Source organism: Mastigoproctus giganteus, chromosome 9, assembly GCF_048544385.1.
Source record: "Mastigoproctus giganteus isolate SK-2022 chromosome 9, ASM4854438v1, whole genome shotgun sequence".
NCBI classification, from domain to species: Eukaryota; Metazoa; Arthropoda; class Arachnida; order Uropygi; family Thelyphonidae; genus Mastigoproctus; species Mastigoproctus giganteus.
In genome coordinates, this window is record NC_143583.1 from 44305361 (window position 1) to 44377449 (window position 72089).

General features: G+C 36.9%; 1 protein-coding gene across 1 annotated transcript; it reads left to right on the plus strand.

The window, feature by feature from the left end:
* Nucleotides 1-3151: 3151 nt before the first annotated feature.
* On the plus strand, nt 3152-31677 carry PIG-Z (phosphatidylinositol glycan anchor biosynthesis class Z). Its single transcript, XM_090381463.1, has 3 exons — nt 3152-3266; nt 13008-13158; nt 30016-31677. Exons 2-3 carry the CDS (start codon nt 13038-13040, stop codon nt 31644-31646), a joined length of 1752 nt encoding a protein of 583 aa, XP_090237589.1. The 5' UTR covers nt 3152-3266; nt 13008-13037; the 3' UTR covers nt 31647-31677.
* The last annotated feature ends 40412 nt before the right edge of the window (nt 31678-72089 follow it).

The window sequence follows — 72089 nt, forward strand, 5'->3', positions numbered from 1 at the left end:
TTTTAAAAATTTCATTAATTTATTGAAACGTCAAAACAATACAAGTTCTTTCTTTGAAAATATAAGTTCTTTTTGGCTCTGTACACGTATATCAGTCAAACTTGACTTAATTAAAATATTGCACGTATTCGAAAATTTGGTGAACAAAAAATTTATTCCCACACGCAGAATAGATTAGCAAAATATCCTGCCGGTGTCCATGCTGTTTCACAATAAAATATATTGATGGAAAACATTTTGTTCTGCTCATTATGTCGAGCAGTGTAGTTACGATATCCGAGTCAAATCACAGATACAAAATTCTATGAATATTAAGTCGTAATTTGCAAAGTTATGGATTTTCTGATTTTAAAACAAAATTTTACACACATGCTTCGTTCAAGGTAATCCGACATTTTGAAATACTGTGATCTGTCCAAACGCATTATTAGTAGAGAAAAATGCAAGGAAGCAAGCCTATACAGCTAAAGCAAAATATAAATAAATAAATAAAATAAACAAACCAAAAAAACTCCCACCTCATCTGTTCATCCTCTATAATAAACGTCTAATTCTTTCTTAATATTCATTAAAATTACCGGATGGTAATTTAATTTCCAATAATTTCAAACTACCATTTGGTAGTTTGAAATAATCAGCTTTCCTTTTCACCTGACAATAACAGACTGCCGTAAGCAAGCGAAAATCTTACTTAGCAGAAGTAGTAATAGTGACAAATGATCCAAGAAAGCAACATTATATAGCATCGGTTAAAAAAAAAAAAATTACACGCTTCACCCATCGATACCCTCCATCTTATCCTCATCTTATTTTATCCTTAAGGAAAAGCCGTCCAAAGCATTATACTTTATCGCAGTACATTTTATTGTCTCAACCATTGAACAGGGAGTATAATCCAGAATTTTTTTTTTTTTGAACAAAACTCGGATAGAGTCTCACAGGGACCGTTGCTTTTGTTCGTATTGAGTATTATGTCTATAAATTGCACGTATTCTGTGGTTGATTTGAAAATTTTCTGGACGAAAGACCCGAGTTTCCGGGAGAAAAACCATGTCCCCACGTCAGAGGGCAACTAACTCTGCCACGTTGTAAAAAAGGCCCTTAAAAATTCCTCGCGTCATTAATGGAATTCAAATTCAGGTCTTTTCCAGCCGGTGCGGGGAGGACGGTGATTATAACCACAGGGGCTCACATCTGGTGAGTATGGGCTTGGCACACCCAGGGTCTTGAGCTGGATATCATCATTCTTCTCTTCTTTGGTGATTACTCTCTCTCTCTCTCTCTCTCTCTCTCTCTCTCTCTCTCTCTCTCTCTCTCTCTCTCTCTCTCTCTCTCAGGGGAACTCGGGAATTTTTTTTTGGCTGGTGCAAGGAAGCCTCAGACTTCCTTGCACCATATGGCTGATGATAATAATAAAAAATAATACCAACCGTGCTATCCATGAGGACCCATAGGGAATATTTTGAAGGATATTCATAATAAATTCTTATCGAAATATAAATTAGCGGTCTAAATTAAATTATTCTTAATGTTTCATATTTAATAACAAAAATTATTCTTGGCTGTTGTTAAGAATAATTTTAAAACTGATATAAATACAGAACTTTAAAAAAGGCAGAATAAACAATAAAACTAATTTGAGAGGGACATATTTAAAATCGAAAAAAAAAATATATTTATTAAAATGAATAAAAAATTTTATATATGCAGTACTGTACAGATTTGTTTATATGTGATTCATGGAGTGGCGGCAGCTGGTGACAAGATTTTGAAACAATAGCAGACGCTATGTCGCGAACGACTTTCTGAAGCGTTTTTTGTTTGCACGTATCCTTTCATTAAGCATTTTTAGTGAAATTGCACGTTATTAATTGATTCCAATTTCTTATATTAGTGCCGACATGCAAGACTTTGTTATGTATGTGTTGATTAATGAATTCCAGCTTCTGATTAATATGAAGCGGAAGCCAGGTCTCATTTGTGTCGATAGAGGGCAGCACACTCCTCCATGTGAGGATGCCTCGTAGCGGTTGAATGTCGATCCTTTACTGTATATTCTTTTCTATTTTTGTATGTCATTGTTTGTTTACGGTTTAAGTTTTTAATGGATTTTTTTTATGTGACAGTAGGCAAATTTCGAATATGAAAGACGTGCTATGCTAATATATCATAATATACTTTCAGCAAAGCATAAGCAGAAAATGTGAACCGAATCGGCCCACATTGTTTTACTAAGCTTTATCAGAAAAGTGCCTTTGTCGTCAGGTGATTAATGGTTAGGGGTTTTGTTTACAGAGTGCGTAGTAATATTTTAGTTCTCCTGTTTACATTCATGCTGGTTAGAATACATGTGGATGCCGGCGTCAGTAACTTATTACGTCATGAGCCGAAGCCGATGTGCTTGATTTCCGGATTTGGTGTAGTGGCCATTATACTCGCTTTAGGTGGCATAGGCCTACCCTATTACAGTCCAGTCTACTGCTTACCCCTGGCTTAAGTCAGGGGTAAGCAGTATATATGACTTAATCTGGCTTAAGCCATATATGTGTGTAACCCTAAGTTCTTATCATTCCCCCTTTGGTGCTATTGTTTCTTGTATGGTTAACCTTAACTCACAACTTTTTTTCAACATTGACCTGTACTTCTTAATCTGCAGGTCTCTTACTCTTAAGGTCATTAGTGCCAACGTGTATAACAATATCACCTTTTGTGCCCTTGAAAGGTGATTTCTGCTTGACGTCATCAACTTTTTGTCCCATGCAAACATGGTTGCAAAATAGACATGCAGAATAGATTAGACCGGGGTTCGAGGCGTCACCACCAAATACGGAGGATGCAGGAAGGTATGGGGAATAACCACTGCATATCCCGGAGCAATATGGCCTTAGTTGCTAATGCTCCTAAAAACCAAATAACAAACAAACAATCCCTCTAGAAGCAGTCTCTCCTGTCAACAAGCACAGACCAGGCTGAAAAAAATTCTACCCCTTAAGCCTTGCACAATCTCTCCAGGGCTGAATTGATCGAAAAGGCTCTCATCATATACTCTCCTATCGTAAGATGGAGAGATGGAGGCTTATTGTCCACAAATGGATAACATGAGCCAGTGTATAGTGGACTGACAGTATACTAGTAGACTGACACTAATGGAATCCACAGTGGTGATCATCAGTCAGATGGAAGTTTTCAAGATATTTTAGGAATTGGTGGTTAATGGATTTCTCCATTACTTTAGAAAGAATAGAAGTGGAATGGGATGATAACTGGTTAATAATGGAATATCCTACTTTTGTAAATATAAAATCAGAAAGTTACAGCTTCTAACCATTTATATTCTAATCATGTAATTTCAGTAGTTCAAATTTTATTTGCCAAAGATAAAAATGTATTCAGTTAGAAAAATAATGAATCTAATATTAAAAATAGCATGTGCTTCCTTTTAAGTAACTCACTTCACTATCTGTTGGGGATTAATTGCATGCATACGTATATATGTGAGTGAATATAAGTATGTATGTACGTACATGTTAATATAAGTGTCTTATGGTGGGTGAGAAATGAATCCACTTAACCTGAAAAAAAAAAAAAAAAGTGTGCTGTCCTATTCATGGTACTGTATCAAGTAGGATAAGTATGTCAAAATGAGGAATGAATGAGAATGTCCTATAAGTGTTAATTGTACCCTGAAAATGTATACATATAAAAATTAAAAAAAAAAATTAATTAGCTATTCTTGCAAGTTAAGTTGCATAAATGTGAGTGAATGTTAAGTCACCTGTATAAATCATGTGATGACCAAATGAATGTTTATGATAAGTATATAAAAAAAACTCAAAAAAAACAGTGATGTCTTGGTAGTTGTTATATTTAGGTGGCACCTGTGTTCTGTCTGTATGATGCTAAAAGTAAGACGATAAATGTCTAAGAAAATGTTGTCTTATGTGTTGTTTCTCAGTCTGCCTTTAAATATCTATGTTAAAAAAAAAAAAAGCGTATTATGTAAATGTAAGTATGACAGGTGTGCAATTGGGCTGAGTGCACACAGAGCGTGTGCTGTTCTAACAGGTCCCCCAAATTAGACTGCAGCGGGGGCAGCCTACCAGGAAAATCTCCCTGCTGATGTCTTATCCTCTCTTCTGAGGCATGACATGGGATTTACTCACTGGCCATTGCAGGATTAACAACAGAGAAGCACTGCATGTGCACAGTGCAATTTCCTCCCCTCCACATTGGGTGATGTCTCTATGACTTGGCGCCTCTGTAGCTAGGTGGGAAGGAGCAGCAGTGCGTAGCACACGCTTCTTGATTGGACCGGGGTTTGAGCCCATCACCACCAAATACGGAGCATGCGGAAAGGTCAGGGAATGACCACCGCACTGGAGCAATATGACCTTAGTTGCTAATGCTCTTAAAAACCAAATAACAACAACAACAACTCTATGACTTTAATCCCTTACAATCCCAGGCTCCCTTCCATCCCAACCATTTTGCCTGGTAGACCCTACCGCCACAAATCTTTTTCTGCTCTTAACAGTCCTCCACAGGGAGAGGACTGTTAAGACAGAGGGGTATCCCTCTATCCTTTTAACTTCGTATAATCCACCTTCTTTATCTTCATTTGTTCTTCTCCTCCACATCTGTCTCCCCACTCCATTTTCACTTTCCAGTTGTTTTTTTGTTTTTTTTTCTGGGGCCCTCCCTGGCAAGTTCAGGCAACATCTAGGGTTCTGCTAGATGCCTTTCTATACCTGGCCTGCCTCCCCAGGGCAGAGGATGTGCAACATGGGGTGTCACTAGGAAGCCCTATACTAAATAGTTGGAGCAACAACACAACACAACATTATCATTAATACATGAGTTGTATTAATCTTACTTTCCATTTATCTTACTTGTTCCTCAAGATCTTTATCAATCGTTGCATCCTTTGCCACATTTCACATGCCTCGATATGATGTTGAGAAATACTGTCAGTTTTTATCTGAAAAGATAGATTTTTCCAATCTCGTAGTCTGGAGTAGCACAGCCATAAGCGAGGAACTGGACCATATGAGGAAGTAGAATAGTAGTACATGTCACTAAAACTTCTATTTTGTTGTTCAGGATCTATTGAAAATGGTCCTTTAGGTCTCTGGGTTGACAAACTCATAACGTTTCTTTTTGTTTCATCGGAAATGTTGATGTTCACATATTCTCCAAGATCACTTGAGAGAATAAATGGTGCAGTGCGCTCAACACTAATTTCCGACAAAGGCACATCTATTATTGTTGAATTGTTTTCATTTGATGACCCTGCTTGATTTAAATGATCCACAGATATATTTACACCAGCAGCATTCTTTTCCATATTTTCCGATTCAGTACTGGGCTGTCTTTTCTTTACCTTCTTCTGGACATAATTCATTACTGTGTTTTGTAAAGAAATGATCTAATTTAGGTATTTATTGACTGCTTATTCTTTTGCTTTCTTCATTGTCCTTTTTTTGGGCTCCACTCTTTTCCTTTTTCTTTTCATCCATTTTTAACCAAAATTTTTATTAATTTAATTTTAAACATTGTATTTTAAATACAAATAGCAATAATAAACAAATACATTTTTGTATATTAATTGCTGTTTTGATAATGACTTGAACTTGAATTGAAATTAATCAACTAACAACTTTTGACCACCGTATATGGCTGAATGTTCATATACAGTGGGGCCTATCCCTCCTGTCAAGTTGGGGAATTCTAAACACCATATGATATGACGCATACAATTACAGTAACCGAACGGATGTCTGATCACTATGCAAAGTTGCATTTGTAAAAGCAAAATAAAGACTGCCGCCACCTGAGTTTGTTATGTTTTGGTGATAAGATATAAGAAGAGAATTCCTTCCTTATTCTAGATGTATTTGCCCCTACTTGCATCTGTTTATGGAACCTGGTGAAGTAGGGCCCCTAGGCTTTGCCTACTTTTGCTATACAGTAGGTATGTCCCCTGGTTGGCAGGGTTGTTAACGGCAGTATGTTACTGCAACAGGATCTAGAAAAGTTAGGCAGATGGGCTGAGAAGTGGAAGCTGAAGTTTAACATTGGCAAATGCAATGTACTGCATATGCGTAGCAGTAACCCAAGAGCAATGTACCAACTTTGTGGTAATACACTCAGGGAAGTGGAGAATGAAAAAGACCTGAGGGGTAATTGTGCAGTCAGATATGAAGTTCTCCGAGCAGTGCAGACAGGCTGCCAGAACAGGTCATGGAGTCTTATCAATGATATATAAGAATTTTGCTAGAAGAGACAAGGAAGTGATTATTGCTTTGTATAAGGCAATGGCCAGGCCACACCTTGAGTACTGTGTACAGGTCTGGAGGCCTCAATTTAAGAAGGATGTAGAGTTGCTAGAATGAGTACAGACAATGATAATTAGATTGGTGAGAGGAAAAAAGTTGTGCTCTTAGCAAGAGAGGCTTAAATTGCCTTGACTCCAGGCAGCACCTGGAGTGTAGGCACCTGTGAGGTGAACTGATTGAGGTGTATAAGGCCTTGAATAATTTGAGCAGTCTCAATTCTGATGGGATGATTCCGCTTGCTCAAAGTAAGAACCTGCATTTATTATTAGCATTAGTAGAGGCATACAATGCAAGAAAGCAAGCTTATGCAGCATCAGCCAAAAAGAAACCTCCCATTTCACCCCTCCATTCGTTCCAAATGCTTGTCCAGCTCAGCCTTAAATTTATTTAGGCTATTAACTTCCACAACAAAAGATGGAAGCCTGTTCCACCAACTTAAGCTTTTCTTGGTAAGAGCATCCCTTTGTTCCCCTCACCAATCTTGTTGCTCTACTTTGTACTTGTTCTAGCAACTCTGCATCCTTCCTAAAATGAGGCCTTCAGACCTGTACACAGTACTCTAGGTGTGGCCTGACCATTGCCTTGTATAACGGGATAGTCACCTCCTTATCCCTGCTACAAAAATTCCTGTATATTATTGACAAGACTCCATGACCTGCCCTGGCAGCTCGTCTGCACTGCTCAGCAAATTTCATATTTGACTGCACAATTACCCCCAGGTCTTTTTCACTTTCCACTTCCCTGAGTTTAGTACCACACAGTTGGTACATTTCTCTTTGGTTATTGCTACCCATATGCAGTACTTTGCATTTGTCAATGTTAAACTTCAGTTGCCACTTCTCAGCCCATTTTATCTAGATCCAGTTGGAGTAGCATACTGTCTTTACTGTCATTAACAACCCTACCAATCTTTGTATCATCTGCAAACTTGGACATTAAACTCGATATAGCTTCATCAATATCATTGATAAATATACAAAACAACAATGAGCCCAACACTGAACCCTGGGGAACTCCACTAATAAAATTTGTCCACGAAGAGCAGTGTCCATTGATTACCACTCTCTGTCATATCCCACTCAACCATCCTTTATCCATTGTAGCAACTTACTCTTAATGCCATACCTCTCCAATTTGTACAGCAGTCTTCCATGTACAACAGTATCAAAAGTTTTCCTGAAATCCAAGTATATGATATCAGGATTATTTTTGGCATTCAGTTCCTTTGTGACCACATCATAGTATACAGTCAAATTGGTCAGACAAGACCTCCCTTTAACAAACTCATGCTGTGTCTTAATTATTATTGCAGTTTTGTCTAGATGATCTTGCAGTGCTTCTTTAACCAGTGGTTCCATTATTTTCCCTGGAACACAAGTTAAAACTAACAGGTCTGTATTTACTTGTCACCTTTTGAACCCCTTTGTGAATTGGTGATATATTTGCACACCTCCAGTCCATGGGGACCTCCCCTGAGTCCAAGGAAACTCTCATAATTATGGCTAAGGGTTTGCTTACTTCCTTTGCTGCCTCCTTTAACTTCAACAATTTCTCCTCCACTTTGCTCTCAGTTATTACAAAATCACTTAGCTCCCTGTTAGCGTTTGATAAACGTCTGGTACTCCCCTCATTGAATAACTCCTCATTTGTGAATGTAGATGCAAAATACTCATTCACTTTATCAGTTACCTGAGCATGATCATCAGTAGTCAACCCATCAATGTTAAGTGGTCCAATCTGATTCATCCCTTTCCTTCTAGAGTTTACATAAGTAAAGAACTCTTTGCTATTTTTCTTTGCATCCTTTGCCAAAGATTTCTTGTAATCTGCCTTTGCCTGCCTAACCTCTTTTGTGACTTGATTATAGACTAGTTTATACCTGTCATAGGCTTCTGTGTCACCTGATACTTTATATGCATCCCATACATTTTTCTTCTCTGCCACTAGCCTCATTAATTCATCTGACATCCATTTAGGCTTAAACCTTGAACAGTATTTATTAGTTGGAATGAAAAGCCTAGTAGCCTCCAAAATTAAGTCCCTGAAGGCTTCCCATTTAGAATTCAACTTTGGTAACGTCATCAGTTGATTCCACTGTACAGAATTTAAAAACTGTCTGAGCCTCTGTAGTTACCTTTACAAAAGCAAAAGCCCTTCCCTTTAGCCTTGATTTATATCTTTTAAGTAATTCCAACATCAGTACATTGTGATCACTGTCACACATCGGTTCCTTTATCTCCAAATTCTTAATGCACGAACTCCCTCTGTTTGCCTCTTGAACATGTTGCTGTAGAAAACAGTCATTCAGAAAAATCCACAAAAGTCTTGCTAGTGTGTCAGTGACCAAACCACAAGTTCCAGTCAATATCTGGAAATTTAAAATACCCCATTATACGACATTGTGATTTACTGGCCACTATTTTTCTGCACAATTGCTCATTATACTCATAAGATTCATTAGGCCTATAACACACACCTACAGTCATTTTTCCTTTCCCAGTGCTTATTTCACATCAAAAAGACTCAACACTGCATTGTCCACCAACATCAATTGGATGCACTTCCTTAGATTTTGTGTTTCTTAACTAACAGCATAACCTCTCCTCCCTTCCTGTCTATCCTTTCTGTACACATTGTACTCCCCAAATTCCAATTCTGCACTGCTTATATCTGTGTGACACCACTTCTCTGATATCCCAACAATATCTGCCTTTGATGTCTTGCCTAGCACTTCAAGCTCATCAAATTTATTAACTATACTCCTAGCATTGGTATACATGCACCTGTTCTTACTCTTGGCTACCTTAACACAGCCCATGTATTTACTTGTTTCACTATGACTCCCAACAGTCCTGGAAATCTCCATTACCTTGCTGCTCATTCTAATAGAAGCAGTGCAAGAATCACTTTTGCCTCTGCCTGCGGCCACTGTTAACCTTTTAGTCTGTGTATCCCCCACAAGCTAGCAGTTTTCTGACCCGCCTAACACTGCCTCGATAGCATCAGCAAATATTCTTGCACCCTTTCTATTTAAGTGTACCCCATCCCTCTAGAATGGTGCCTCTGTAGCCAGGTGGGAAGGAGCAGCAGTGCGAAGCACACACTTCTTGATTAGACCGGGGTTCGAGCCCATCACCACCAAATACGGAGGATGTGGGAAGGTCGGGGAATAACCACTGCATATCCCGGAGCAATATGGCCTTAGTTGCTAATGCTCCTAAAAACCAAATAATAAACAAACAATCCCTCTAGCAGCAGTCTCTCCTGTCAACAAGCACAGGCCAGGCTGAAAAAAATTCTACCCCTTGAGCCTTGCACAATCTCTCCAGGGCTGAATTGATCGAAAAGGCTCTCATCATATACTCTCTCCTATCGTATCTGGGTTGAATATATCGTATTAGGGTTGAATGTGAAAGTGTCTGCAAAATTGCAGACATTTTAAAATTCAACCCTAACTCGCAACTTTTTTTCAACATTGACCTTGACTTGTTAAGCAAATCTGCAGATTAAACCTGAGATGACATAGATTCAGCAAAGACAGTTGTAGAATACATTCAGGAAAGACAGTTGTAGAATAGATGTGTGGAAGTTTGACTTAGCCAGCAGGATTGCTGGAACAGACTTGTTTGTGTGGAAGTTGATAGCTTAAATAAATTTAATGCTGAAAGTATGGGGGTGTGGGAAATGGGAAGGGTTTTTTTTTTTGGCTGATGCTGTATAACCTTGCTTTCTTGATCATATGCCTCAATTAATGCTAATGCTAAAAACTGTCATTCCTCAATTTGAATTTATGCTCTTTCATGTGGGTAGAGAGGAAGAATCCCATGAGCATTGAGCTTGCTCAAACCCGTAAACACCTCAATCAGATCGCCTTGCAGGTGCCTAGTCTTCAAATGCTGCAATTTGCAGAACCTAAGCCTTTCTTGGTAACAGCATCTCTTCATTCCCCCTCACCAATCTTGTTGCTCTTCTCCGTACTCATTCCAGCAGTTCTACATTCTTTCGCATAAGCATTAGCAGAGGCATATGATGCCAAGAAATCCTTACTAAAATGAGGCCTCCAGATCTATATGCAGTACTCAAGCTTATATGTTTTTTTTTTTTTTTTTTTATTTGAGGTAATTTTCAATAAAAATCAAACTAAATTATCCAGTGTTTGAGAAATTGTCAAAAATGTAATTTTTTTTAATTTTCATATTTATGAAAGTATACCACTCAATGCTAAAATTTGATATGAAATTTAATATGTACATATTATTTTAGAAGGAAATCAGCAAATTTTAATTTTTCTTGTGGTTGCTCTTTCTGTGAATTGCACTACATGTATTTTAAAGCTTTCAGAAGTGGTTGGAATTGTTGGGAACTTCAGCAAGCATGGCTAATTTATCCTTATTTTATTTTTTAACATATGTCACATATAGTTTGCTAACCACATTGTACTCTCATAAAGTTGCCACTTTAGCACCTCTTTAATTTTTTTATTGAGGAGCTCAGGATTCAATAGAAAGAACAACCTATTTCCATTTTAACATGATCAGTGTGCATGGATTAAAATTTAAAAAACAAAAAAACAGAGGAATGTTAAAGTAAACCTTTCAGTAGTAAAATAGTAAAAGGGGACCCAGCAGCACTGAAATCTGATAGGAAAAATAATAACAGAGTTAGTATTAACTCTAATAATAACATTAGATTAATAATAACAAGTGACTGTTGTTATTAAAGGGAAGTGGCCATTAATAACAACTCTCTCACGGTAACTCAGAAATTCTTTTTTTTCTGGTGCAACATAGGCCTCAGGCTTCCTTGCACTATATGGATAATAATATTGATAAACACATGCCAAGTTAAGTGTTTAAATTTGCTGATGATGTAAAGGTTAACAGGGTTGTTAATGACAGGAATCAGGATATGCTCCTTCAGTTAGACCTCGTAAATTGGGAAGATGGGCTGAAAAGTGACAGTCATTTCAGCCCAGAGGTTTAATATTGATCTAATAATGAACTAATCCTCGGGGCAATGATATATAAGAATTTTGCCTACCAGGACAAGGAGGTAATTATCTCATTCTGTAAGGCAATGTTTAGACTACATTTTGAGTATTACAGGAAGGGAGCTTCATTTTTGGAAGGATGTGAATATGATAGAATGGGTGGAAAGAAGAGCAACAAGATTAGTCAGGGGCATGAACAGATACTCTGCTCCCACACACATACAGGGTGTTCGGAAAGTCACTGTGCACTTTTCTAATCATATTTTGTTTATATTTAAGATTTTGATCCCAGTATGGTTTTAACAACTGACGAACGTGTATTCCGAGAAGGTGGTAGATACAGATGTGGTGTGACAGTGATTTGCTGACAAATTCCCAGATACACCTGTTCTTCATCGCAATACAGTTCGTAACCTTGTCGATAAGTTTCGGGAAACAGGAGCAGTGGATGATGTCAAATGCTGTGGAAGGCCAGAAAAGCTATCGGAGGAGAAACTGTTGGATATTTCTGATAGTATGCTGCAGAGTCCATCAAAATCATTACGAAAGTTAGCTCAGCAGCATGAGGCTTGGAACTGCTGATAAAGCCGTCAGAAAGAAATTAAAGCTCTTCCCATACAAAATAATGGTGGTACATGAACTAAAAGCAACTGATCATAAAAAAAGAATATGCTATTGCAGATGGTTTAACCGATTTATCGAAGAGAATACAGCTAATGTGTTGGATGTGACCTTTTTCACCGAAGAAGCATGGTTCCATCTCTCGGGTTATGTTAATTCGCAAAATTCAAGATTGTGATCATCCCATAATTCTCACACTTTGCATGAAACACCCCTACATGATTTCAAGGTTGGTGTGTGGGTCGCGATTTCCAGATGTCGAATTGTTGGCCCTATTTTCTTTATGAACACAATAAACAGCGAGCGCTATTGTTTGGAGATTCTTCACACCTTCATTGGTCAGATGACAAGTGATGAAATCAATTACTCATGGTTTCAACAGGATGGTGCTACTGCTCACACATCTCACAGATCTATGCAGTTATTAAAGGAATGTTTTGGAGACCGCATTATTTCGACAGACGTGTGGCCCCCACGCTCACAGATCTAAATCCACCAGACTTTTATCTATGAGGAGCAGCAAAATCTGCAGTGTATCGAGCTTGTCTGCGCACGCTGGATGACTTGAAAGCAGCGATAACAGCATTCATTCAGTCTATTTCAAGCGAGCAACTGATAGCGGTGTTTAGAAACAAAATAAGAAGGAATAATTTCAACATTGTTTATAATTGTCATTCATATTTACCTCCTGTATTCTATATTGAAACACGTCTGTTAATAAATATATAAGTGCACAGTGACTTTCTGAACACCCTGTATATATATATATATATATATCCCCTAAGAGTGAGTGGAAGCCAAATTATGGATAATTATTGATACTTGCTGGGTGCCATATGAGTGTATGTATTTCTTTTCTGTAGATCTGTAATCTACAGTTAGTTAAACAGTGCTTTCATTTTTATATGTAGTTAGTACTGCTTGTTTTCTTTATATGCATTTCCTGATACTTATTTTAATATTTTTTTCTTTAAAACTGTTTTAACAATTTTAAAAAATATATTTCAATGCCTTACTTTTACTGTTTTTTTTTTTTTTTTTTTTCTTTTCTTTTCTCCTAGAAAGCACTGGGTCCTCTGCCTGTCTAAAAGATGAAATTAAGACTATGGCACTGGAAACTTATGGTATTCATTCGATTTATTTTAACTCTTCTACCTCAGACAGGCTATATTCATCCTGATGAATTTTTTCAGACAACGGAAATAGTTGCTGGTATGTTGACCACTTATACCTTATATCAATGCAATATGTGCAGGAAATTTCTTTTTTCTTATTGATTTCTTTTATTTATTATTAACTAAAAGTTATCAATAGTTAAGATCTCTTTCCTAGTTAATGTTTTGTTTCTTCCTCCCTCCCCCCTCTCAGATATGGTATAAATTTTATAATTCAAAGTCACTCTGAAATTTAACAGATATTCTGATTGATTGATTTTACTGAAAGGACATAGCCACATTTCATACATAAAGATGAACTAAGTTTGTTAAGTGTGCCAGTCTCACATTGTGGAGGCACTCTGCCATAGTTTGTGTTGGTATTGAACTACTCTAAATAAAATGCATTGCCCAAATTGTGAAGTATATTGCTGTTTTATTTAGAATAGTGCAATATGAAAGCAACTTGTGATGGAGTACCTCCACAGGGCGACATCTGTGCATTAATTAGTCAACTTAGTTTGATCAGGTGCTACACACAAACTGCAGCTGTGCCCTTTGAGTTCAACATTGTTATATATCATGAATACATAGGCTTTTGCCATAAAATAACATTTCATGTGAGCATAAAGGTTGTACTGCAGATAATGTGCACTTCTCTTTCAGTGGATACTGTTATTTATTTATAATGCAGTGGTACCATGTTTATAGCTGTATTGATGTGTTTCATTGCAAATTATATATTTTGTATATATCTATATAATATTGGTCTAGATACACCATAGATAACTCTTAAAGAAAAAGCTACGGTAGTAGTGTGAAAGGCATAATTTCATCTGTATCTCATATTGTGCTCATCCTTCACAGCAAGTTGCCGATGTATTGCACTGCCTAGAATAAGTAATGCTTCACTAATAGAGAAGACTATTGTTGCTTATTCTCGGTGGGCACCACCACCCAGATGCTACCGTTTCAAAGCTAGTTTGTATGTGTGGGATAATAACTCTATTATCCACTTGTCCCTATTAGACTTAGAAAAGCAAAAAGTAGAGGGAAAGTTATAGCAGGAGAAGAAGAAGAAGAAGAAAAGAAATGGTGTAGATGAATGAACGGGACAGTAACTCCTTCAACTCACACTACTCAAAAACTCAAACTCCTCAAATAGCCAATGCTTCCACAGTGGGGAAGAAAGTTGTTACCTAGTCTTGGAAACTCCATGACTATCAGGCTATCCCAGTGACCATTTCAAGGCTAGTTGGCTTTTTATCGGTTGGTGGGCAGGTACCCTGGTATTGCAAACATGACAACTAGTTGTGAAGTTATTCACACAATGTGAAAGATGTCTAAAGGTTTATGTGATAATATTTAAATAAAATTAAATGCAACTAAGCATAATATTTTAAAAGTTTAAGATTCTATATCTATATAATATCGCTGTAGATACACCATAGACAACTCTTTATTTAAATATTATCGCATAAACCTTTTGGCATCTTTCATATTGTCTGATTAACTTCACAACTGGGTTGCCATATTTGCAATACCAGGGTACCAACTGCAAACCCACCAATGAAAAGCCAGCTAGCTTTGAAACGGTGCTGTCTGGGTGATGGTGCCCACCGAGAATAAGTAACAATAGTCTTCTCTATTAGTGAAGCATTACTTATTTGAGGTAGTGCAATACATGGGCAACTCATTGTGAAGGATGAGCACAATATGAGATACAGATGAAATGATGCCTTTCACACTACTACTACTGTAGTTTTTCTTTAAGAATTGTCTATGCAGTATCTACACCAATATTGTATAGATATAGAATCTTAAAATATTATGCCTAGATGCATTTAATTTTATTTAAATATTCTGAATACACACACATAGCTGTGCAAGGTATGACGTGATTTCTTCAGACATCTTGCCTAGATTTTCATTGGTTGAACCACTTTTGCCTTGACACACTATGGCCAAGGCAAATATGGTGTATCTACACCGATATTATATAGATATTCTTCCAATTAACACACTCAGAACTATGCGTTCTCCATAGATCTATGTAGGTATGTCTTTTACAATAATCTTCCCCATAAACTAATATATAAATACATGAATTTGAAAGTGTATGCAATTCTGCCCAGACACGATAGGAGGGAGTATATAATGAGAGCCTTTTCGATCAATTCGGCCCTGGAGAGAATGTTCAAGGCTCAAGGGGTAGAATTATTCTCAGCCTGGTATGCGCTTGTTAACAGGAAAGACTGCTTCTACAGGGATGGGATACACTTAAATAGAAAGGGTGCAAGAATATTTGCTGATGCTATCGAGGCAGTGTTAGGTGAGTCAGAAAACTGATAGATTGGGGGAATACACAGACTAATAGATTAACAGTAGCTGCTGGCAGAGGTGAAAGTGATTCTTGCACTGCTTCTGTTGGAATGAGCAGCAGCCTGGAAAACAAGATGCAGGGGATTTCAGAGACTACTGGGTGTCATTTTGGTACAAGTAAACACATGTGTTGTGTTAGCGTAGCTAAGAATAGGAACAGGTGCATGTATACTTGCATGTACACCAATGCTGTGAGTTTAGTAAATAAATTTGATGAATTTGAGGTGTTGGTCAAAACATCAAAGGCTGATATTGTTGGAATATCAGAGACATGGTGTCACACAGAGATAAGGAATGCAGAACTGGAATTTGAGGAGTACAATGTGTACAGAAAGGATGGACAGGATAGGAAGGGAGGAGAGGTTATATTATTAGTTAAGAAACACATAAAATCCAAGGAAGTACAGTCATTCGACATCACTGGACAGTGCACTATCGAGTCAGTTTGGTGTGACATAAACACTGGGAAATCAAAATTGAGGGTAGGAGTGTGTTATAGGCCTAATGACTCTGATGAGTATAATAAAAAACTGTACAGGAAAATAGAGTGGCCCAGTAAATCAGAAAGTCTTATAATGGGAGATTTTAATTTCCCGGATATTGACTGGAATTTGTGGGTTGGTCACTCACACATTAGCAAGGCTTTTGTGGATTTATTGGATGATTGTTTCCTACAGCAGCACGTTCTTGAGGCAACTAGAACGAGTAATAGTCTTGATCTGATTATCAGTAGTGATTCTTCATGCATTAAGAATCTGCAGATAAAGGAACCACTAGGTGGCAGTGATCACAGTGTGCTGAAGTAGGATTTACTCAAGGAGATAACTATTATCAAGGGTAAAGGGAAGGGTTTTTGCTTTCGTAAAGGTGACTACGGAAGTCTGAGACAGTATTTAAATTCCATACAGTGGGACCAACTGATGATGTTACAAGCAGCAAATTCAAAATGGGAAGCATTCAAAGAATTAATCTTGGAAGCTACTAGGCTTTACATACCAACTAAGAAATATCGTTCAAGGTTTAGGCCTAAATGGATGTCAGATGAACTAATGAGACATGTGGCAGAGAAGAAAAATGCATGGGATACATATGGATGTATGGATGTAAATGAATGGGTGACATGGAAGTCTACAATAGATATAAGCTGGTCTGTAACCAAGTCACAAGCAGGGATAGGAATGTGATTATTCCCTTGTATAAGGAAATGGTCAGGCCACACTTTGAGTACTGTATACAGATCTGAAGGCCTCATTTCAAGAAGGATGTTGAGCTGCTGGAACAAGTACAGAGAAGGGCAACAAGATTAGTGAATGGAACACACCAGGGTTGCTCTTACAAATTAAGTTTTGCAAATTACAGTGTGTGGATTCTTCCTCTGGCTAAGAATAATCGCCTGAGAGGGCATAAATTCAAATTGAGGAAAGACAGTTGTAGGATAAATGTGCTGAAGTTTGACTTTAGCCAGTGGTTGGTTGATTGCTGGAACAAACGTCCATCAGAACTATACAAACATTTGGACCGAGTGGATGGGTGAAATGAGAAGGGTGCGTTTTATTTATTTTTTTTGGTTTTTTTTTTGGCTGATGTTATATATGCTTGCTTTCTTGCATCATGTGTCCTTGCTAATAATAATGTTATCGGAATTAGGCAAAGTAAGGCACATTTCAAGAAGTTTTTATATTAAAGATGTGAAAAAAAGTAGCAAAGACTTTTTTGTGTCTGCTAATTCTGGAAGAAATGCAATGAAAATTTTATGGTGGAGATACCAGAAGGATGCCAAATTCTAACTGGGAATTAAATGTTTTTGTGATAACTAAATGGAAAGTGGAGAAAATGCAAAGCTAAAAGTAAATAAGGAACCTAGGACTTACTATATCTATTCAATTACATAAGCAGCAGAAGAGGCTTTACCCCAGTGGTCGGGAACCTTTTTTGAAGGATCAAATCAACAAAAAAACCTATAAAGAGTAAAATTTGAATAGCTGCAACTATAGTTCAAGCTGTCCAGGGGCCTGTAAAATTTTTAAAACATTGAAACTTAAAATAAGATATTTTATTATTTCAGTGTTGATATAAACACTAATTCTATAGTTATGACATTTGAAAAGATGTCTGATATCTGTACAGTTATTTTGTTTTAATAGGTATAATAAATAAAAGAACATTTTTAATAATTTTTCATTTTAATAGGCATATTCAAGTAAATACAATAAATCCGTTTTGCAAAAATAAAATTCATTAGTGTGAGGAACAACATATTTGATAACAATTTATTTTAATAGGCATATTCAATTAATATTATGAAATAAAATTCATTAGTGTGACTTTTGAAGTTGCATGTAAACATTACTAAATATTTATATTCACTAACCAGTTCTAAAAGTTAGGCAAACAGTTTGCTGTATAACACTTGGGTGAAATTAATTACTTGGTATATTAATTTCAATCATCATTAAATGCCGATCTCCAGGTAATTCTCCAGTGGCGCAAAGACAACTTAGTTGATTTCAGTCCTTCTAAAACTCATCTCACAAAAAGGATTCTTCTGCTCCTGTGCTTATATTTGGTGACACTGATTTCTAGGCAAGATGATATATCTCTTTTTGGGATTACCCTGACTTCTAATCTCTCTTGGCACAAGCACATTACAAATATTGCTTCCTCTGCATCAAAAAAACTTGGTTTTCTCTATCGCTCTCGGCATTACTTTTCTTCCAAACTGTTTTTTTTTATTATTATTATTATTATTATTACCTATATGGTGCACCAGCCAAAAAAAAAAATGTCTGAGTTACCCTGAAAGAGAGAGAGAGAGAAGTAGAAGGGAACCACCAAGAAAGAGAAGAATGATGATATCCGGCTCAAGACCCTGGGTGTGCCAAGCCCAACTCACCAGATGTGAGCTCCTGGGGTTTGTTCACTCTGTACAAATTGCAAATCTGCCCTGCCTTGGAATATTGTTCCCATATCTGGGGCAGTGCCCCCAAAACCTCTCTCAGGGTTGGCTTCTAGATTCCATTCAGAAGCGGGCAGTTAGATTAATTAATGACTCATTTCGAACAATCTCTCCACAGACTAGTTTTCTGTCTCATAGATGTTCTCTTTCTGTTGCATGCCTTTTCTACAGATAATTCCTTGGGCACTGTCCTTCTGAATTGACTTCTACAATTCCCGCTCTCTCTCTTACTCTTTCAAAACAGTCCAAACACGTGCCGCCACCAGCCAATATCCATTTACTGTCCAATTTCAAACTCACAGAACCAACTTTTCATCTTCCTCGTTTGTTCATTCAACTGCCATTTTCTGGAACAACCTTCCTTCATTCTTATTTCCCGAAAATTACAATCTACAGAAGTTCAAGTCTAATGTCATCAAATATCTTCTTTCGTTTTCTCAGCCTCCAACCCAAGCACAGTACTAAGTTCTATAGGTTCTAATATCTCTCATGTTTGGGGTTTTCATTAAAAAAAATAATAAAATAAAAATACTCGGAGAGCCATTTTAACACTTTTCCTCTTGACAGCTGTTGTAAAAATATAAATGTAACTAAATCTTTATATTCACTACCCAGTTCTTCTAAAAGTGAAGCAAACAGTTTGCCATATAACACCTTTAGATTGGATCAAATTGATTACTGGTACATTGACACCCATTACTTTTTTCAGCTGTGATAATATTCCTAAAGATTTTGCAACTAAAGTTTCTTGATGCATAATAGAATGAAATGAAATAATTTCATGAAAAACATGACTTGAGAATAATTAAACAAAGCCTTTTTTTTTGCAATTATAATTGGTGCTCTGTCTGTTGCAATGAATACTATATGATCAATAGTTCTATTTTTAATCTTTAAACATTAGCATTAGCATTAGTAGAAGCATATGATGCAAGAAAGCAAGCTTATGCAGCATCAGCCAAAAAAAAAAAAAAACACCCCCATTTTACCCCTCCGTTCATTCGAAATACCTGTCCAGCTGAGCCTTAAATTTATTTAGACTATCAACTTCCACAACAAGGGATGGAAGTCTGTTCCACCAACCACCTACCTACTGGCTAAAGGCAAATTTCTGCACATATCTATCCTACATCTGTCTTTCCTCAATTTGAATTTATGCCCTCTCAGGTGATTATTCTGAGCAAGTGGAAGAATCCCATCAGCATTGGGCATGCTCAAACCATTCAAGGCTTTATACACCTCTATCAGACCATCTCGCCGGTGCCTAGTCTCCAGACACTGTAATTTGCAAAACTTAAGCCTTTCTTTGTAAGAGCAACCCTTTGTTCCATTCACTAATCTTGTTGCCCTTCTCTGTACTTGTTCCAGTAGCTCTACATCCTTCTTGAAATTAGGCCTCCAGACCTGTATACGTACTCAAGGTGTGACCTGACCATTGCCTTATACAAGGGAATAATCACCTCCTTATCCCTGCTAGAAAAATTCCTGTATATCATTGACAAGGCACCATGAGCTACTCTTGCAGCCCATCTGCACTGCTCAGAAAACTTCATATCTGCCTGCACAATTACGCCCAGGTCCTTTTCATTCTCTACCACTGTCATTGTAGCACCACAGAGTTGATACGTTGCTGTGGGGTTACTGTTTCCCATATGTAGTACTTTACATTTGTCAATGTTAAACTTCATTTGCCACCTCTCAGCCCATCTGCTCAAACTTTCCAGATCCTGTTGCAGCAGCATAGTGTCAGTAGTGTCCTTAACAACCCTGCCAACCTTTGTATCGTCTGCAAGCTTGGACATTAAGCTTGATATACCATCATCAATATCATTTATAAATACAGAAAACAACAATGGACCCAACACTGAACCCTGAGGGATTCCACTAATAACATTAGTCCCCAATGAGCAGTGTCCATTGATTACCACTCTCTGTCTTCTCCCCCTCAACCATCCCTTTATCCATAGCAACAATTTGCCACCAATGCCACAGTGCTCCAATTTGTGCAGCAGTCTTCCATGTGCAACAGTATCAGAAGCCTTTTTAAGATCCAAATATATTATATCAAAGTTATTCCCTGCATCCAGTTATTTTGTGACTGCATCATAGTATCCAATCAAGTTGGTCAGGCAAGACTTTCCCTTAACAAAACCATGCTGTGTCCAAGCTATAACTGAAGTCTTGTCTAGATGATACTGCAGTGGGTCTTTAACCAGTGCCTCCATTAATTTTCCTGGAACAGAAGTTAAACTCACAGGTCTATAATTACTTGTGTCAGCCTTTGATCCTCCTTTGTGAATTGGGGTCACATTTGCACAACTCCAGTCTATGGGTACCTCCCCTGAGTCCAAAGAAGCTCTCATAATTATGGCTAAGGGTTTGCTTACTTCCTTTGCTGCCTCCTTTAATATAACTGGATAGATCCCATCCACTCCGGGTGCCTTTTTTATGTTTATCCTTAACAATTTCTCCTCCACTTTCCTCTCAGTTATTACAGAATCATCTAGCTCACTGTCAGAGTTTACTTAACCTCTGGCATTTCCCATCCTGAATAACTCCTCATCTGTGAAGGTAGATGCAAAATACTCGTTTAGTTTTAGTATTTTAGAGAGTTTCTGAAATATCTTCACCTGTAATATCTCCTTTAAGTGCTAATAATTCAATAAGTTCCTCTTGAATACCGGAAGGTGTTATACATTTATCCATCATGCAACACTGTGCTCTGTCAATAATATCAGTTGATTCCTCAATTGCAAGGGATATAAATTCAGCAGAAATAAAATCAACAATTTTCATATTTGATACTTCTGCAGAAATAGTTGTGATTTGTCCTTTCACAATTCTAGTTGAGTGAGGTAAGTCTAATTTTTTTAAGATATCCTTATTTTTAAAATCTTTATAGAGAATTTTAGAAGCATTATAATTATTGTTTTTTAGAAATTCACCATCTGCCCTAGGTTTCTGTGCCACCTGATAATTTATATGCATCCCACACATTTTTCTTCTCTGCCACGAGCCTCATTAGTTCATCTGACATCCATTTAGGTTTTTTAATCTGTGAAAAACGGCCTCCGTAGCCGAGTGGGCAGGAGCGGGAGTGCAGTAGCACACGCTCTTTGAGTAGACCGGGGTTCAAGCCCCTGACTGCTGAATACGGTCGATCTGCCAACCCGCACTGGACCAGCGTGGCAGATTATGGTCCATTTCCCTCAGCATGAATTGTTGAGGAGGCTTCCATCCTGCAGTGGGTTGATAATGGCTGCACTTTACTTTACTTTTTAATCTGTGAAAGGTATTCCCACTTTTGTGATTTCCAAAGGTAATAAAAAAACTTGCTTCTTTTGTACTTGAAGGCTTCACCAATTTGAAAAACAACTTTGCTGAAGTAGTGTTTTCTTTTGTAATTCTTCAACAGCTTTTTTCTACTGACACCACAGGATACTTTTCAGTGACCGAAATGTTTTCCTTGAAAATGTCACTCATTATTGCTTATTTTATTGATCTCAATCGTAAATGACAAATTAAGCATTGAGGAGTCCCATTACTTTCTATAAATGCAAATTTCTTAGTCCACATTTTATTGAAGCCTCTGTTTACATCAGTGATTTTTCTCTTTCTTGAACGCATGGTAATTTCAAGGGTTATATCACAAATTTAAAATACTCTGATACAAATATGTGCATAAAACAAGAGTAAAACTACTAAATAGCACTGTAAATATGGTAAATATGAAATTATACACAACCAGTTCATGCAACCTGGCACAAAGAAATAGCACCTGTGTGCTGAACAAATCCGGATATGCATGTGTGCTACTACTGCTATCCAGCTAAAATTAAATCGGTTACAATTCTGACAAACAAACGCACAGATGGCATGATGAAAATGGTCAATATGGATTTGGGGACACAGAAAATGGATGTTTCCATGAAAATCCCGATGTGGAGAATTTTCATGATTACAGTACTTCCTTATTACTACATGTAAGAAAGTAAGTGTCCAAAAACAGCATGTCCAATAAATGTTAAAAACATTTAAATAATAAATTATTTTTATTTGTGTAATGTATTGTATAAAATTGGGCGAAATTCTGCTTGTTTTTTTAACTCAAAAGAGCAGCAGTTTTATTCAGCATGAGTCGCCATTCTCCAACCTGTGCATATGCATCTGAGGGGGCATAAATTCAAATTGTGGAAAGACAGTTATAGAATAATAGATGTGCAGAAATTTTCCTTTAATCAGTGGGTGGTTAAGTGCTGGAACAAACTTCCATAGCTTAAATTAATTCAAGGAACAACTGAACAAACTTTTGGTGTGAATGGATGAGTGAAATGGGGTGTTTTTTTACTTTTTTATTTTTTTTATTTGCTGATGTTGTATAAGCTTGCTTCCTTGCATCATTTGCCTCTACTAATGCTAAAATCTGCCTTAGCTTGCCTAACCTCCCTTGTGACTTGATTACAGACTAGTTTATATCTGCTATTTGCTTCTGAGTCGCCTGATTATTTGTATGCATCCCGTGCAGTTTTCTTCTCTTATTAGTTCATCTGACATCCATTTAGGTCTAATCCAGGAACAGTATTTCTTAGTTGGCGTGAAAGCCTAGTAGCTTCTATGCGTATTTCCTTGAATGCTTCCCATTTAGAATTTGCTGATGGTAATATCATCAGTTGGTCCCACTGCATAGAATTTGAAAATTGTCTGAGATCGTTATAGTCACCTTTATGAAAGCAGGGCACCTCTATAACCAGGTGGGCAGGAGCAGCAGTATGTAGCGCACACACTTCTTGATTAGACCCGGGTTTGAGCCCGTGACCACCAAATACGGAGGATGCGGAAAGGTCAGGAAATGACCACCGCATATCCTCGGAGCAGTATGGCCTTAGTTGCTAATGCTCCTAAAAAAAAAAAAAAAGAAAGCAGAACCCCTTCCCTTTACCCTGGATGGTAGTTACATCCTTAAGTAAATCTTACATCAGTGCACTGTGATCACTGCCACCTCTTGGTTCTTTTATCTGCAGGTTCTTAATGCATTAATTGAGAGGGACTGGGTACACTACTGCAACAAGACCTAGAAAACTCAGGTTGATGGGCTGATAAGTGGCAATTGAGGTTTAACATTGGTAGCAATAATCACAGGTTAACAACATACTAATTGATTAGTAGCACACATGAGGTAGTGAAGAACACAAATCACATAGGAGTAATTGTATAATCTGACATGAAGTTCTCTTGAGTTGTGCAGACAGACTTCTAGGACAGATCATGGGCTTTTTTTGCTGACATTGGGAATTTTGCTAGCAGGGACAAAGAGGTGATTATCTCATCGTTTAAGATAGTAATTAGGCCACATCTTGAATACTGCATATAAGTCTCAAAGCCTTGATTTATGATGTAGATCTCTTGGAATGAGAGAAACAAAGAGACAAGATTAATCAAAGGCACAAAAGGATACTCTTGCCAGGAAAGCCTTGACTTCAGTTAATTGCAATATCTGAAAAAAATTAAGCACCCGTGAGGAGACTTGATTGAAATGTTTAAGGCTTTAAATGGATTGAGTGAATTAAATGCTGATGGAATCCTCATTCTTTCATAAGGGGATATAAATTTAAATTGAAAAGAATTTAAATTTAAGGTGCGAGGATAGATGTATGGAAATTTGCTTTCAGCCAGGGAGTAGTTGATTGTTGGAATGAACTGCTATTTTATGTGGAAGTAAGTAGACTGATTAAATTTAAGAATGGATTAGACAAGTTATTGGATGGACAAATGTTTAACTAGACTAGACTGGTAGAACAGTGGCACCCTGTGATAAGTCTGTTTTAAAAAAGAGATTAGAAATGCTCAGAAAAGCGATAGAAGCACTTTACAAAATTACCAAATTTTAAAAATCCAACAAGCAGTCACCAGTGAGTGACACCAACTCATGTCCAGATTCAGTTGAATGTTCCAAAATAACTTTTGGAAAAAAAAAAAAAAAAAACACAAGTTAGTGAAGTCCCCAAGTTAAAGATCTGAAATCACAAACTATTGGTCCGAATAAAGACATTAAGCATGATGTGCCTTCATCAATATCATTAATAAATATAGAAAACAACAATTGGCCCAGCACCGAATCCTGTGTGAACTCTGTTAATAACATCCTTCCAAGAACAGTAGTGTCCATGAAACAACCCTCTGCCTTCTACCATTAACCATCCCTTTATCCACAGCAGTAACTTGCCCTTAATGCTACACTGCTCTAATTTGTATAGCAGGCTTATGTATTGTTCTTCTAACTCTGCTAATTAGTTGGAACCTTTTGACTTTCTTTTCTTTGAAACTACTTTCACCGTCTAACTTTCACTAATAGTGAAGTAATTTTCCCTCTGTGTTTTTAATACTCCTAACTCTAGCTGGCTGCAATTTTGTGGTTACACTGACCCAGTTGGTGAAGATGCTGAAACTTTTAAAATTGCTAATTATCTTACACATCTTGTTCGTTTACTTATCACAATCTGGTCATTGCCATCAATTCTCTACCAGCCTTGTCAACTGCCGGTGATGATGGAGTTCCTCAATTCATGCTTCAATGCCTAAGTCCGTACATTATTCAGGCCACTTATAATTATCTTCAAGCAGTTACTCTTGAACCAGATTTTCCCACAGCAGTCAATGGAAAAACTATCTCATCAAACCTTTACCTAAAGTTCAGTCGCCATTGCAACTTAAACACTACCGACCCATCTCTCAACTCCTCCAGCCTGCTGAAGCTTCTGGAGGCCTTACTCTCCATCCTCACCAAGCAGATCTTGCCCAGCAATCCAGCCGAAATTCACTACTCCCTTCCAAACAGATCAGTGATCACCAATCTGCTAGCCACCACGATTACTATCTTGTTAGAATTTGAGAAAAGGCAAGAACTAGCTGTTACTTACTTAGACATTGAGGCCGCATTTGATGCTGTCCAAGTAAACCAACTTCTTACTCTCCTGGAATGCCGCCTCCAGATCACAGGGAACATACTATGCTTTCCCTCCTCTCTTCTGCTTGACAGAGTTGTAAAGCTTCATACAAGAGATCGCACCCTTGCAAGATCCATTGCTGCAGGAGTCCCACAAGGAGGTGTTGTTTTGGACCTTCTGTTTTCATCTATCATCTCCCCACTGGTTACACATACTCGGTATCTACTGAGCTATATGGATGATATCAAGATTCTCCCATCATCCCCAGTCAAGACCTAGATCTGGTAAAAATGGAAATTAATGAAGCAAACTCCTTCATCTCTCCAGCCTTCAGTCAGCAATACCCTCATCCCAATTGTGCCCAGCCATTGTGTTCTAGTCTTCGTGTTCAACTCCAAACTTCGATTTAATGCCCACTTAGACGTGCTCCTCACATGTGCTTCAAGACTCCGGTGGATAGCAAAACAACATCTCCTACCTATCACCGATAAAAGACAACCGTGAAGTACATAAGGACAGTTATCTTTCCACCTTTACTTTATGCTGCTGAAATTTGGTCCTCAGCAGCACTGTCAATAAAGAAACGACTCTTTGCCTCAGAATTCTGGCTCCTAAAGTGGACCAACGTGAAGCATAGCCTTCCAGCTCTGCTTCGCACCACGCAGCTTGCTGACTCTCTTGGGATTCCACAGCTTCCTTAATCGATGACCAACACCTCTTAGCAACAGTCAAGATGATAACAGGCATAATTGCAACACCTTCATTCTGGGATACCTGTAGCTGGAGGATTTCCCCCTGCTGCCCTTTGGGGGCCAATCCTGAGCTCTGCCTGTGTTCAGCATGACTCCATCTCTCGGACAGGTTCCTCCCTCAAGCAAACTCAGGCACTTGATGCCAACCTGAACAAATTCATCATCGACTGGACATACCGGAGAAAAATTATGACTAGCAGGACTAATCAGCAGTGACTCATCTGTACCTTTGCATCTGCTTCCATCTGATTGAGCTGGTGCTCTTATCTTAATGTTAAGCCAGCTCAATCAGACCTAACTCTTGTGAGGAGTTCTCTCCTTTGTATTGAAATATATTTTAATTTGTATAGTTACCTTTTTCATTTTGTAAATAATTGTTCGAGTATCCTGGATCTGGGAGGCTGTAAACTTATGGCTGTGAAGGGTAATCAAGATTCTCTCTCTCAAGCTTTTCTCACTAATAACCCTTCAAAGTACATGGTCAATGTTAGTGGTCCTCTAGGTTCCTCATCACAATTTAGGATAGTCTTGTCTCCGGTGGAGCCTTTCTCTCATAGTTATTCTCAGCATCATTTGACATTACAAGAATATGAAAGGAAATGATATGCATGATTTTTATTCCTCTTTTCCTTGGTTGGATTATTATTTTAAATCATCCAATCCTAACTATTTTCTGAGATTTCATCAGTGAAATTATACTTGCAGGGATAAAATCCTTTATTCTACTCTCACCCTAAAATCTAATCCAATAAGTTTGCTAAGGCTATTCAGGATAATAATTTAGCAATTGCAATTGCCTTGTATCAAAATCTTCAGCTTCATTTTCTGCCAATAGTAAAGCCCATCACAATTGTAAAACAGTTATTAATCAGTCCAAACTTGGTTTTGAACAGGCACAGAATAGAAATCTTGCTTCTTGTCCCAGATGTAATTCAGAATTCTGGTTTCTTGCCAAAGCTGTTGGTTGCAACTTCTGTCCTCCTACCTCTGTTACAATCTTATACTGTAGTTCTATTGCATCCTTAGCTAACTATGGAGCCAACTTGTATGCATCCTACTTTTCTTCTAACCCTAGTATGATAATGTTGGTAAACCATCTTCCATCATACCCAGTACACTACATTCAAGGCCCCCCCCGTGGTCTTCTGACAGAAAAAGATATTAGAATTCTGAACAAGATTGATGCCAAGAAAGCTCCAGGTCTTTGTGGCATTTTCCACTTGTTCTTGAAACCTGTGCTTTTGAGCATGCTCCTGTTCTGTGTCACCTGTGATTTTTTTTTTGGCTGATGCTGCATAAGCTCATACACTTGCTTTCTTGCATCACATGCCACTACTACTACTACTTTTTAAATTTTCTTATTCCACTGGTGTTTTTCCTTCTGCTTGGAAATTTGCTCATATCTCCAGCTAGTTCCTAAAAAAAAAGGGTAATAAATTCCTCCCTTTCAGATATCATTCCATTGCACTTACCTCTAATCGTTCCCAAGTAACGTAGGAATTTATCAACTCTTAAACTGTCTCAACACCTTCCATCCAATTAATCATCAATATGGATTTCATTGGTTTTGGTTTATTGATGATATTTTGGCTTATGTTACTCATCTTTGGACATATTTATTGATAAAATCTGGTGAAATTCAAGTAGTTGCACTTGATATTTCTAAGGCCTTTGATCAAGTTTCACATGAACATCCTGTAAACAAGTTCCCCCATTTTATGGATTGCCAACTAGTTTTGCAGTTGGGTATCGAGTTTTCTCTCTGACAGCCCACTGCTTGCTCTTGACCTTCTGACTTTTCCACTGATGTTGGTGGTTCCAAAGATTTAGTTCTTTTAACTACTATTTTCCTTTTGTATATTAATGACCTTCTACCACTGACTGGAAATCTTATCCATAGTTTTGCAGATGATGGCACACAACATTCCACCTTCTAATTTGAGAAATATGACTGCACAAACAGCTTCATCTTCTTGAATATTCACCACCAATTCCTTAAATGTTGAACTCCAGGTAAATCTCCAATTATTGGACACGTTGGAATCCCAGGAAATGAGCAAGCAGATTTGGCTGCTAAAAGTACTACAAATGTGATGCCATCTAATTTCAGGACTCCTTATACTGATCATAAATCCATTATCAAACAGACTTGTAAAGAACAGTGGACATGCATGTGGAGAGATCAAAGAAATAATAAGCTACTTGAAATTAAGAGAGAACCCAAACAATGGAAATCCAGTCTGAGATGAAGCAGAAGGGAAGAAACCATACTATCCAGATTATGCATCGGGCATACTTTCCTTCATAGCTACCTACTAACAAACGATGACCCTCCACAATTCAGTAACTGCTTATGCTCATTAACAGCAAAACATATAATCATAGAATGCCCGCAATATCTAAAAGAATGGAAAACTGCCTTCTCCTCTCATTTTCATAAATGCAACGAGTTATCATTACAGTGTGTTCTAAGAGATCGCAAAGACATGGATGATATTTTTCTCTTTCTAAAATTGAGAAATAAATATCACATTATCTAAACCATATTACTTGTAAGATAAAGGAAGAAGATATTAGACAGTAATTAGTACATTATAGCCTAAGTTGCTGATGCACCAACAAATCTAACCAACAACAACAGTTCTCCAGTTGGGCAAAGATAACTTAATTAACTTCAATCTTTTAAAACTCTGTCCTCTCGTATCATCACAAAAAAGTCTAATGATGCTACGCTCATCTTCAGTGATACTCAGATTTACAGCAAGATTACATATCTCTATTATGGATTACCCTGACTTCCTATCTCTCTTGTCATAAGCACATCACAGATGTTCCTTCCTTTGCATCAATAAAACTGTTTTCTTTTTTGTCCTTAGTATTCTTTTCTTCTTAATTCATGAAGAGCAAATTTGTTTTATCATGGAATATTATTCCCATGTCTAGGGTGGTGTCCAAACACCTCTCTGAAATTTGATTCAAAGGAGGACATTTAATCTGGCTGCCCTATTTTGAATCACACATTGAATATCATGTGATTTAGTATTCATTGTGTGATTTGAATTGCATATTGAATATTGTTTCTTACAAAGTCTCTCCATTCTCTGTCTTATAAACTTTCAGCTACATGCCTTTTCTATATATACTTCCATGGGTACTGTTCTCAGTTGGCCCTGAATTGGTTCTAATACCAGTCATGGTTGGAGTTTTCATTAAAAAGATGAAGAAAATTAATAAATTTGATATTTTACTCTTTCTTACAACATTTAAGGAAACTGTTTAAAAACTTAAAAATTCTGAAAGCACTGGTTTATTTATAGTTCTAATAAGTTTATTTTTCCATTATTATCTTTATTATTATTTATTTATTTATCTTTAAAACCCAAAATGTTCCAGTTGCTGCACTTCCCAAAACTCCCAGCACATTCATAATTATTTTTGGAATTTGGTTATCAAACCAGTAAGAACTGGTGTATCACATTTGCATGTATTGGGTAAACTTTTGACAAAACATATATTTAATCTTGTGTTTCTTATCAAATTTTACTATTTTCTAGTTTGAGTACTGGTTGCAAGTGATGATTTGTTACCTACACAGCACAAACTATTTCAGAATAATTGCTGTTAATGGCACACAGTCTTTCATTTCTTTTAGTCGGGATTAACGTTTATCCCAATGTTTTGTTTATATTAACGATTTGTGCTGTACTGCCCCCTATTTTCTCTCCCATCTCATTTGGCTGTTTTGGTAAATAGATACCCTAGTTAATGGAAGCTAAAATAATCATGGCACTGCTTTATTATATTTCAAAAGATGTGTTACAAATGGAGAGTATTCTAAACTTTTTTAGATGAAATTTGTAAAATATGCTTTTTCTATGTAGGCGATATCTTGAATCTTGACGTATACCATCCATGGGAGTTCAATGCCAGTATGCCTATCAGGAGTATTACAGTTCCATACCTTATAGCAGGTATTCCCTATATGTTAATGAAGATGGCAAGTAAATACATTGTGTTTCAGTCAGAGGTATACCCATATTTACTTTGTGTGTTACCCAGAATTGTAATGACTTGTCTCTCTCTTGTTCATGATTGGTGTTTATACAAACTTTGTTACTTTTTTAAGAAAAATCATGTGTATTGTTTAGTAGTATTTGCCACATCCTATGTGACATTAGTGTTTTATACACGGACTTTAACTAATTCAGTAGAGTCTGTTCTGTTTGCTTTATTGTTATATATTGTAGCTAAAGCTATGTACAGAAATACAAGAATTGATGATATAAATGACAAATTATTTAAAGAAAATATGAAAATACTACCAGGTAAAACTGCTATAGGAATTCTTTTAGCAATTGGATTTTTCAACAGACCAACCTTCTTATTCTTTGCTGTCACACCTGTTTTATTCTGGCTTCAATGCAATATAGGCTACTCACTAAGTTCTTTCATTGAAATTTTTTGTAGACTAATGACTTTATTGCCTTCTTTTATAACTGTGTCTTCTTTTCTGATAATGGTGGATACTGCATACTACAGACATGTTTCACTACATAAACTTGTAAGTGATAACAATATTCAAGAAATCTTAGTCAGTGCAGTGTATACTCCGTTGAATTTTATTCAGTATAATCTAAATGCATCTAATTTGGAATTGCATGGACTACATCCACCTGTCTTGCATATAATGGTGAACGTTCCCCTACTCTTTGGGATACTGGGAATTGTGGGTCTTGTGTACTATTTTGAAGTTATGATTAATCTTTTAAAAGGAAGATTGGATGATAAGTTTTCACATATCAATGCTATGATGGTAGTTAGTTTTATTTTACCAATTCTGTGTTTGTCTGCTTTTCAACATCAAGAACCAAGATTTCTTATACCAGTACTTTTTCCACTTGTATATTTATGTAGTCAAAGTGTGGTTGGATATTCATATCAAAAGAAATGTGCATTCTCATTATGGATAGTGAGTAATCTTGCTGGTTTGCTATTTTTTGGCTTTTTTCATCAGGGAGGATTATTACCATGCCTTTTCTCATTACACAGCAGAGTTTTAAATATAGAAACATCTGTTACAACTAATGTTGTATTTTACCACACCTATATGCCACCAAGACATTTCTTGGCATATTACAAACCAGAAATGATACACATTCATGACTTGGCAGGTAAGAATGATGCACAACTTAGGGAAACTTTGAAATATATTAAAAACGAGAAGAAACATTATTTAGAACCCATTTATATTGTTTCTCCGGGTAGTCTTAATTCTTTGTTTTATAGATGGAATGATTCTTTAAAACCAGATTATGCAGTAATTATTTGTGACAGATTTTTTCCCCATTTCAGTTCTGAAGATCCTCCTTCACTGTTCTTTCCAAATCATTCTAAAAATTATTACAAAAAGAGCTATAATACTGTGTTGAAAAGCCAAAATTGGGAAAATATTATAGCTGATTTTAGTTTGTACCTATATCAAGTTGTTAACATGACTCACATTTCTTTATGACTGTATCACATCCATTTCATTGTATTGTGTTAATGTAAGAAATGTATTTATTTTTGCTTATTTATTTATGCAGAAGTATTGTCCCCACCTTTGATGAGGTCATACATATATATACATATATATATATATATAAGTTTCAAGGTCATTTCAAATAAATGGACATTATTTAATATGTTTATTTATGTATGAATTTTCTTGAACGCTTCTAGTAGGTTTTGCTGCCAAAAATAATAAAAAAAAAACAGTTATTTAAAAATAAGAATTAGCAATACTATAAAAGTACAATGCTGGAATTTTAGTTTAGTTTGCTATTTGCAATATATTTCTAGATTGCATTACTTTGTTAAACTTCTTGATAGATATTTTCATTGTAGACTTCTCTTGATAGAGGTCCTAGTCCTAGTCCACTTGTAGTATTTACTTATAACTTTAATTTGGTAATAAGTTTAACCGAAGTATGCATGTTATTAATTTATGTTAAATATGAAGAGTTAATACTTGAGTACACATTTAATATACTTCTGCAATGCATACTTGGAGTGATTATTTTACATTTACTATAAAATGTGGACTGGTTATGTATAATTATTATAAATATCATAATAATTATATATATATATCCCTTAGGCCTGATACGAATCTCTAACATGAATTTTCCAATGTGTATTCCATAGATTTAACTAGATATTATCAAGTATTCTCTACTCTTCACTAATGTTATGCCGTAACGTATTGTGTTTCAGATGTTTAGGCATCACTCAATAAGAAAAAAGTTCAATTGATATTTAATTTTCAGCGTATGTTCTATTAGTCCCTGGGAAGGTTGTAGGATCACCTGCATTTCTACAGTCCCTTTCTCCATCCCACCCTCATGGATAGCGCAGGTGGTATAATCATCGTTCTCCCCACACTGGGTGGAAAAGACCTCAGTTCAAATCTCATCAATGATGTGAGGAATTTTTATGTGCCTTTTTCACAATATGACTACTGAGTTAGTCAGTCTCAGGCAAGGGTAGCATGGTTTTTCCTCCCAGAAACTCATGGTTTTCAACTAGCAAAACAGCAAAATCGACCACAGGACACAATTTATGGACATATATATGCTGCAATATGGCCTAAGCTGCTGATGCACCTACAACCACAACAACATTCCCCTACAGAAAGAAATCTGTATATGGTTTTAGATTTTCATACCACTAGAAATGGAAAGTTGAATCAAAGCAATAATTTCAGCATATGTTTCATTGATCAAGGTGCATCCGTAGCCAGGTGGGCAGGAGCAGCAGTGCGTAGCACATGCTTCTTGATTAGACCGGGGTTCGAGCACGGGACCACCAAATACGGAGAATGCGGAAAGGTCAGGGAATGACCACCGCATATCCCCGGAGCAATATGGCCTTAGTTGCTAATGCTCCTAAAAACCAAATAACAAACAAACAAACAAGTTTCATTGATCTCCAGGAATCTTTGGAATTTTTTAAGACCAATCAGAGCCTCCACTTGGTCCCTCTCCCAAACAAATCTATTTATATATGCAATTAAGTTTTTCAGCTTTGTTCTGTTAGTCCAGTTCTGATTCCATAGCCTTCTCCCTACAGAAATCAGTATAAATGAAAGTATGTTTATATGTTACTTGATAAGAAAAAGTTGGATAGGTTCTAAATATCTAACATATATTCTTTTGCCCACTGGAAATGGTCTAGGTTCAATTTCAGTTCTGGTTCTAGGTTCAATTCATAATTCCTTTTCACTTCCGAATTTCCTCTATAGAAATAGAGAATATGTACTTAGTCAAGGCTTAATAAAAATGGCACTCACCTCAATAATCCGTTATGGTTACATGAATTATGAAACAGGAATGTGGGAAATCTGTAATTACAACTAAAATTGAGAGTTAAGAGTCTGGAATAAGAAAGCGTAATTTTAAATAGCTTAATTTAAAAAACTTAGCCCAGAGGAAGGTGCACCACATCGTCCTCTAGTTGTCGGTTACAATACCGTTTAAATAATAATATGTTAAAATTAAAATAGGAATAAGGCCAATAATTGTGAACGACAGACTTTCGATAGGTTCATCTTCAGTTGGTTAAAAATGAAGTACAGAAGGTTGCTGTGGATCTTAAGTATCTGGAATGTTTTGCTGGACACGTAATTTAATTTGCATGAGATTCCAAATGGAAGATAAAGAAACTGGAAGTTTTGTGTTTAAGGTACTCTCAACATGTCAAGGTCGGTGTTGAGACGGTACCATCCATTATAAGGGTTTCATATTGAAGAAGTTTATAGCTTGAATTTAATTTGATAATGGTTATTGCAGCATCATCTGAGGAGTTATGGTTATGAGTGTGTACATGCTGAGAGAGCTCTGTATTTCCTTGATGTGTCCAGAAACTATTAACGCGGTAGTAGGTGCGTGTATTTGCGATGGTGGACAATCCAAATTTATTGGTAGTACTCCCAGTGTAACGTGTGTTACAATTGGGTTGACATTTGATCAAGTAGGCTATGTTATTAATATCCTTAGTGTCATATATGTGGGTTTCTTTATATTTATTAAAGGGAGTTCCTAATTTATTATAAGTGGAAAAAATTATAGAAATATCAGTACTGTGATTTTAGTGTTTTGCACCAACCTTGCGTAGAAAAAGAAATAAAAACACCAGGGAAACTAAACTTTTGATAACTGTATTTATAATAAATCAAATACCCGCATCTACAATAAATTTAACTTTAAAATAAACTCTACATATAAATTATTAAAATCTGCTACATTACAATCAATACAATGCATAAAATATAGATTAAAACGATAAAAACCCGTAGCTTTCAAAGGCTCAGCCTTCTTCTTCAGCGGTAAATCCTGCTATGCAGTACAACTTTGAATATCAGCAGGCTAACGGTACTCCTCACGTGTTTCCATTCTCGTGTGCTTCGTTCTCTCGCGTTGTGGAACTGGAAGTGGCTCGAGTGGAAGCCACACGGAATCGTTCATCCCTTTTGAGGATAGTGGTCTCAAAGATGGGATGAATCCGCGTACCTCTATCCCTATTTATGTTAATGGTAGAACAAATCCGCAAACTCTCGAGCCACTTACGGTCCCAGAACTTATGCGCCCGATCGGTGATGATAGCATCGCCCGGAGAGATCTGGTGTTGTTTCTCCCAAAAATGCTCGGCCACGGCGGACTTGCCATATTCCGCATTTCTTATTGCCTTAGTGTGTTCCCCCAGACGATCTTTAAGACGGCGTTTCGTTTCCCCTACATAACACTCCCCACAATCCGGGCATCTAATGCTATATACGACCCCACTAGTGTTCTCTTTTTCAATGGGGTCTTTAACCTGAGACACGATTGTGCGCAGCCTCCGTCCTGGAAGCTGCACACACCGCGTCTGGTACTTTCTCAGTATTCTAGCTATATGATCAGTCAAACCCGGATAGTAGGGAATGTATGCAGTGGCTATCGGTGTAAATGGCTCGCCTCTCCTCTGATTTCCTTTAACATATTTCTCTATAATCCTCCGGGGGTAACCACATTTTGCAAGATCCGTCGCGACCCGTTCATACTCTAATTTTCTATCATCGGAGGCACTGCAATGTGATTTTGCTCTCTCAACTAAAGCTCTTACCACACTGTTCCTATGATGGTTGGATTGGGCTGAGCTGTAATGCGAATACTGCCCTTTACACATGGGCTTCCTATATACCCTAGTCCTCAGCTGTCGACCTTCTCTACAGACCAACACATCTAGGAACGGCAAAACTCCTCCTTCTTCCACCTCCAATGTAAATTGTATGAATGGGGAGAAGCCATTTAAGCTGTTCAGCACTTGATCCTCACTCCCCTTTTGAATGATTGAAAACGTATCATCCACATACCTTTTCCAGGGGCGCATAGGGAGAACACTAGCATTAAAAATTCTGGCCTCGAGCTCCTCCATAGCTAAATTAGCTATAATTGCGCTGATGGGGGAGCCCATGGCTGCACCATTAACCTGTTTATACATAGTATTACCAAACACCATAGTGGTACTTGAGAGGCATAACTCTATTCCTTTCTCAATATCCTCTAGCTTTAGCTGTGTTCTAGTACTTAGGGTGGTGTCCCTCTGTAATGCCAAGCGTGCACACCACACCCCATGATCAATCGGAATACATGTAAATAGCGATTTCACGTCGAAAGAAATCATGATCTCATTTTCTTCTATGGGTTGTCTTCTAATAAACTGCACAAAGTCTTTACTATCTTTAATACTGTATTCTGAAAGTCCCACTAGTGGGGATAATAATTTGGCTAAGAAACCAGAAAGTGCATAGGTTGGACTGCCTATAAATGAGACTATGGGTCTAAGCGGCACATCTACTTTGTGAATTTTAGGCAAGCCATAAAATCTTGGCATTTGGCTACCTGTAGCGCGCAACGACCAATACTGTTCCTTAGAAATTTTGTTGGACTTAAGCCAACCCTGTACCATACCGTTCACTTGGCGTTCCAGACTAAGAAGAGGACTTTTCTGAATAACTTTATAAGTCATCTGATCTTCCAATAAACACAACGCTTTACTTCTATATGCTTCCTTATCAAGAACCACAGTTGCTCTACCCTTGTCCGCGGGTAGGACTACGATGCTATCATCCTGTTTAAGGCTTCTTAGCGCAATTCTTTGCTTCACATTAAGATTGGAGGGGGCATCCTTAGCTTGACTCAGGATCGCTGCTACTTTTACTCGAACTTCATTCGCTGTAGCTTCGGGAAGCCTGCTTATAGCCCTTTCCACGCCCATAGCTACTTCTGCAACGGGTAATCTGGGCGGCACCATGGCAAATTCCGGTCCTAAATTTAGAACCTCCAACTGCTCCTTAGTTAATTGTTTATTGCTCATATTCACCACAAAATTCTTGGCGGTGCTATCACTACTGCCCCTAGGCTTGGTTCGTTCTTTAAGCTTGTCAAACTTCCCCATTTGTCTCCGTCTATAACTGTCCGAAATTCGTTTTGCTTTAGCTGTTACTACACTAACCACTCCTGCTAAGTGTATCGGAGACAACTTATCACTTAACTTACCCAAGCACTGCCTTTTACCTCTCCTAATGTGGTATAAATCATTATGTAATTTTCCGATCCATATGTTAAGGATCTTCCTTTGATACCACTTGGTAATGTTAAACACTCGTTCATCCTCAAAGGGTAGCTTTGTTTGAAAGCCTCATGGAATGAGATTATGCGTCTTGCATCGATGGGCAAACCTCAAGTGCTGTTCATGTTTCGCCTCCCTAACACTATGCCTCTGAAATTCTCTAACGCACTGCACAATTGGACGGCCATAACATCGAAACAATTCTTCAAACAGGCCTCTGAGGTTGGGTATATCCATACTGTGATTTTAGTGTTTTGCACCAACCTTGCGTAGAAAAAGAAATAAAAACACCAGGGAAACTAAACTTTTGATAACTGTATTTATAATAAATCAAATACCCGCATCTACAATAAATTTAACTTTAAAATAAACTCTACATATAAATTATTAAAATCTGCTACATTACAATCAATACAATGCATAAAATATAGATTAAAACGATAAAAACCCGTAGCTTTCAAAGGCTCAGCCTTCTTCTTCAGCGGTAAATCCTGCTATGCAGTACAACTTTGAATATCAGCAGGCTAACGGTACTCCTCACGTGTTTCCATTCTCGTGTGCTTCGTTCTCTCGCGTTGTGGAACTGGAAGTGGCTCGAGTGGAAGCCACACGGAATCGTTCATCCCTTTTGAGGATAGTGGTCTCAAAGATGGGATGAATCCGCGTACCTCTATCCCTATTTATGTTAATGGTAGAACAAATCCGCAAACTCTCGAGCCACTTACGGTCCCAGAACTTATGCGCCCGATCGGTGATGATAGCATCGCCCGGAGAGATCTGGTGTTGTTTCTCCCAAAAATGCTCGGCCACGGCGGACTTGCCATATTCCGCATTTCTTATTGCCTTAGTGTGTTCCCCCAGACGATCTTTAAGACGGCGTTTCGTTTCCCCTACATAACACTCCCCACAATCCGGGCATCTAATGCTATATACGACCCCACTAGTGTTCTCTTTTTCAATGGGGTCTTTAACCTGAGACACGATTGTGCGCAGCCTCCGTCCTGGAAGCTGCACACACCGCGTCTGGTACTTTCTCAGTATTCTAGCTATATGATCAGTCAAACCCGGATAGTAGGGAATGTATGCAGTGGCTATCGGTGTAAATGGCTCGCCTCTCCTCTGATTTCCTTTAACATATTTCTCTATAATCCTCCGGGGGTAACCACATTTTGCAAGATCCGTCGCGACCCGTTCATACTCTAATTTTCTATCATCGGAGGCACTGCAATGTGATTTTGCTCTCTCAACTAAAGCTCTTACCACACTGTTCCTATGATGGTTGGATTGGGCTGAGCTGTAATGCGAATACTGCCCTTTACACATGGGCTTCCTATATACCCTAGTCCTCAGCTGTCGACCTTCTCTACAGACCAACACATCTAGGAACGGCAAAACTCCTCCTTCTTCCACCTCCGATGTAAATTGTATGAATGGGGAGAAGCCATTTAAGCTGTTCAGCACTTGATCCTCACTCCCCTTTTGAATGATTGAAAACGTATCATCCACATACCTTTTCCAGGGGCGCATAGGGAGAACACTAGCATTAAAAATTCTGGCCTCGAGCTCCTCCATAGCTAAATTAGCTATAATTGCGCTGATGGGGGAGCCCATGGCTGCACCATTAACCTGTTTATACATAGTATTACCAAACACCATAGTGGTACTTGAGAGGCATAACTCTATTCCTTTCTCAATATCCTCTAGTTATAGCTGTGTTCTAGTACTTAGGGTGGTGTCCCTCTGTAATGCCAAGCGTGCACACCACACCCCATGATCAATCGGAATACATGTAAATAGCGATTTCACGTCGAAAGAAATCATGATCTCATTTTCTTCTATGGGTTGTCTTCTAATAAACTGCACAAAGTCTTTACTATCTTTAATACTGTATTCTGAAAGTCCCACTAGTGGGGATAATATCAGTGTTGGTGAAGATTTGACTTAATCATCTAGCTATTTGTCAATGGTAAGAAAGGACGACGCAAATGTTGGGCATATTGGATTTTTTTTATAACTGAGTTATTAGAAATATTAGAATTACTAATTTTTAACTTTAACTATTGAAATAATTTGTTGAATTAGTTTGACGGGATATTTTCTAGCTGTGAATTTTTCAGTAAGATTTTAGCTCAAGGATTAAATCATCCTGTGATTGGCAGTATTTAAAAGCATTAAAAACTTGTTTGTAGAGAACCGATTTTTTTACATTGAGGGGATGGTGTGAATGAAAGTGTAGATATTGGCCTGTATTTTTTTTGTCTTATAGATTTTAGTCTTTAACCTGTTATTTTGTTTATGTATGGTTAAGTTAAGAAAATTAATTGCATTATTGGTTTCTAGTTCTAAGGTGTATTTTAATCTGGGGTGTACTGTGAATTAAACCTGGTAAAAGATTGTTGATGGTGTTTTGGTCTCCGATTATTAAAATATCGTCTGCATAATGGATGTAAAGTTTAATGTTTGCTGGAAATGGTTGAAGAGTTTGATGTTCAGCCGTGGCAATGTATATTTCAGATAAAGGAGCTGAAATTCCTAGATCCATAGGGAGTCCAAAAATTTGTTCATACACTTGGTCTTGAATTAAAAATGTCTAGCTCTGATTAGCATAGTAATAAGCTCTAAAGTACTGTCAATGTTAAGTGATGTGCAGCTGGTTAAGGTATTGTCCAAGGTTAAAAGGTCACATAAGGCTTGTAAAGTGTAATCTAGGTCTACATAGAGTCTGTATATAGACACTACGTCAAAGGAAGCTAATAAATCATTTCCGGATATCGTGATGACGGCTTATACGTTCAAAGGCTTGACATGTGTTATTAATTCGAAATTTGGAAAATTTCATAAGTGGGAAATGATCTTTACCCAGGAGGAAGATAAATTTGCAAAGGAAGATTTGCTATAGGAAATGATCGGACGTAAAGGGTAATCAGGTTTATGAAGTTTGATAATACCAAACATATGGGGTAAAATGTTGTAAGGTGTGTAAGTTTATTTCATGATTTGCTCGTAGCTTCCTAAGCAGGGTATCTAACTTGTTTTTTTAGCTTTGAACTGGTGTAATTGTTGTCTGTTTTATAGGATTGGGTGTCGGAAAGATTTTGTTGTATTCCCATAAAGTAAAAGTGCAGCCATTATCAACCCACTGCAGGATGGAAGCCTCCTCAACAATTCATGCTGAGGGAAATGGACCATAATCTGCCACGCTGGTCCAGTGCAGGTTGGCAGATCGACCTTATTCAGCAGTCAGGGGCTTGAACCCCGGTCTACTCAAAGAGCGTGTGCTACTGCACTCCCGCTCCTGCCCACTCGGCTACGGAGGCTGGTTTGTATTCCCATATTCCTGTTTATCTAAAATAACGATGGTGTTGCCTTTGTCAGCTTTTTGGATAATAATATTTGAATTATTTTTTAACTTACATATATTAATTTGTTGTTGTTTAGTTATATTAGACTGGGATGTGAGGCGAGTGTTTATGCTAGCATTAGTTTAATGGAAAATGCAGTTTTTATCTGGGTGATTCCAGAGTTTAGTTTGTAGTTCTGTAATGCAATTCTCAATAGAATAGCGTCTACTTTTAACAGCAAAATTGAAACCATACTCAAGGCCGGAGAGTTCAGAGGGAGAGAATGCTTGGGATGAAATATTAACAACAGAAGGTGTGTAAGGTTTGTGGTGTACTTGAGTAAGCCTATTCAATTTCCTGGAATGTTTTTGGCTGACTTGATAAGTTGCCACATTAATACGTGTATTGTTTAAATCGGCGAACTCGGTCCATTCTGCTGGGGTCATGCTCCTTTTTAAATTAAATTTTAGATAATGTATGTGGTATAAAAACTTATGTTTGTTACGAAACCTATTTCGTAACTCTTCTTTAATGATAGCTAAAGAAAATTGATGAGTGAGGTATGGACATATTTACTGCTTGCATGGGTGAATTTAGGAATTGTGTTATGTGAAAGGCATTTTTGGAGAAACAAAATATGCAGTTTGGTCACGAAATATTTGACAATTTTTGTAAACAGAATCTGTCTGTTGACCGTGTCAGCATTCAATTTTGGGGTTAGGAAGGGATAGGCAGTCCGGATGAAGTGTGTTAGATTAATGTTAAAATATCATCAGTAACGACTGTGATTTAAGTTAGCAAGAGCTTAAAGTGCCGAGAATATGTACTCTGTCACAATTCTCGGCACAGGGAATATGTACTCTTAACTCCCAATTTTAGTTGTAATTACAGATTTCCCACATTCCTGTTTCATAATTCATGTAACCATAACGGATTATTGAGGTGAGTGCCGTTTTTATTAAGCCTTGACTAAGTACATATTCTCTGTCAAGATTCTCGGCACTTTAAGCTCTTGCTAATTTAAATCACTATCTCTACAGAAATATTACTATAAATTTGGAACAAGTGGTGTGATCCATTTCAGAATTTTAAGGCTTATTTAGAATATTTTATAAATCTTTTTAACAAATTTCGTGGAAGTGGGTTAATTCATTTACTCCCTACATTCCTTTCTGCCATAAGGAGTAGTGATGTACTCATCCTATCTCGTTGTATGCTGAAGCACATTTGAATACAGCATAACAGTATTCAGTGATCTTATTGCAAGATCATTATTATGCCATTGAAACTTTTGATCTTCTTTAAATACTTGCAGTAGCATGTTTAGTGGTGTTAAACACAGGGAAATTTCATTTGATTATATTTTGAAAACTTATCTCAAATTATACTGACTGGATTTCATTAGATTTCATGACCTATATACTTGGAGTTTGCATAAAATTAATTTAGTAAGTGACATTACAAAAAGTTATTATATTAAGAAAAAATCTTTCTCATAGAATAAATTATGGTCTAAAGTACTTAATGGTATTGACGTGTTTAATAATACAATGTAAATCCATATATGTATTAGTAAAAAATCTGTTTATTAGTGTGATTATTGGAGGAATGATTCAGAATTATGGCAGATGTGCAGAAAATAAATATTGTCTGTTAAACATTGTACATTTACTACGAAGAGGCTGTTCTGTTAATTCTGAGATAATTTTTAATTTATTTCTTTTAACATACTCAACTATTTTTAAGCTGTTTAGAATGCTACATAAAAATAATTTTAAGAAAAATGAATTATAAAAGTGTCTGAAATTTAGCACAATATACTACATTAGTTTATCTATCATCATGACAACAGCAAAAAAAAACCCAAAAAACATGGCATTTCATTCACATATATTTATATTTTTTTGGATTTACTGCAGTATTGAATAGTTTTCCAAATGTTTTTGCTTGAATTTTAGAATTTTCTTTGGAACATCTAAGTAGGACTTTAAATATTTACTCAGTGCTTGCTGTTGATTGCAGCATTTTTAAATGGGTCTAATATTTGGATCTAATATGCTTATCAAAAGTGCGAAAAGCTTAAGACAAAATTAGAAACTGAATGAACAAAATTAGAATGGAGGAAAATAAAGTACTGGAGCAGGATATTTGCACAGTGCTTCCTATTTTTTATAGCATTTTTAAATCGCCCTAATATTCTATCTAATTTGCTCTCATATGTGTAATTCTCGTGTGTTGAAAGCCAGACAGAATTTGAATTTAAGAAAGGGAAAATAAAAAATGGCGACTTGAATGGGATTTTATTTGTGGCAATATTAGTGTACTTTTTCCTTTGTTATTTATTGGCTATAGTACATTTAATAAAGATTTATTTATTTTTTTTTTAGGAAAAAAAAAAAAGGAGACACTAAAACAAAAATTGTAATTGCCTTAATAGAGTCAATCCTGGATTTATGGCTGTAAATATCTTATAGGTATTATCACAGATTTACTTTTTAAAAACAACCAATCTAAGGCATGCACATGTACACTAGTGTAAAGTGTGTTAGTTATCTGATGGCACCAGGGGTTTTCCCCATCTCTGCATGTATATTGGTATGCAAAACTTAAGGACCAACACTATTTCTAAAGGTTACAACCACAAAATCAAACCAAACAGCCTGTGGCAATTTGCATAACTGTGGCCATTCAGTAGAAAGCTGGTGCACATGCAAAAATTTGAATTGTGGTGAGAGGGCTCACATAAACATATAAAAGCAGCAGTTATGTGCAAATTATTGAATGGTGAGCACGATTGTTACAGATGTTTGTTTGGTTTCATACAGTGCTACAGACAACAAAATGGCCAATAGACAACATCTGGATGACTTTACCCGGGATCGAATAATTGGGAAGCTCGAGGAAGGTAGAAGTGCGAGGAATGTGGCTGCAGAGTTCAGTATCACCCATAGCATCATCTCATGTGCGTGGTTGGCCTTCAGAACAACAGGTACAGCTGTTCGAAGGACCAGTGGTGGTCGTCTACGAAAAACAACACAAGTGATGACCGCTGTATACTCCTACAGGCCAAGAGGGACCGACACCAGACAGTGGGATTCATTGCAAACAGCTGCACAAAAGCACAGGACACAGAATATCGTAGTTTATTGTGGCCAGGCGATTCCACAAAGGTGGACTGTTTGCTCGATGGCCAGTATGCTGTGTCCCTTTAATACCTGCCCATCGGAGACACCGTTTACAGTGGTGCATTGAACACAAGGAGTGAACAGCAGCACAATGGGGTAACGTACTCTTTACTGATGAGAGTAGATTCAGTCTCAGCAGCAATTCTGGACGTCAGCTAATCTGGTGAGAGGTTGGCACACGGTATCACCCCGCAAACATCACTGAAAGAGATCAATATGGCAGCCGAGATGTTCTTGTCTGGGGATGTGTTATCTTGGATGGATGTACACAACTCCATATACTGGAAGGTGGTACTGTAACCAGTGCACTCCACCGTACTGAGGTAATCCTTCCCCATGTGCATCTGTTCCGAGGTGGCATTGGCCCCGAGTTCTTGTTTATGGATGATAATGCCACACCCCATCGCACTGCAGCTGTTGATATGCTTTTGGAAAGTGAGGATATTGTCCGTATGGATTGGCCTGTCCGTTCCCTCGACCGATCTAAAATCCCATCTAACTCATATGGAATGCTCTGGGCAGATGCCTAGTGGCATGTCCACACCCACCAGAAAATGTTCACCACCAGCTGAAGATGGCGCTGACAGAGGAATGGATGATGTTACTGCAAGAACTTATCAACTACATTGTTCTAAGTAATAACAGGCGGTGAAAAGCCTGCATTGACATTAGGGGTGGCCATATCTCCTACTGAGGATCACCTTCCTTTGTTCCATCTTTGGCTGTGATGCATCTGTATCATGGCAGACAGTGCTATGTTGCTATTTTTGAATAAAGCCCCTCTGTACCGTTTTGTTTCCATTGTGTCGGTATTTTTTCCTTCATTATTTCTGTATCTCACGAGGTTCCTTTGGTATGCTTTTCCCATATCCAGGCCACTTCTATGAGAAGCTACAGGTGAAAACCTGACTGGTCCTTAAGTTTTGCACACCAGTGTATTATACCTCAAAGCCATTGGTTTTTCCTGCTTTATTCAGATTCTTTTTAGACACGTAGAATACCAAGCAACCATTTGAATAGAGGCAATGATTTATCACTTTTGAGTAAGCAAATATATACAGTAAATATATATATGTATGTATTATTATTATTTTTTTTTACATTCTTTTTCCTTCCAGTTCTTATATTAAATAACAGTTATGACTGCAATGCCTAATTTGCAAATTATATAGTAGAGTATTACAGAATTATATAGTAGAGTATTACTATATAGTAGAGTATTACTGAACATCTCATAGTAGAGTATTACAGAAACTCCGTTTCTGTAATAATCTACTATGAGATGTTCAGTGTGCCTCCAGATGGAAGACAAGCCCTGTATAGCATTTTCTTTCAAATAAGTAAATCCTCTCTAGATTATGAGACATGAGAAGAATAAAGTTTACATACTTTTGTGTCTTCAGACTTTACTTCTCGATGGCTCAGAATCAAGAGTTATTCTTCATATATTGTTATAACTGTGCTGAGAATGATCTATTTTAATGGTCTAATCATACAAAAGCACTTCATATCTTAATAATAGTTTTAACTTCATTAAATTCCATTAATTGTCAGCATAAAAACATATATTCTGCAATATTTACTTAACTTTAATTTTCTCACATAAATAACAATTATCACACTTTGATTCTACCAGGACATGGTTTTGTGCCATGATAATCATGTTTGAGAGAGCTTATTTTACTTTTTCATAGCAGGAACGGATGCTCACAGTACAAAGTGTCATAAAGGAATGGATAATAAAAACCTCATTCATAAATATCTTATTAAACACAATGAGTACAAAAATTACTTTCTTTTATCTTTATAATGATAAATTCCCACATAATAAGACTCACACTGCTCATCGTGGACTAATGTTATTAGTGGAGTCCCTCAGGGTTCAGTGTTGGGTTCATTATTGTTTTCTGTATCTATAAATGATATTGATGATGGTAGATCAAGCTTAATGTCCAAGTTTGCAGATGATACAAAGGTTGGCAGGGTTGTTAAAGACACTACTGATGCTATGCTGCTGCAACAGGATCTGGAAAGATTGAGCAGATGGGCTGAGAGGTGGCAAATGAAGTTTAACATTGACAAATGTAAAGTACTACATATGGGAAACAGTAACCCCAGAGCCATGTATCAACTCTGTGGTACTACACTAACAGTGGTAGAGAATGAAAAGGACCTGGGGGTAATTGTGCAGGCAGATATGAAGTTCTCTGAGCAGTGCAGATGGGCGGCAAGAGTAGCTCATGGTGTCTTGTCAATGATATACAGGAATTTTTCCAGCAGGGATAAGGAGGTGATTATTCCCTTGTATAAGGCAATGGTCAGGCCACACCTAGAGTACTGTATACAGGTCTGGAGGCCTCATTTCAAGAAGGATGTAGAGCTATAAAGCCTTGAATGGTTTGAGCATGCTCAGTGCTGATGGGATTCTTCCTTTTGCTCAGAATAATCACCTGAGAGGGCATAAATTCAAATTGAGGAAAGACAGATGTAGGATAGATGTGCGGAAATTTGCCTTTAGCCAGTGGGTAGTTGGTTGGTGGAACAGACTTCCATCCCTTGTTGTGGAAGTTGATAGACTAAATAAATTTAAGGCTCAGCTTGACAGGTATTTCGAACGAACGGAGGGGTGAAGTGGAAGTTTTTTTTTTTTTTTTTGGCTGATGCTGCATAAGCTTGCTTTCTTGCATCATATGCCTCTACTAATGCTAATACGGGTTCTTGTCCAGCAAAGTAGACAGATTGGCCAGAGAACACATGCAATTCACAAAGGGTAGTTGAAATTGTCATTACAATTGAACCAAAGGAGTAGTTTAATTTTTTTTTGTAACAAATTATGCAAGAAAAAAGAAGCTTATAAAGCATCTGCCAAAAAAAAAAAAAAACCTAAATGCTTCACCTATCCATACCCTCTAACAATTTGGCTAATTCTTTCTTTAACTTGTGTAAATTACACTGCTCAACAAAACAGGACAAAATGTTTCATATTTTACTGTGATCAATATCACAAGGCGAATATTTGTTATAATGGACATCCTGGCATGCAAATTCCAGGTATTCAACATAAATTGATCTACACCCTTACAGAGCTACAAATTATTCATGACTAAATATATGGGTTGCAACTACATCACTTCCTTCTCATTTTTTGTCTTGTGCAGTTGGACAACCATATCTCCAGTATTCATGATGGCAAGTCATCATCGTTTAGATGATTCTTTGAGATGGCAGGTCATTGGGTGACTTGAAGCGGCACTCACAAGGGTAGGTGGCACATGTGTCAGGAGAGAGGAACCATTACATGACAAGTTGGCCAAGGTTGCCTGAGGGTTGCATCAACCAGAACGTACTGCTCTTTAGCCCCAACAGCAAGACGGATCCCTATGATTTCTTGTCATCAACTGTCTCGAGGTTACTGTGGACATAAGTGAAAACATTTCCAACTGGACTGTGTTAAGAAGGCTCAGTTCAAGTGGACCAAACAAGAAAGCCAGTTGTTCCTATCCCATTAACCCCAAACCACTGCAGAGCTTGAAGCCGCCTCCGTAGCCAGGTGGGAAGGAGCAGTAGTACGTAGCACACGCTTCTTGATTAGACCGGGGTTCGAGCCCGTCACCACCAAATACGGAGAATGAGGAAAGGTCAGGGAATGACCACCGCATTTCCCGGAGCAATATGGCCTTAGTTGCTAATGCTCCTAAAAACCAAAAAAAAAAATAGTACGTAGCAGAGCTTGAAACTGGTGCCACGAACATTGAAGCCCTGAAAAATGGGTATAGCTCTGTTCTCTGATGAGTCCTGTTTTAGCCTACAAACATTCTAGATATTCTTTCATACAAGGCAATGGTCAGGCCACACCTAGAGTACTGTGTTCTCTAGGTGTGGCCTAGAGAACACAGATGTCTGGAGGCCTCATTTTAGGAAGGATATAGAGTTGCTAGAACGAGTACAAAGAAGGGCAACAAGATTGGTGAGGGGAACAAAGGGGTGCTCTTACCAAGAAAGGCTTAAGTTCTGCAAATTGCAGCACCTGGAGAGTACACACCTGCAAGGTGATCTGACTGTGTATAAGGTCTTGAATGGGTTGAGCAAGCTGAATGCTAATGGGATTCTTCCTCTTCTTCAGACTAAGAACCTGAGGGGACACAGTTTGAAATTGAGGAAAGTTAGTTGTAGAATAGATGTGCGGAAATTTGCCTTTAGCCAGCCTTTAGTTACAAAATACATATTCAGTTTGTCAGCAACTAAGCAGGATCAACAGTTAAGCCATCACTATCAAGTGGACCAATGCAATTCATTGCCTTCTAGTATTTACATAATTCAAGAAGTCTTTTCTGTTTTTCTTTGTATCCTTTGCCAAAGATTTCTCATAATATACCATGGCTTGACAAACCTCATTTGTGACTACGCTGCAGACTAGTTTAGATCTACCATAAGCTTCTGTGTCACAATTTATATGCTTCCCTTGTATTTTTCTTCTCTGCCACAAAATTCACCATTTCATCTGACTTCCATTTAGGTTGTTTACAGGTTGATTGCGGGGAGTTTTATTTTATCTAGCGATTCATAAATTACTGGAATAATACCAGTAATACCGGAGATAAATGATTTTGTAATAACAGAGCAAAGTGGAGGAGAAATTTTTGAAGTTCAATATAAGAATGGATGGATGGGATGTTTCTAGTCATATTAAAGGAGGCGGCAAATGAAGTAAGCAGTTGGCCATAATTATGAGAGCTTCCTTGGACTCCGAGAAGGTAGCCATGGGATGGAAATGTGTCGCCAATTCACAAAGAGGGATTAAGGGGTAACAAGTAATTGCAGTCCTGTTCTACTTCTTTTCTGGGGTAAATGAAGTTGCTGGTTAATGAAGCACTGCAATATTATCTAGACAAGACTGCAGTTATAGTTCAGACACAGCATGGGTTTGTTAAGAGGAAGTTTTCTCTGACCAATTTTATTATATACTATGATGTGATCAAAAAGGAACTGAATGCAAAAAAAATCCTCCACTGCCCACACTCAGGGCAGTGGAGAATGAAAAATACCTTAGGGTAATTGTGCAATCAGATATGAAGTTTCTGAGCAGTGCAGAGAGGCTGGAAGAGTACCTCGTTGTGTCTTGTCAATGATATACAGAAATTTTTCTAGCAGGGATAAGGAGGTGATTATCCGTTTGTATAAGGCAATGGTCAGGCCACACCTTGAATACTGCATACTGGTCTGAACGCCTGATTATAGAAAGGATGTAGAGCTGCTGGAAAGAGTACAGAGAAGGGCAACGAGATTGGTGCATAGAAGAAAGGGTTGCTGTTACAAAGAAAGGCTTAAGAGCAAGCTCAGTACTAATGAAATTCTTCCTCTTGCTCAGATTACTCACCTGAGGATATAAATTCAAATTGAAGAAAGATTTGTAGATGTGCCAAAGTTTGCCTTTAGCCAGTGGGTGATTTATTGTTGAAACAAACTTCCATCTGTCGTAGTGGAAGTCGACAACTTCAAGTTAAAGGCAGAACTAGAGAAACATTTGGTGTGAATGGGAAAATTTCTTTTTGGTTGATTCTATATAAGCTTGCTTTCTTGCATCATATGCCTCTGCTAATGCTAATGCTATTGCTAACTTTGAACATTCTGCCAGTACCTCTTTCCAGACCTCAATCTGTGTACTTCTAGTTATGGATACATCCAGAATTTAATAAAAAGAGGCAATATTGAGTCTCTGACTGATATGAAAGTAATCATCGCAGGCATCTTGCAGATGTCACTCCCAACCCTTGCATATTACAAGAAGGTTGACCGTGCTCTGTTGCTCTTGCATCACATTTCCAATACGAATTTCTATCACGTATAGTATTATTTACATAAACTGTAGGTTCTTCATACTATTTGCACTGTAATTTGATCAAATAAATTGTACTGTTTCTATTGTGTGGCTGTCTGAATTCCCTAAAGTTAGTGATGGTTTAAGTGACATGTCCTTTAGTACTTTTTATTGTTTTGTTATTGTTGTGCCTGTGGGTGCACGTGTTTTCTGCATGATCTAGATGCTATCTATATACTATTTTTATAATTTCATCTCTGGTAAAATTATTATTTGGAATTAGCATTGGCTGTGGCAAATGATGCAAGATCATCAGGCCAAACTAAAAAAAAATAATAATAATAAAAAAATGACATCTCCCATCTCACTTATTCATTCCCTCCAATAATTTGTATAGTGCTTCCTTGAATTTATTTAAAATATGAACTTTCACAACAGATGGAAGTTTGCTTGCTCCAGTAATCAACTACCCTTGTCAAAAGGCAAACTTCAGCACATCTATTCTGCAACCGTCCTTCCTCAATTTGAATTTGCGCCCCCTCATGTGCATGTGGTCTGAGCAAGAGGAAGAATCCTATCAGCATTGAGCTTGCTCATTTCGAGCGTACATGCAACTAAAATGACGCACTTTAGTAACATTCACCTTGTACTTCAAGTTTTGAGAGAGTGGAGAGTGAATAGGTTGAAATTTGACAAATAAGGGGTCAATTGTTCACCTCTTTTCCAGAAGCTACTATGCAGGTAGTGAGTTTTATGTTTTCTCATTATGATATTGAGGAATTAAATCAGCTAGACGAAATTTCATTATATTGTATACATTATCAAGAGACGTACTCTCAAGCATGAAGGACTCAGAATTCTCAACTTCTTTTTCTTGTGGGAAGCATAATCATGAAGCAAGATAAATTTTATAATAAACATACCTTCTCTGAAATAAATGAATTTTGTCTCATACGTAGTCAGTTCACTTCAGAAGTTGAACACTTTTGCCAAAGATATTGAAAACAATTCTGGAATTCTTTTGGGTTCTTTTCCGAACACATTGCAGAGACGTGTTCTAAGAGAAAGAAGTTGTTGGACGATTGATGGGTGAAAATGTGATAAATATAGAAGTGGGAGAATGTAGGGTGGAGTATGATGAATAACGGGATGACTGAGAATGTATTTTCGTAATTTCTAGATGCTATCTTGTGAAGAGTGCAATATAACTTCAGCATATTACGATGATGAACAATCAGTTCTGTCACCCGATCGTTCCTTCTACATTGAAGAAATTCGCTTAATCTTTAAAGAATTTCCAGTTGATGAAAACGCAACTAAGTGTTTGGAGGAGAGTTGGGCATACACAGATGACCCGTGATACTGATATCACTGGAAGAAATCAATAATATTGATTTCACTTTTACTTTTCACAAGAGTGCTTCCAGGAGGGATTTTCTGTTTAAGGCGGTGACTGAAACGAAAATTTTGCGATAAAGAACGCTCTTTCCAATGCACTCCAGTCCATCCCAATCACTGGTTTAAGGTTCTTCCCCCTCCCCTTCGGTTATACTTAAATATATATCATTCGTGGTGAGTTATAATTTCTCTAAAACATTACTATCTCCTTAAACATTACTTGAATAGAAGAAATTTCAGTTTCCAGGTATTAAATTTTGTCTAGGTTAGCGAAAATTTATAATTTCCTTCTCGCTCTCGACCAAAATGGTGCTATGATTTTTATTTACAATTATGTGATGTGCATACATATAAGAAACAAAATTAAACTGGTAGACATGATGTTACATGCACCATTAATGAAAGAGGTAGCAATTAAAGAAACTTTTCAACATGATCATGACGAACATTTAGTGATATGTATATACAGCAGACTCTCGATTAACCGGGATCGGATTAACCGAGACACTTCAAGACTCCAAATTAAAGAAAAAAAAAAAAAAAAAATCAACCAGAAATCAAAAAAACGCAAGTACATGTAATAATTAAAATAGGTATAAACAAATATTTTGCAAGTCGTAAATAAGCGACAAGCGGCATTATAAGTCGTCATTCGGAGATCAGTGTGCCTATTATCTTACAATCTCCGCTGTCTTCACACTCGCCGCTCAAAAAAAAAGAAAAAACTGAGACCACACGTTTAGTTTGTTTTTTCGTGCGTCGATTGTTGTGTTCCGTTGCAGCGCAAAAGGACAATCTTTTTTTTTTGCTCTTTTGTTTAGAAATTACGAAAATGATGGGTAAACGCAAAAGAGTTTCGTTTTCAGTTAAACAAAAACTTGAAATTATTCAAAAGTTTAAAACGGTGCATCTGTTAAATCTCTAAGGAATCGTTATAATAAGGATGTATCAAAATGGCCAAACATTAACAAGTATCGCGCGGAATTCAGATTTGTCAATAATAATATAGTAGCGATATGTTATTAGTCATTCCCGAGTTACGTAAAACTCGACGAAGCAAGAAATCCTGGAACGTATGTCTGGGACTTTTGTATTTTTGGATTAACCGGGAAATCGATTATCCGGGATTTGTTTTTTGCTATCTGTCCCGGAAAATCGAGAGTCTGTTGTATATATAAAAGTTACCATAAGTTGGTCTCTTTGGACTTATATTTATTTATTTACTTATTAGACTTATAAATGCTGAACGTTTCTGATATGTATATATAGGTACGCTCAAGTAAAAAAATAAACAATTAAAAAATAAAAGCGCATGATCATTCAAAAACGTAGAAAACAGAGTAAAGGGTGTGGCTTTTACCTTATGTTTTAAAAATTCTATTTTTTTAATTCAAACTAATGCTTCCGCTGTATTTACAATATAGACTACACAGTAGAATTCGTATTTTTCCATAATTTATTTCTTTCACTGTATACTAATTCGTTTTAGGCATACACTTTAAGTAGACCTCGAAAATATTTCTTTGTACTGAATATTTCATTAAGACAAAAACAAGACTTATGTATAAAGCAATAAAGCACTGGTAATAAGAGACATATTCATATATTTCTTTCTATCTTGGGAAATCCTTCGACCGTGTGTTCCCCTCCCCCAGAGTATAAACAAAACCCGCAACTTATATTTTAATATCTCAGCACGAGATGGCAGCACATTCCGTCATACTTATTTGCAAATTCCCTTTCAGTTTGAAGTTTATACAAATGTTTTACCGTAGATTAGAAGAATAATATATAGTCTGGAAGTTATTGCAATTATATTATTAACTAAGGGCGTAAATGCTCTAAACCATGAGTGACCATCACCCAACTTCAGCAGCCTTAATATCGCTTCAATGAAAAAGGAATAGATACGGATGCGGCACCTGGAGCGAAAGGAAATGGTAATTTGCATCATTAACATTAAATATTTATAACCATATTGTGTATCGTAATCGGATTATTGCATATATAGTGAGTGCCGACGTTCTGATAATGATACTTTAAAAAAAGAAATAAAGAGTAAATTGCATGAGTACAACTGGCTTATGGTCTGTATTTGCAAATCTAGTAAAATAGCACTCACTTTTTGATTTTTACTGATAATTTAAAGTTCTGAAACACGAAATCAAAATGTCATCTTACCTTCACTATGTTGTCGAACAGTTTACGACTTACCACTGCTTTATGACCACAAAAGAAATAAGCTGGAGATATCAAATTCTAGCACCGGGTGATTTCATGGTCATACTTGCTATAAAATTCACAGTTATTACGAATATTTTATTTTAGAGAAAACCAACTGTATGTGCAAATAAAAACATCTGGAAGAACACAAAATTGTTTTCTTAAATCCTAAGGAAACATTGCAATGAAATAAACTGCATTTGAGGACCACGGTAAATTATCTTTGACCACAGTAATGAAGCATTTAAATAATTATGCTAGGATTTCTATTTTGCAATCTAAATTGAAATTACACGCCGTGTATGTGTTTAGGGCCAAAGCAACTACGGCTACGAGGCGTCAGTATATATATATATATATATAATTACGTTTTTTCTTCGGTCGATTTGCTGTTTGTGAAGGGCACTATCACGCAATGGTGTCAACAGTAACCAAAAGATTTTCATGAGCAGAGTATAAAAAAATCGTATTAAGATGCAATAATTGCTTACTCCGTGAGGATTTTTTTTAATAAAGTATTGGCAAAAAAAAAAAAAAAAAAAAAAAACCTCGTTTTCATTGATATTTTTTTTCATATACTAAAATTTCATAGTAAAATTTTACTTATAATTCCATATTCTTTTTGGAAAGTGAAGTAGTATTTAATCTGTTTCTTTTTTAATGTATTTTACATTCTCCCTCAAAATTACGTCCTGAATGAATTTGTGATGGCATTGTACCCGCCAGGAAACCCTCTGCATTTCTTATTTTGGGATACAATTGAGCTGCTCATCGCATTTCTAGTGATGTTCTCCGTGTTCTCAAATAATTGTTCGTTAAGGGGAATTTTCAATTGTAAATGCAAGAAAAAGTCACAGGATAGTCAGGTCTGACAGAAGGCAGATGAGGACACCACAAGAGAACATTCTTTTGATTTAAAAAGAAGGTTTTTGGAGCAGTTTGGTTGTCTTAGTGTGAAAACCAGTTTCTCGATTGTGATTACTTTTGACCTTTTCAGGGTAGTTATTTCTCTTCGAAACCTTTTTATAAAATAAATGTGGTTGATAGTTTCCAAAGAACAGGGAAACTTGAAATGTACCACACCTTGAAAAAAAAAAAAAAAAAAAATTCTGATTGACTGGATGTCAGTGTCTGAGTGGAAGACCAATGTGGTCTTTCACTCAGATAATATTTCCGATAATATCTGGATCCTCTGCTGTTGCTACTCGTTTTACTGTTTCCATTTGGTCTTTCCTGAGACTCTCTTAATTCCTAACGCTTCAGTTAAGAATTGCTTGACGTAACTGAATGAGAATATCCGTTGTACAAGGTACAACTTAAATATTATTTTACTCTCGTTCCAAATTGTTTCCTTCACTCACAAGCGACAATATCGTCCGTGTGAAGTGGATGGTCGGCCAGAGCGAGGGCCATCGTCATTTGTTCTGCCCTCATTAAATTATTCTTAAACTATCTCTTAGACCAGCGTTTCCCAAACTGTGGTCCACAGACCTCTGGGGGTCTGTGGACTACAGACCCCCAGAACTGTAGATCAGTTCCAGGGAATCTGCGAAACGTTCAGAAAGTATCAAGTGATATGTGTTTATTTTCTTAAAAAAATATATTGATAGAATCACAACGAATTTCGTTATAGAACATTACTTATTTTCGATATTGATTAGTATATATAATTGTATACATATTTCAAATTATTCGTTCTACGTATAGCAAATTGATGATAAATAAAGTTATTATTATATATCGGTGTAAGTTGAGTTGTTTCACACCCGACTTTGAATTTTCTTTTCAGAAAACTGTGTTCTGAAATAACCTGTATACATATACAGGTTATTCAGGAGGAATAATAAATATTTTGGGAGGTTATAGCATCGATTATTCTGAGTAAAAAAAGTTCATATAAACATGTATCCAATTCTCAGTGGATACGGAGATACAGCTGTTTGAAACTGGGGCGCACAAAGCCATTATGAGAGATATTAAAGAACGATAAATGACTTATTGTTTGCATTTATTGACTTTTTGAATGATACTAAACGCAAATAATTGACAAATTTTTTACAGTTCACAATAAATATTCAAAAATCCCACCGCCAACCTCAATGCACTTTGCAACTCGTGGTAATATGACGTGTTGTTCTTCTGAGGTCGTCTTGGCGTTCCTTTATGAGGGTAGCAGTATCCGAAATGCGAGAGAGCGAGCAATTCGTCTCTTGCATTCACCTTTTCTTTGTATACTGCGCTTTTCATCCAACCCCACAAGCAAAAATCTAACGGAGTGAGGTCTGGAGACCTTGGTGGCCAATGAACGGGACCACCACGGCCGATTCATCGTTCAGGGAAAGTTCGATTTAGATATTGTATCACCAGATGGGTATAATGTCCAGGAGCTCCGTCATGCTGAAAGCACATACCAATCCTTGTAGCCAAGGGAACATCCTACAATAGTAGTGAAAGTTCGTTTTGCAAACATTCAAGGTAAATGGGCCCTGTAAGACGATTTTGTAAAACAACAGGCCCAATCAACTGATTGTCGATGATACCGCACCACAGAGAAGCGAAGTTGAAAATTTGTTTCTACAATGGCATGGGGATTTTCGTCTGACGACCTATGAGAGTTACTGGTGTTTTTGATACCGTCTTGGGTGAAAGTAGCTTCATTGCTGAGTAGTATTAATTCTAATGGGCGATTAGCATTTACCCACCGACGAAATTCCAATCGCTGGGCGTTGTCTCTTGGTTGAAGGTGTATGTGAAATAGATACAAGCCGTGCTCACGTAATGTTCGCTATACTCCTGTCTGTGGAACACCAATACGCATAGAAATTCTTCGTGTGCTAATAGTAGGGCTACGTTCTACCGACTGAAGAATGTGTTCTATTTCATCCCCATTTTGTTCATTTGCACGTTCAGAAGAAGCGCTGGGAACTGTATCAGTCTTACGCAGTTTAATGTAAACGCTCTTGAACCCGGTATTCTGCGGTTAGGAAATCGTCATCGATATTCTCTACAAGCAGCAGTAACAGCACTTCCACCACAAAAACCGTAGACGAACACCATATCGGCATATTCAGCGTGTGAAGATGTGCGGCATTCTTAACAAACTTCTGATTGCAAACAGCGTCAGGTTATAATTGCTTCTTGGTCACATCTGATTCAGGGAGCTGTGCGCGCCAGTTTTTAACAGCTGTATCTCCGTATCCATTGAGAACTGGACACACACGTTTATATGAAATTTTTTACTCAGAATAATCGATACTATAACCTCCCAAAATATTTACTATTCCTCCTGAATCACCCTGTATATATACATTCGTCCTGAATCACCCTGTATACCCACAAACATATGCGCATATATAGGGGCCCGCAAACATGTTTTGATTTTTGAAGGGATCCGTAAATCTCAGTAATTTGGGAACCGCTGTCTTTGACTATTTAAATATATTGAAACAACTGAAGATTTCTCCTCGAATGACTTTTTAAGCACTTGAAAAGTTTCTTAAGCATTTTTATCCAAAGTTTAATACAAAAGTTAAGGTACAGTCATTTCTCATTCATTTCGGAGATTGTAATACAACAACAAACACACGGCCATCCTCAACAACGCTCAAACTACGACTGGAATTTGGTGAAGATGATTGTGTTATTTTGAGAAGGTCTTGCTGTTTCATATCTGTTTAAATAACAAGAATATATATATATATATATATATATATATATATATATTTTTTTTTTTTTACTGCAATGGAAAATTTTAATCATGCATCTTAAAATACGAAACGCACCCATAATAATGGATGACTTAATTTTATTAACAGGCTACCTATAAATTATCAGAAATTATTATAACTTTTTGTAAATTTTGATAATTTAAAAGCTTCCTTTGATATAGATTTTTGTTAATATTAATTTTATCAAATTGAAACATCGATATATTACTTTATTTGAGTATCATATAGGATTAAAAAAATTATATTTTTTTCCTAACTTTTTGCGAGACTCCGTTTCATATAATTATAGGCATATTTGTAACAACTACGATAGATAAGAGAGGCGAAAGCTGAGGACTTTTATTTAATTTGCTTATTATTTTTTATATTTTTAATTATTATGTCATTTTTTTTGCTTTTAAGGGTAGCTTTTATTTTTTTATTATCAGTGTGTTCACCCCAAAGTTTAATACAATTATTGTATTTTATCTGCAGAGTTTAATCCTTCAAAAAATAATCTTCAGGTTGGGCATCAAAGCTTCCACAGCTACTTTTAGCTCTTCATCATCTTTAAATAACTTTTATATTTTATTTTAATAGTTTAATAATTTTTCTATTCTATGAATTTTAAATTCGCTATAGATGAAGAAATAATAATCCTTTGGACCAGTTTGGACTATGCGAGGGTAGTTTAATTTTTAAATCCACATTTTTGAATTTTAGGCTGCTTAGCCTAGCTTTGTGCATTCGTGCGTTATCATGGAGAAGAAAAACCCCTTGTCTTTCTTCCCGAATTGAGCTTTTACTTTGGAATTTGTTATTATTATTTTTTTTTTTTTTTAGGAGCATTAGCAACTAAGGCCATATTGCTCCGGGAATATGCGGTGGTTATTCCCTGACCTTTCCGCATCCTCCGTATTTGGTGGTCACGGGCTCGAACCCCGGTCTTATCAAGAAGCGTGTGCTACGCACTGCTGCTCCTGCTCACCTGTAATCGATTAACAATTAATCGATTAGCAAGGTAATCGATTACCCCAAAAAGTTTTTATCCATTCCTATGAAAATTACATTGTTTATGTATTCATATTATTGAGATTATAGTTGGAAGAAGAGTTCTTGCCGTACTAAACTAATCTAGTCACAAGGTTCTAAAAATATGATGTCATCATAGGTTTATAGTTTACTGAGACTTTTTAGTGTTACACTGTTTCCATCATTTCTTTTCATGTTTAGTAAATATGGATTCAGGATCATATTTCATTTACTTCAGAGCGCTCTGTTTTTTGTCCCCTCTCTGAAACGAGTAATAGGTGTACGGTTTCTCTTTAAAATTACAGTACAGTTTAAGTTTTCAGTTTTCCAATAATGGAAATGTTCTTGTTTATTCTCGGACACGACCACCAGGTCAGTGGAGTTTACAACAAGTCATTCAATACAAATGTTAATCGTATTTAGTAGTCATTGAGCTTGAACCCCGCTCCGCTCAAAGAGAGCCTGCTACTGCATTCGCGCTCCTGGCCACTTGTCTACATACGGCATCTTACAGGATTATTCATTTATTGAGCAACCCATTTGTCACCAGTGTGTAGTGAAGTAACTCAACATGTCAACATGCTGTGACTGATATAGAGGAAGATGCTTTTCAACATGTGGCAGAATGCGGTTTCATTGTGGCAGAAGTGTTTGAGGAGCAGTACATCAATTAATGGGAGAGGGGCGGGTGTGTGTAACACTTAACGATTTATCTAAGAAGTATATTTGTTTATTTTTGAAAATTACTTTGCCTCCAAATAATGTTTGCCAAAAAATAAACAATTCAGTAATTAATATCCAAACAAGCCTATGCTTTTTTCTTAGAATACATTAAAAGAGTGAAATCGAGTCAATACGGAAAAGGTGAACACTTCCTAAATTTATGTAATAGTATTATTTAAACTCTACATTACATTTTAGTTAAATTTTATTGTATTGTAGACTGAGTTATATTCAGAATTGAATAGGCGCATTAAGAAAATAACACAAAACTTTGGACATAGTTTCTAGTTGGTTACTTGGCAATATATCAATTGCGTAATCAGCTACATATAGGCTATTAAGAGATGTTCTTTGTATAAGAAGCTTGCTTTATTTCGATTTAACAGATTTAGTAAAGAAATTGCTTCGATTTAACAAATGAATTCTGATGAGCCACTAAAGAGCAGATCCACTCGCATCTCACTTTTACCTAATAAAAATCCCCTAGGTTACCAGATTGGAATGAGAGAATACAAAGTCTCCACTTTGGGGTTGATTACATGATACGTTTCCAAATGTGAGTGAAATATATTACACAAGAGATCTTGACAAATCTGTTAGCGATTTTTTGAAATATTTATTATGGTAAGAAAATGCCTTTAGGACAGGAATTCTTACAAATATAAAAGTAGGTGGAGTCAAGAACTCCTGACATTTCCATAAATCTGATGATACTGTGCCACCGGTTCAATTTTACGACATGTTTAGGCGTATTTTTAAGGGATGTTTTCTGCTCGCTTCCGAGTTACTGTTCGCCTCTGGTGGTGAGCTTTGCATTAAAGATCGCTACGGTGTTCTTACGAGACAGATTGTTTGGTTGATTTTGTGACAAGGCAGCTAAGGCCATGAGACATAAGCCTGTAAGTTGTGTGTATTAAAAAACGCCTAAGATAGTGTTTTTGTGTTCACTTTGGTTCTATAAGTAACGTCAGTTTCGTTATAAAAGTAACTCCGATAATTTTCTCTGTAACTAACCCAGTACTCAAAAGCTAAGGAACAAAGATAGCACAAATAAATCACAAACCATTTTATGAGATTATTTAGATAAGCATCCGTTTTAATATATTTTATTAAAACGGATGCTTAAGACTGAAAATTTCTATCTTAGATTACAAAATTATGCAAGTGAATCGTGAGCGACCAAATGTGGCACTTCGAAACGCCATGGAAACACGCCCTAATAATGCGTATGATCTCTGTGGATAGCAATATTCACATCTACTCTTCATTAATGCTGGAAACATTATTTCCTTTTCTTGTGTAATGACTGATGCAGCTCGGTAAGCTTTCTAGGATGAGACATGTAACTAGCAACCCTCCTGCCTAGAGTCTTTTAGGCATGCTCTATTGGATTTGGATCTTGGAATCTAGGTGGCCATTCCAAGTCTGTCATGGATACTTCTAGTGAAGATTAACTAATGAAAACTACTTAGGAGTCTAAACGCTGCTGGAGTTACTATTCTAGGTCTGTGAATGAAGTGCATAGAATTTTGAATAAATATTTTTAGAATATTTTTTTTTTCATTTCAACAGCTGCGTCTCCATTCGTTAGAACACTGGACTGTACGAGGGAGTATTAAAAAGTTTTTCCCATGACCTTCTTCTGTGTATTCTATGAACGTTATGGCTTATTGATTGTCTTGCTTACTTATCTAGTAATATATGCCAGACATTTAGTAGTTGCTCTAACTCATGTTTCTTTTGTTACGGAGCTGAATGTGTGATAGAGTGAGTGTCATTATGGATAAAGTTAAATATCGATCAATTATTAAATTCGTGTTTCTGCAAGGCGAACAGCCAAGGACTGTGCTCGCATGTCTTCAGAAAGAAAAAGGCAATCTTGCTTGGCTGAATCGATCGCCATGTATGACAACAACCATGTTCCGTTTTTTGACTCATTAGTGACTACAGATAAATCGTTGATAGAAACAAATAAGGTTTCAAAACAATGGAAACATCTATCATCACCACCAACTACCAAAAAAAGGTCAGAGGGCAACCATCTGCAGGGAAGGTGTAGCTGTCCGTTTTCTGGGATGAGATTTGCATTATTCTCAAAGATTACCTGAAGAAGGGTATCACCATCAAAGCACATTACTACAGCAACTTACTGAAGCAATTACATGCAGAAATTAAGGAAAAGCGACACGGAATCAGATCAGCAAAGACGCACTGTTGCTTCGCGACAACGCACCAGCCCACACCGCTGTCGAGACCACTAATCTTGCCCGGAAGTTAGTACTTCATATCTTGCCACACCCGCCTTATTTGCCTGACTTGGCATATTCTGACTTCTTCTTCCTTTCTCGGCTGAAATCATTTTTGCATGGAAAGCATTTTTTTTTTTTTTAAGCAATGCAGAGGTTATTTCTGCGAAAGAAACATGATTTCAAGAACAAACTGAGACCTTCTACTACAAAAATGTCATAAGGACGTTCCTCAAAAGATGGGAGAAATATGTCGTTTTGGGTGGTGACTACATAGAGAAGGGATAATATATGTTCCATATCTCAGTCTTCTGGTACACGTAGAACATGGCAAGAGGAAAACTTTTTGACATCGCCAACAGACCACGAATCTTGGTTATATGATGACAGCTCCATTGGAGAACACCGACACAATTTTTTATATTCCATTGGAGCGTTGGAACGTTTTTGTAAGTACGTCATACTATGTTTGGTTTCTAGTTCTGTCAAGCTTTTAAAAAGATAATTTGCTACTCCGTCAGCTCTGTAAATGGGATGAAAAGGTTCGAAAATCAGTCATTTATGTACTCAGAGAAGCTGGGAAAATTCCTGTCCTTTCTTCTGTGGCGCTTTACCAACTTATGAAAACAGCTAATGAAATTCATATTCATCATATGTAGATCAGTTTGGCGTGCGAGTTTTCTATTAACATTTCGCACTGCTGTCTTTAGTATTGTAGTTTTTGCCTTAAATATTAAAATATTACAGCTATACATGCTGGATGTAGTACAGAATACGCAAAACAGCATTCTGACTTTGTGCTGTTTCTTGATATCTTTTTACAAAGGTAACCGAAATGCATTCAAATGACGCACGACGTCCCTAAACACTGCATCTTTATTTTCAATACCAAGGGTTTATGGTAAATAAATAACTGCCTATGGAAAATACCTGTCTAACTACATGCCTTTCTTACATTCATATACCGTGGGCGCTTTATTCGATGTACCTTTTTCGTGAAACGGAGTGCTATTTATGTAACGGCATCACATTATCGTGCGATGCCCTTTAAGGCAAGTAGGCAGATGCGTAGAAATAACAAAAAATAAATAAGTTATTTTATTATAAGTTAATATACTAGTAGTAACAGTCCTCAAGTGTAACGTAAGAATATTATATCTGTAGAAATGTGTGTTCACAAGCGGATTTGTATAATGTGTGGGCTGAAAAATCAGCAAATGAGATTGGCTAACTACGGCCTCGATTGAAGAGAACTTTAGAAATTCCTCCGTGAGGCATTTCTAAAGTTGGCACGGAGTGCTCTTCCAATAGGATAATGCACCGTGTCACAAGGCTTACGCTTCTATAGAACTGGTTCCAAGAACATGAAAATGGATTCGGCATATTGCGCTCGCCAGTCACCAGATCTCAATCCAATTAAGAACTTGTGAAGTGAAGTGTAAAAAGTTCTCTTTGGAGTACAGATCCGCAGTCATCCAATTTGTAACAACCGTGGGAAGCAATTAAGTCGCCGGTGAGCAGCATCCCTGTGACGACACGCTTTCAGCACCTCAGTGAGTTCATTTTTTAAATAAAATGCATTCAGTGCATACGATATCCAAGAAGTGACTTGATCATTTTAAATGAAAATGTATCTGACACCTAAGCACATGAAACTAGTGATACCATAATGTCTGGTGTCAGGATTAATGGGCATGAAAATGCTAAATCCGTTATGTTTTGTCATATTTACTAGTATTCAAATGAACGAAAAACTCCTAACAACAGATGAAAACAAAAAAAAAAAAAAAATAATAATAATAATAATAATAATTTTCCAAAATTAAAATACTTCCCTATAAAAAGTACGTTTCATTTATAAATGTATTCCGGGGCGGATTATAAATAGAAAATATTCGCTACCTAGAGTCGGAGTTTACAGAGAGTACAAAAACCTTATTTTATTTTAGAAGGCAATGTTTTTCTATTATCTTGAGCTCAAACGCTCGTATTAATGACACCGCGTTCACCATCCAGATATCAAATCATAGAGATGGTATCAAATGGATGCAACCAAATGGATATAACCAAATGAAATATAAATTGTTGAAGTTAAACTTAAGAAAGGCACTTGAGGTGGATGGGATTTATTCAGTTATATTAAAGGAGGCAGAAAAGGAAGTAAGCAAACCCTTAGACATAATTATGAGAGCATCCTTTGATTCAGGGGAGGTCCCCACAGACTGGAGATGTGGAAATGTATCCCCTATTCACAAAGGGGATTCAAAGAGTGACACGAGTAATTACGGACCTGTTAATTTAACTTCTATTCCTTGGAAAATAATGGAGTCACTGGTTAAAGAAGCATTGCAGGATCATACGAACAAGACTGCAGTAATCATTCAGACACAGCACGAGTTTGTTAAGGGAAAGTCTTATCTGACCAGTTTGATTAGATACTGTGATGTGGTCAAAAGGAACTGCATGCAAAAAGAAATATTTTGATATCATATACCTGGATTTAGGAAAGCTTTTGATACTGTTGCACATGGAAGACTACTGTACAAATTGGAGCAGTATGGCGTTAAGGGCAAGTTGCTGCTATGGATAAAGGGATGGTTGAGTAAGAGAAGACAGAGAGTGGTAATCAATGGGCGCTGCTCTTCGTGGATTAATGTTTTTAGTGGAGACACACACAGTTCGGTGTTGGGCCTATTGTTGTTTTGTATATTTATGAATGATATTGATGAAGGTATATCAGATTTAATTAGCATTAGTATTATCAAGGGCACATGATCAAGAAAGCAAGCTTATATAGCATCAGCCAAAAAAAAAAAAAAAAAACACACACATCCCCTTCTCATTTCACTCATTCCACCCGCTCCAAATGTTTGCCTAGTTCTGCCTTGAATCTGTTTAGATATCAACTTGTACAACGACAGATGGAAGTTTAATCCAGCAATCAACCACCCTCTGACTAAAGGCAAACTTCCGCACATCTATCCTACAACTGTCTTTCCTCAATTTGAATTTATGTCTTCTAGGGCGATTATTCTGAGCAAGAGGAAGAATCCCATCAGCATTGAGGATGCTCAAACCATTCAAAGCTTTATACATCTCAATCAGATCACCTTGCAGGTGCCTGGTCTCCAAACACTGTAATTTGCAAAACTTAAGCCTTTCTTCGTAAGAGCAACACTTTGTTCCATTCACTAATCTTGTTGCCCTTCTCTGTACTTGTTTCAAATGCTCTACATCCTTCTTAAAATGAGGCCTCCAGACCTGTATACAGTACTCAAGGTGTAGCCTGACCATTGCCTTATTCAAGGGGATAATCACCTCCTTATCCCTGCTAGAAAAATTCCTGTATATCATTGAAAAGACACCATCAGCTACTCTTGCAGGTCGTCTGCACTGCTCAGAAAACTTCATATCTGCCTGCACAATGTTCAAGTTTGCAGATTATACAAAGGTTAGCAGGGTTGTTACTGACAGTACGCTACTGTAAGAGGATCTAGAAAAGTTGCGCAGATGGGCTGAGAGGTGGAAACTGAAGTTTAACATTCACAAATGCAAAGTACCGCATATGGGTAGTAGTAACCACAGGGTAACGTACCAACTGTGCGGTACTACACTCAGGGTAGTGTAGAATGAAAAAGACCTGTGTTTATTATACAGTCAAATGTGGTTTTTCGAGCAGTGCAGACAGTCTGCAAGAATAGCTCATAGTGTCTTGCCAATGATAAACAAGCATTTTGCTAGTAAGGATAATGAGGTGATTACCCCCTTGTATAAGGCATTGGCCAGACCACACCTTGAGTACTGCATACAGGTGTGGAAGCCCCATTTTAGGAAGGTTGTGGAGCTGCTGGAACGAGTACAGAGAAGGGCAACGAAACTGGTGAGGGGAACAAAGCGTTGGTCATACCAAGAACGGCTTAAATTCTGTAAATTGGAGCGTCTTGAGAATAGCACCTGTGAGGTGATTTGATTGAGGTCTATAAAGTCTTGAATGGTTTGAGCAAGCTCAACGTTGATGGGATTCTTCCTCTTGCTCAGATTGCGCACCTGAGGGGGCATAAATTCAAGTTGAGGAGTGACAGTTATAGAACAGATGTGCGGAAATTTGTCTTTAGTCAGTGGATGATTGATTGCTGGAACAAACTTCCATCTGTCGTTGTGGAAGCAGACAGCTTAAATAAATTCATGGAAGAACTAAACAAACGTTTGGAGTAAATTGATGGATGAAATGGGATTTTTTTTTGGCTGATGTATAAGCTTGCTTTCTTGCATCAAATGCCACTATTAATATTAATACCAAATCGGGTTTTGTCTTACAAAACTCTCTTGCCTGAAAAATAGAACAGCTGAACCAAACGGTACAGTTGCATTAAGCAACAAAAAATTGAATTCATTGCTGTATGAGCAAGTTTGACACTTCTAGCACTTTCTGTTCTTTGTGACATTATAATAGTTTTCCTACTTGTAACTCGTTTGGGGACGTCCAAATGCAATTCCTGTTTACTGGAGGAATTTCTAAAAGTCCTCTTCAATTGAGATTGTAGTTCGTCGATCATAGCCGGAGGGAGTAGCGTCTTTCAGCCTGCACAATGTGCAAATCGGCCCTTGAACACACACAAACACTCTATAATCATAATACATTCGTATGGATATAAGTTACGCTTGGTACTCGTTAACATAATAGTAATTCTTATTTCGGCATATTCTTTAATAGTTTTATTTGAATTCTGCATTCATTTTTAATATAATTTTGTTGTATTTCAAATTGGGTTTCCTTTTAATTGGATAAGTCTGTATTTAAAAAATGTATTCACGTTTTTGTGTTTCTTCCCTAACCTTTGAGTGCCTGTGTACAGTGGAAATGTAATCTTTCATACTAGCTTAAGATAAATTTCTCTCGCTATTATAGAAGAGTAGGACATCGCAATGAGATGTAATTTAACCACTTAAACAAGTCTTACTTAAAATAAAGACACCTCTTGACAATCGCTCTTAACAGAAATCAAATAACAAATGATAGGATTTTAGTTTAACAATTTGGATCTGAGTTATAAACCAATTGAAATGAGCTGTCTGTTGGGTGGAATTAAGCGGAACAGGAATTACTGGCTTCGTGGCATAGAGTCCACTCTTATTAAACCTTCGTATAAGTGTTCTCAATGAAATAGCACTTACCAGGCCATTGACGGTTCGAGAGACAGCTAGAATCATATCATCTCACTATTTCGCCTTGTCAATAAAGCGAGATAAATATCGTTTTGGGTTGGAATAATTACTGGGTTGTCGTGTACTGGTCTCTTGACAATGGTCCCTGTCTCTTCAAACTGTTTCTGAAGTGTCGACAACACTGTTCACATGAACTGAAATCGCGTGGCATTTTATAAGCTTCAGTAATTTGTATGTCACAAAGCATGTAGATCCATTCAATTGAATATTTAGAATCTGCACAAAATGAAAATATATTTAACTTCTAATGTACTGATTTGTTAATACGTCGACAGAAAACAAATTTACCTTAATTCTTTTTTATTATTGTATATATGTATTATAGGAAGAATTCATTTTTATGTATATGTTAGCTATTTATGTATAGCCATATTTATTTATGTGCTTTTTATGCCTGTTCTGTTTTTTTTTTTTTTTTTTATTTGGTTGTTGTTGGCGCATCGGCTTCTGTGGCCATATTGCACCTCCCAAGGTTTTTGCAGTACTTTGATCCAAGCCCGAGGCGGAATCGAACCCGCGACCTTTGGGTTGCCGGGCAGGTACTTTACCCACTCGGCTAGCCCGGTCGGCTGTTCTGTTTTAAGGCGCGTTAGCATAAAGGGCCTATCGTCTTCACCACGTCTATTCGTCCACATGTAAGAACCCGACTCCTAGTAGATGAATCTTCATAAAATTTATATTTTTCTCTTTTAGAAAAAAATCTTTCGAGCTATTCCAAATTTCATTAAAAGTGGACCAATAGAAACCCAGAAATTATTTTTCTTCGTCCGTATGTCTGCAGGTAACAATTCTCGGTGAATGGATTTTCATTAAATTTTATATTTACTCTGTTAGAAAGACTTCTCATCCTAAATTTCATTAAAAGCAGTCGAATAGAAATCTGGAAATTATTATTATTTTTGTCAGTCCATCCGCATATAACTTTACGCTCAGCGGACGGCTTTGCGTGAAATTTTATATTTTGCTCGTTTAGAATGATTTGTCAAATCTCCCCAAATTACATTGAAATCGAACAAATAGAAATCCGGTAATAATTATTTATTTTTCATATATATATCATATTGGTTGTCCATATACCATATATTGTAGCTGAAGCACTGGATATTATTTTTCTGTCCATGCGCTAATTGGAAGAAATCCAACAATATGGCGGATTGCAGAAGTGAAATGCTTTCGGTTTGTGTATAAATTCATTGATTTTTTTCCCTTTTTTAAAAATAACTATTTGCTAATGCGCCTGAAATGTAACGCACTGCATAGATTAGCTAACTTATTTCTTATTTTTTTCTTGGATAGTCCGCAAAAATGCGTCAGCACCTAATAACTTAAACGTGTCCGTTCGTCCGTCCATCCGAACATATAACTACACAACTGCCAACGAACGGATTTTCATGAAATTTTATATTTGAACACTTTTAGAAAAATCTGGAGCACATTCAAATTTTATTAAAATCGAAAAATACATAAATCCAGCAAATTCGGAATATGTCTTCGATATCTAAAAGTAATAATGATTTAAAAGCTTTCAAAAAACAGCTATTATTAATTTTTTTTTGTACGCGTTTAAATTATGAAATGTTACGCTTTGCGTGACATTTCACAACTTGTTTCAGACTGTTTGAATTTATACTAGAAAGAAATTAAAAGAAAGATTTCCCGCAGGTTGACAACACTTCAACTAATTTATTTTCTTATCATGTGTGTGTGTTAGAACGTAAACAAGCTTCATGCTGGAGGAAGAATGCCGAAATAGTAAATGTCGTCAGGTCAGCAAATTAATTTCTCAGCTGTGTGGCGAAGTTTTTCCTGGTAGAGAAACTTTTTCGAACATTGAAACTTCGCCAACAGTTTTCGTGACATAACCACAATTATCTATCTTTGTTCAGGCGCGTGGACATTTTTCTCCCTTTTCGTTCATTTTTTTTTATTTTGTTTTTCATTTTGTGTGAACTGTCACATCCAGAAGTTTGTTGGCTAACCGAGAACTATATTTCCTTTTGTTGCAATGAGTTATCATCGCACTGGTAAACTAATTGGCTGTATATATCTTGCTTATTCCATGATTCCCACTGTTACCAGCAAAAATGTAGACAATATGTATCAAAAGCATAGTGGCGTGCAATTTTAAGCTGAATATGAATATAGCATTTAAATGCAGATTCAAACCAGTAAAGTGCAGTGTTTACAGGAGATATTTCTTTTTAACATTAACAACAATAAAAAATGATCAAAACTAAGAAGAAAACAATAGTGAGGGTTTATAACTTACACTCACTAGCCAAAAAACTTAGAAACCTTTATTTGGTATCTAATAGGGCCACCTTTTGGGCGAATTATAGCCCGTACACATCATGACATGAATCCCACTAGGTATCTCAAGGAGTACAACTACAGATTTTACCATTTACATCAGGATATTTGTCACTTTCTGTTTGTGATCGGTAGAGTACAGCGAAGCCGAACTACCCATTCCGACATATTCCAGACATTCTCAGGTGGATTCAGATCTGGAGAATTATGCGGCCATGATAGATGTTAGTAATAAAATTCCATGGTAGATGTTAGAAATTTTGTAAATGTCCTTCGAACCATTCAGATGCATTGTCGTCTTGAAACATCCATCGCATCCGAATAACAACGAAGACTACATGCTGAAATTGGTCAAATACGACAGAAAGATATTCATTGGAGGTAGTACGACCTACTGGTATGAGCTAACCAAGTCCTTACCAACGGAACATACCTCATACCACGATACCACCTACAGTCGCTTGAGTGGTGGGCACGAGCCATTTTCAATGCATGGCCTCATGAGGTTCACTTTCCTACTTTCACCATTGGTGCGAAAAAGGGTAAATCGCGACTTATCAGGCTACATAATTTTTCCTACCGTTCCACAATCCTGTTTTAGCAATGCTGGCACCACTCTAATCTTTCGATATTTTGCAGAGAGAAGTGGCTTTCGTATAGGACCACCAAATCCCAGATTCTTTAACTCTGGTCGTGTAGTTCGACTGAAAATGGATCTTAGTTGCGTGTGATTTTTCAACCATTTGCCGCACACTGGACCTATTCATCTCTTTTTTTTTTTTGCTGCATTTTCCTTTCATCTTCCACTTATTTTATACTTTGGTGATGGATTTTTTCAACACAACAGTGATTTCCTTTGTTTTTTTTCAATTTTGGATCCCGTTAAACGTGCTCCAACGATAACATCTCTCTGAAAATCGAAAATATCACCTGTCTTTTCCATGAGTAAGGCAGACAGGTGATATATTCCTGGGGCTTCTTAGTCAAGCCAGACCAAGAAGCCCCAGGAAAGCATACAATATTTATCATAGGCTGCCAAGGAACTTGTGATCATGCCATGTTTCAAATTATAACTGCATACCGTACATTTCGGTTTCTAATTTGCCAGTGAGTGAATTTCATCCTTCTTAATATCGCTGCTGGACAAGCACATTATTTATATTTCAGTATTCTTTATTTATTTATATATATATATATATGTTTTTTTTGCATGCTATATTAATACGAAACTTTTTTTATTTATTTGCATATTTTTATATTTTTAGGGCATATATATAGGTTATTTATTATATTTTTATAAAATAACAACAACAGAAAAACTCCCTTCTGCTAGGCAGTCGTCATAGCAACACCCTCTGTTGCCAGCAAGTCCTCCGTTTTATTTTTCTCATAGGCTACAGCATTTAAGCATTATCCGAATCCGAATCACTAAAAGTTTTCTGATGTCATACGAACCAGTCCTTACAGATATTTGGTAAGGGGGGGGGAGAAGACGTAAATTCTACTGATTCGCTATTTATTGACAAAAAGAGACTCGTAATAGAGCTACTATAAGTTTCCATTCCTTTTTGTAACTGAACATGATGGTGCGTTTATTATTATTATTTCATGTATTTATTATTAACAGTTATTGATACTAAGGCAGAAGGAATCTTTATTTGCTTTTTTCTCACACCTTGGCCGAGTTATTCAGTGTTCGATAAAGGTTATTTTGCGCAAAATTAAAAAGAAAACAAAATATGAATACTAATATTTGATTCGTTGTTTTCTAACGTAATTCTTAGGCCATTCGGAAAGATGACCCTGTGTAGAGGAATTTTGGAGTTGAACAATCAATGATGAATAGTTCGTAATGAATATTTCTGCTATAAATGATCAACTCTGTTAGAGGACTCCTAACATTTCACACTGAATAAAAGAAGTAAATAAATAAGTGAGCTTTACTATGAATTTCAAACTATACGTTACTGCAAGTTACAAAATGGTCTTCAGTGGTTGTGAATTTCTTTGCTGAGGTTCGAGGCTATATTATACGGCATGTCCGTTTGAATATTCTATTGAGTTTCTATAATTCACAGTAGATTGAAGTTGAAGGAATTACAGTAAGGACAAAAACAGTTGGCAGATCAAGCTCATTCACTAGGCCTACTTGCTCTGTACTTGCACTGTGGTTGAGTGAGGAAGACAGAGAAACCCAGCAAATGACATTGGGCCCCCTATTGTTTTTTCCTTACTATAGTTAGCGTAATCCACTTTCCTAACAATGTTAAGCCGTTAATATTTACGCTTTCCTTTGAAGATTACTGAAGCATCTATAATTAATATAGTGTGCAACCAGTCATTTTAAAACGAGTTGCCTCGGTATTGCCAAATAATGGGGTAATTAGATTGGATAAAATATCTTAGTCGGGAATATGAAGAACCCTTGACTTGCTTCATGACTACTCAGGCTATAGTAGCTCAATTCTGAGCACCTGTGCAATGAAATGAAACAAGCTCTTCGGATTAGATATCCGCAACCATCCAATTTGCAATAACTGTAGGAAAAAATTGAGTCAGTATGGACCAGAATCCCCTTCGGCACCTCGTTGAGCTCATGCCACGACAAAATTCAGGCTGTTCTGACGGCTGAAGGGGTTGGACCCACTCCCTATTAGATAAGTGTACCTAATAATGTAACCACTCAGTATATATCATCATTTCTTTTTTTATCTTGCATTGCTTTTTATTTTTTGCTGTCACCATTTTATATATTAGAAATTTAATGAAACAAATAAGAAGTACAAAGAATTCCTTTTGTTCGGAAACGGCAGAAAGAGCAGCTATCTTACAAACTTTTTTAATGCGGTAGAATCCTTTCACCTAAGAGATATCTCCAAAAATTATGATATTACCATTCTTAAAATCTTCTGTGAGAAAAAGTTTAGAAAGTAGATACAGTTATTTTCAGTTTATTAAAAAATAATGCAACAGTATCGGTAAGCGATTGGGCTGTCACATAATAAATTAACAAAAGAGCACACATCATTATTTTGCTAATAGAAGCGCGACTGTTATCACTCTTTTCCACTTCATTAATTTCTCCCATGAACTGCAAACTTGTTCGCTGTGTTGACTTCATCTTGGACCAAGAGTAGTGTCACTACCAGAACCATTTTTTGTCTTTAACATTTCTTTCGCGATGAGCTATTGCCATCTTTTTTGTTTTATCAGTTACCCTTCTGTGTTTATTCTTGCGAACGATTCCACGATTAGATGAACAACCAGCACTTTAATCAGAATTCTAATATTATGTTTATATGATAAAATCTGGCTTGGCCAGAAAGTATTATTCTCCTTACAATAAGCCGCAGGTTTCTTTCAGCCTTTAACAAGAAGTATCGATTTTGAGAATTGCCATTAGCAATGTTGGTAAGGTGTCGCTTGCCAGGATATTAATTTCCTTTGGTTACATGAGTCTACGAAGAGGTGAATTAAATCATATCGTCAGGAGCTGCTGTGGATATGCTTCTGTAGAAAGGATGTTGAATAACTGTCTTGAAAATGGGTATGGCTATCATGCTCAGGAGAAATTTGAAGATCGTATACTTGTATTTTTAATGCAGTACAGGTAGTAAAAAAGAAATTTTCTATTATTGTTGATTCAACTCCTGAAATTAGCCACGTTGATCAATTAGTGTTTATTATAAGATACATGTTATAAAATGGTATTATCAAAGAACAATTTTTAGATGTCCTTCCTATAGAACATCACAATGCTGAATATATAGACAATGCTGAATATTTAAACACTAATTTAAAACGATTAGGAGATTTATCAATTGATATTACAAACTGCAGAGGACAAAGTTGCGGTAATGCTCCAAATATAGCAGGAAAGTGTTCAGGAGGCTTAGGAGCCTAAGCCAGATTGTAGCAACATAGTTCTACTGCATTTTATGTACCGTGTACTAGTCACTCTCTAAATTTAATTGGAACTGTTGCAGCTGAATCTTGTTCTACTGCAGCGCATTTTTTCCACTTTATACAAACTTTATATAATTTTTTTCTTCTGTCCCAAGAAGATAGAATGTCTTAAATTAATATTTAGGAAGAA

What these genes read in the sequence shown, in the direction of transcription:
- PIG-Z (XM_090381463.1), top strand. Translation starts at nt 13,038, where the DNA reads ATGAAATTAAGACTATGGCACTGGAAACTTATGGTATTCATTCGATTT. An exon ending in GACAACGGAAATAGTTGCTG is followed by an intron (nt 13,159 to 30,015) that starts GTATGTTGACCA and finishes TTTTCTATGTAG; the next exon opens with GCGATATCTTGAATCTTGAC.